Consider the following 72,089-nt stretch of genomic DNA (forward strand, 5'->3'; position numbering starts at 1 on the left):
ATAATTCACCCCTAGTGTTTGAATATTTCAATTTTTGCTGCTCATCTTTTTGTGATGTCCTTTCTCCAGTTTTGGATGCTGCTTTGTTCATTTTCCCCAACATCTCATGACCTTGTGTTTTCTTTCTGAGAGATTCAGGGGTTGCATTGTTCCCAACTTCCTCCTCTGTACCATAATTGATATAACTTGTGTCACACCTGTTTTTGAGTTTGTTGGCTTGTTAGGTAACAAGTAACTGATTTCATGAACACCTTAATGTTAAAGTTGTCATGGATACTAGTAGATCCAGATCTTAATGGTTTCAGAATGTATGTGCATCACTGGATAGAAATTTTGTGGTGATACAACCTTAAAGCAAAAAGAGGTAAAACTTTAAGAAGCTAGTAGGGAAGATCATTTGGGGCAGGACATTTTTAGGTATTTTGCCTAAGTGGCTAGACATAGTACTCATGCTTTATGTTGTTTCCTGCTTTAAATCAGAGAAAATTTAGCAGGTGACAGGGAAAATTTGTTGCCTAATAGTTTTTGAAGATAATTTCACACCCCCTCTGGATTCCTTTATTCAATCTTGGCTGCCACAGTCAGGCAGACAGAAAGTGCAAGGACATCTTTTTCATTCATCTGCAGTGGCAACTTTAGCAGCAGACAGTAGTGGAAGATAATTTGAAGACTGGATAAAGTTGAACAGAACTGAGTCCCTTTCCTCAAAACTAAGTTGCCTCCATTTCCTCTTTGGGTTGGCTGTATACCATTCTCTTTTACAATCTACCAAATAGCCATCCTGTAAATTCATATAATTTGGAGAAGAAGACTTGAGTCTGGCTACTCAAGTAATTCTTTAATTTTTTTTTTTTTGTGGTACATTAGAGGACATTTTTCTAGATTGTTTGTAATAACAAGAGTTAGTTAAAATTTTGATGGGTGATGAAGAATGTTTCATGGTGATAATGAAGATGCTTTCAACTTTCTGTGCAATAAGCTAGGATCACTGATTAGCAGGTTCAAGAGCAGTGGAATATGTTCTGTTGCTTAAGGAATTATGCTAATATGGTTAATATTGATATTGCTTAAGGATTATAAATGATCATATGGAATTTACTCCAGGAGGTTCAATTTCAATCTTTGCGCAGAATCACAAATTTAGGGGACATCAGGAGCAATCTTTTACTTTATTCTTCACTTTCAAACAAGATGTTTTCCCTCAGTCTCCTCATGACTTGCTGAAATATTGGAGTCTTCAAGTGAGACACTTCCAAGATTGTACAACATTTCAGTAGCCTAAAGCTTCCTTCTTTCAATTTGAAGTTGTATTTCTGTAGATGAAATACATATGAGTATACCTTTAAAGAACTCCCAGTCTTGAATATCTTGTTTTAATTCTTCAATGCAATTTTACTAAAACATAATTTCCAAATATATGTTACCTCTCTGAGCACTAGTATCATGAAATATTGTGCAGGAAAGTTTCCACATTTACAAAATTCGGCCAACTCTGGATGCTATTAGATCCTCTTGAAAATGGTCTTTTGTGAATATCATAGTCTCTGCAAGAGATTATTTTTTTTTTCCCCTGAACATTAGTTACGTCTTTTCAATGTTCAAAATGATAGTTATGCTCCTCAAGTCTAGGAAACATGGTTGTGCCTCATAGTGCTGGGCATATAAACAATCAGTAAGTAATTGAATTAATGCATAAATATATACTTATTCAGCATAGCACTCCAAAAAATCAATCACACAAAAGCCATGTCTTGACACATTTCCAAGTTTGGGAAAAGTAAGTGTCCCAGCAGATAATAACTAGACAGAATCCTCACTTTCTTTCAAATCCATTATCTTGTTATTTCTTGATATTAGAACAGGTATGAGAAAAGGGTCAGAATGATATTGCCCAATTTATAGATGAAGTAGTTGCAGTTCAGAGTTTAAATAATCTTCTCAAGATTGAAAGATGCCTGTCAGAGCTGGACACACCCCTTGTCTCAATGATTTTCAGTCAAAAGCCAGGAGCCAGGGGACAGAAGAAATCTGGGTGAGGAGAAAATTTACCAGAGTGAGGGGCAATCAAAGGGGAGTTAGATTTTTGAAAGATAAAGATGAGCTGTGACTCTGGGCAGATCTTGAGCTGCAGAAGGGGTGGGCAGCTAGAGACTTTTCCTGCAGCTTTCTGAAGCTTCCAGGGAGAGGAATTTGAACATGTGATCATCCACGAGCATGCAGGCAATGGCTGCATCCAACTGGCTGCTGAGAGGGTCACAATTCCATTGAAAAGTCCTATGTAAGCTTTGAAAGGGTAGTTAGGAAAAGGTTAAAGCTATCTCTTTCGAAGAGATTGGGATGCGTCCTTGGATGTCTGCTGATTGTCCTGTCTCCCAACAGAGCTGTGTTCCACTTGCAGGCTGGTGTGTTATGCTTCAAATTGCTTTCCAGAGGGCTGAACAGTGACATCTATTGGTTCAATTTGAAGTAAGCAAGTTCAAAGAAGATTGAAGTATCTGCATTAGTACTTTTGTCTCATTTTAAAATAAATATATTGTTATTTCAGAGGAAGTCATGACAGTGACAGCATGCTTTATCTCAGGAACAGCACAGCGTTCAGTGGTTCAAGATGAGGGATATGGTGTAACTTTGATTTTTCCAGAACACCCATCAAAGAGTTTTTGTAAACCTTTTAATAACACAATTCAATAGAAACAGTACAAAGACCTTTGGGTTTTGGGAGTTCCTCAAGATTTCTTTGGGCACCAAGAATCCGTACTTTGAAAGAATGCATTTGAAGGGGTGGTGGTAAGAAATAATGAAGTTGCTTTTTGCTTTACAAAACTGGAGAAAAAAAAACCTTACAACAAGTTTGAATTATTTTCTAAATGGCCTCAAATCTTAAAATAATTTTAAAAAAGTCCAAATTCCTCGCTATGTTTCATGAAGCATCTGTGTTACTTTGTGCTTAATGCTCTATTTCTTCTCTTTGTGAAATTGTGCAGCTCACTGAACATATAACTGATGGAGATGCTTTTCTGAACAATTTGGATAATTAAGAAATACTATTCTCTGATAAATGAAAATACATCCAAAGTGTAAACACTCCATGCAATATTTTCCTAGCCAGACTTTTACAAAATTGCTAAGACATAGTAAATATGGACCATTTGTCTTTCAAATTCTTATTCACCCAAGGTGGATGTGGAGTCCCTTACAGAGGCAGTAAGAGGCAGCAGAGAATGTGCAAGCTTGGACGATATGCAGATTGAAATATTGAGTATTGACATATTTGGATTACTGCGAAAATATAAAAGTGTTCACCTGTTATTAATTAAAGAATCATGAAGGACTCTGGAAACTTGCTTTTTGGTTGAATACAGAAGACATCATTATGAGATGATTCATTCTGACTTATTCAGGTCTGTTGAGATTTCTACTGATTTGCTTTTCAGACCCCTGGTGGCTTGAGAACAGCATGGCGTTAAACCACACTGCCCTGCCCCAGGACGAGCACCTGCCACACTACCTTCGAGATGGGGATCCCTTTGCTTCCAAACTTTCCTGGGAAGCGGATTTAGTGGCGGGATTTTACCTTACAATAATTGGTAAGCTTCTTCAATTCTTCTGTGTGAACACTGCTTTTAGCAAATTCATAGGCTCATAGTTTGATTTTGCACAAAGTATTCTAACTTGTGTGGGTATTTTGGTGGAGGTGAAGAGTGGGAGGAAAGCAGATGGGGTAGTACTATGACCTTCAATTAATGTTCCATAGAATGACTCTCTATAATCTTCATTATTAGGCATAAAAAATTCATGAATAATCCAAAGAATGGTTATGGCAAAATCATCTGTTTTGAAACTGTATTTCATTTTGTTTACTTTGCTACTAGGTTTATCTTCTGAATGCCAGAAATAATGATAATGATATCTTATTTAAAAAGTACTTTTTAAAAAAAAATGCTTCTGATGAATCATAAGTTTTATACTCAGAATGGACTTTAGAAACTATCAAGTTCAGTCTCCTCTTCTCATAAAGGAGGGAATTCTGGCCTAGAGCTATAGAGAAAATAGGCACACTGAATCTACTTTCTTTAAAAGTAAAGCTGTATCACAACAGCATAGCTAAGTGATCTTGGTGACAAGCGGGGAAAGGTCAATACCTTGGAAGTCAGGGTGTGGTGAAAAGATTTGTACGCATTCTCCATAAAGGCATTCATCTGCTTCCAGACCAATGGTGGGGGGGGGGTAAGGGGCTCCTGAGCATAGGAACTGTGACTTTCCCAAATTGATATATGCTGCAGTATGAATATATACCATGTCCTGAACACTCAGTACCATAAAAAATCATGAAAAATATCTCATCAATAATTAAAAGAAAATCAAATAGCTGTTGAACCCACAATATTTTAGATATGTTAGGTTAAATATAGTATATTATTAAAATGAATGTGCTTATGCATTTTTACTTTGTTTAATGTGGCTAACAGAAAAATTAAAAAATATATACTAGAGGGTCTGTAAAACATTTGTGGAAAATGCATAACATTTTTGAATGCATCTTCCCACAAACATTTGGGACACATCTTCTGTTTTATGTTATATTCCTATTGGGTGTCATCAATCTAGACAATTAGGATTTAACCTAACACTTTCCTGAAATTTAAAATTGCTGTTCTAAATTGGGTGCACAGTGTGCAGGTGGGTTATGCCTTTAGTTTTGTCTGCCTTTAATCTTTCTTGGGTCAAATTTGCTTTCTCTGCTGCTCTACTCTCTGTTTCTCTCTCTCCGTCCTTCCCTCCTTTGCTTCTCCCTTCCTTTTTCTCTTTTTCTCCCATTCTCATCTATTTATTGCTTGTTGAGATTTTCATTTAATCTATAATTAACAAAAATCATTAGAAATTTCTTGAGATCCCTCTCTGGTCAGTGCTTGAGGCAAAAGGAATCCATGAGATGGAATCAGAAATTTTGCTGCAAAGTGATTCTCTGGGTCCTTATCTGTATGGTTAATGATGTATTCATCTAGGTTCCAATTCTTCTAAATGGAAGGACCCAGTGTCCTTTCAAACACAGATCTACATGGCCATTCTATGCCACTATTTCAGTAGCTGAGAATACAGCAAGCAATAAAATAGGTAAACAATATGAAGGAAGAGAGACTATCATTTTTATTAAACTTAAGCACTTTCGATAGTTAGAAATGGCAGACAAATAAGTACCTTATCAATGGAATTTAATCTGTGTCAGTCAATTGCAAGGAAGGAACTAAAAAATAGCATCTTTAACCTGACAGACCTCTCCAGACCCAACACAACATACAGAGGAAGATTGTCCTTTCCCAGCCTAGTCTGAAGGATTGAGGGAAGAGAGGCATCAAGGTTGGATAGGTGGGAAAATCAGGAGAATTTCCCACCCGATGCACTTGGAGTTGAAAGGAAATTCCAGCATCGTGTTCAAATGGGGGCGCTGAGGCAGACAGAGGAAAACAGGCCCAGAGAGTCCACAAAGAGAGCATCAGGTGTATCAGGGAGCTGGGGAGCAGAGGCAAATGTGGAGCAGAACAGTCACTCAGAGGGAGGCAAGGGCTCATTTGAGGGTCTTGGGCTAGGTCTGGAGTGTGGTTTTCACTTTCTCCTAAGATCAGTTCTTGTGAATGTGCCTACATTCTTTTTAAGGAGCCAGAATGCAATGAATGATGTTTTTGGTGAGCTTTGTTAAACACTGGAGGTGGTAGGAACGACATATATAAATCTGAGTTTGAATTTTAGGAGAAAAAATTAGAGATGCTTTTTCGGCCTCCATTCTTCTATGTAAATAGCTGGTTTATTAATAGTCTAGATATAAGTTTTTTTTGTGTTAAAAAGAGATGTGGGATTTCGATTATCTAAAAAATGTCCTCACCTTACTCTTTACCTTCTTAATCTTGTTTTCCTTGAACTACCATTAAAAATAATATGCTTTCTTCTGCGACTCATCTACAAATAATATTGCCAGTGGAAATAATTTACATGCAGACAACAGAGACTTGAGTCAATTTTGACAATGCTTTGGGCACTGGGTGAAACCCTACGAAATAGGGCTCATAAAGACCATTTTAGAAAGGGAAATGAAGGAGCAAATATTCTTGCAAGACTTTTAGACAGATAAAGGGTGTTTAAATGAGTTTTGTGTATGGAATGCATATGCATATTTATTGGTTTTAAACTTTTTGGGATACAATGCAGATGGCATTTGTTTTATAATTTTCCAAGCCATGTTTTCACATTTTACTTTTCTAGTGTTATCTGGTTTCCTTTAATGAGACATGAGTTTCATTTTAGTTGGTTTCCCCTGGAACTCCATAATCTCTTCTGTTTTTCTCCTCTTCTGCTTTAAGAAAGCTAAAGAGGTTTTAATGGACCATTAAGCAGCACTGACTCCAGGGAGTCAGAATTTCCTAAGAGCACAATGCAGTTAGTTCCTGGTGGTTTCATACCATCAGCTGCAACACACATTCCTTTCCTTGCCCCCAAAATGAATTGTGGTGGAGAAGTAGAAGTTAAAGTAGAAAACTCTGGGTTTCTCCTGTTAATACTCTCCTTATTCCTTACTACCAAAGGCAGCTGTACCAGATTCTCATTTATACACAGCTACACTATGAAGCAAGAATTCCTGAGGAAATCTACTCTACATGTTAAGCTATGGAAGTAGGTGTATTCTTTTCTTAAATAAAGTCAGTAGGGATTGGGTCTTTTTGGATTTAAACTGGGTTTGTAAGAACTTTTGGACAGTTTCATTGTCATGCCAAAGCCGATCAGTCATTGATAAAAGGATATAAAAAAGCGGGAACACATTTATCCTATTGTTGGTAGGTCTGGTGGGTTGAGGGTCACTTTGTCTCCCCTTGGTGGGAGGGGGAGTGCCTGTGTTCTCAGTCGTCACCCACTCCCCCGTGACATCTAGTCCAGCAGCAGCTGCAGGCGGTCCTGTCTGCCACACACCCAGATCCACGTCTCCTAAGGAGACAAGTGCTGGGCACTTTTTCCAGGAGGTGACCCTGCCCTTGCAGGAGGTTATGCCTGCCTCACCTGGGCCCTGCCTCTCCCACAGTGAAACAGAAGGCACTCAGTGGCCTTGATCTCAGAATGCATCAAGAGCCGAGGGCTTACCCCTGTTTCTCAAAGGGAGGGAGTTCTATAAAGCCAATAACCTATACAAATGGCTAAGGAAAATACTCCACCCTGGGGGCCAGTACAAGAACTGAGCCCTGGGATTCCCACGCCCTCCTGAGCCTGCCTGGAAGTCAGCAGTTCCGTTTTCTGGGTAAGTTCAGTCTTCGGATCCCTGACTCCTTCCCTGTGTAGGCAGCCCATCCCTTGCCTGTCACTCACAACTCATGCTTTTTATTCCATCTTCTTTATCTAGATTTTTTATGTACCCTCTAAATCGGTGGTGTCCATTTTTGAAATTGAGGAGTGTTTCAGATCCGAGTGAGTGCTAAATCCTAGTGTTAATGATGGGATTTTTTATTTTTCTTTGTAGGGATTCTGTCCACATTTGGAAATGGGTATGTCCTTTATATGTCTTCTAGACGAAAGAAGAAACTCAGACCTGCCGAAATCATGACTATCAACCTAGCAGTCTGTGATCTGGGGATTTCAGGTAACACAGCCCTGCTCTTTGTGGCTCTAAACTCTCCCCATTCTACTCCCTGGCTCTGAGACACACCCCCCCCCCCTCCATGTTTCTCCCTCACAAATCATCTTTACAGAGGTTGTGGTAAGTGCTGTTGGGCTAAAGAGATCATTCATTTAGCATCCATTGAGTCTTTTCTAAGTGCCAGGCATCACACCCGATACCTTAGTGTAGTGAAATGAACTATGCAGAAATCAGAAACTTACAGGCAGGGACTGGGCCACTGTTTTGAGCTCAGTTCCACCCACCCACCCTGTTGGAAGGGTGACTCAAATTAGCATCCAGGGGGTGGGGTCTTGAAGAATGAATGACAGTGGAATGCAGCTGTGAGGGGAAAATAAAAAGAGGGTGGAACTCCCCTGCTGATGGTGTTTGTGTTAGGAACATAAAGCAGGTACTTGACTGCACAAGAAACCACTGGGGATATCTGGTACCTTACCCAGAAATTTTGATTTAAGTGTTTAGGAATGTAACTTGGGCTTCAGGGTACTTGAAATTAGAATCTCCAATTGAATAAGTGTGTGGCCAAAATTGAGAACAGCTGGTTTCTTCTTGCTGCTTTTGCACTTCTGATAATTAAACAAGGAAGAGTTGGAATGAAATTTCCCTTTAAATAGAATTCATTTTAAAAATGATATCTGGGTAAGTCCCCTCCCTTCTGTTTCTCCTATAACATTCCAATGTTGCATAGCTGCACTCTAGTTATGTCTTTGAATTCCAACATCCGCTATTTAGCTCACGGTCCTAGGTAATCAGTGTTGGGGAAATCGTGTTGGAACAGCACACATAAGCTCCTCTTACTCATACAGCTCCTTTCAGCTGTTTTTCATCCAAAGCTCCCCCTTTTAAAACGTTTTCTGACATTTGATTCCCCCTTCATAAGTGAACTTTTCAGCTTCTGCCTATCTCCCCAAACAAGGTTTAATAATTATCCTCCACCCATCTACTCACACAGCAGTAGAAATGTTGCCCTCTTACTGAGAATGTGGGTGTTCGCAGTTACTTGGAGGAGGCTTCACTCAGAATGGACAAGCTTCAATATCATGAATTCCTATGTTAAATGCACATTGCTCAATAGCAGAAGCATGGCAACATGCCTTTTTCATTGACAATAGCATAAACCCTGGGGAATTTATGGTGACAAAATGATTGTCATTTTGGGAAGTGCCACACGATGGCGGTGTGGCAACATCAGTGATAGCTTTCCCAGCGAGCTCATCCAGACGGCCCCTGGAGGTTCTTTCCTGCTACCGAGAGTAAAACGCCGAAGTGAAACCTGTCATTTCAGCTACACCCTTCACCGGTGGGTAATACCAGACTCATGCTTAAGGCCGAATTAGACTAGGCTTGGATAAAAATGCCTTTAATTGGTCTGAAACATTGAAAATGCTTTCAACCAAGAGAGTCAGCTCTGGAAGTGCACAACCCTGCTCATTACTTCGCATGTCTTCACGGCAATTAATCAGAAAGCATCATCTTCCGTGCGACAGCTTTCCCTGATTAACCCAGATCAGTCAGAGCATCTATAATGCACTTTCTCTTCCAATAAACCTTAAAAGTTTTGTCTGCCTTATGTTTTTTGCTCAACCACTTTCTATTACAGGCACTTTCAAGTAGCACATCCTAGAGACCAAATGTACTCACCAATGCAACAAACGCTTGCTGTCCAAATACTGACAATTGTGAATACGTATTGCAATAATCTGGGGAGTTTAACGAAGTATATTGATGCCTGGGGTTGTTCAGGATATCTGGAGACTGGAGTTTTGGGTATTGATATTTAAGGCAAAGCAAAACCAATCAACCTCTCCAGTGGTTCTACCGCATGGACAGGTTCAGAAGTACTCTACCAAGTGGAGGAGAGAGAGAGAGAGACTTACTAGATGGCGTTGCAGTGGTTCACCAAAGGTCTCATCCCAGAAGGAAATGCTAAGAACCTCTTGCTATTCGTGGTCCCAGGCACAACCAACACTAACTTCACTCCATCAGGTCTTTCCATGTCTCTTCTGCCTGCAGCGCCCAGCCGACTGATGGTTACCTCTAGCCTTTCTGTTTGGTGTCTCCTCTGCGAATATGCTCTGGATATTTTCTTGTCTTCTCTCCTAGGGACTTAGGCATCTGGCCAAAGGTCACCTCCCATGTGAAATAGCAATTTTTGTCTACTGCCTCCCTGTGTTGTTCTTCGCGGCACTAGTCACACACAGGGTTCCTTAAAATGTGTGGCATTCACACCTCCTCTCTCCACTGCACTTAATACTCTTTATACTCTCACTCCCCTCCTCTCACAGCACTTAGTTCCCACGGCCTCTCTAATTAGGGCTTCCTCTGGTAACCTCGTCCCTCTCTTCTAGTACATTTTACAGGCATGTAACTTCTAAAACACAAGCTCCCTTTGTGTAGTAGAAACCAAGTTTCCTTATGCATTATAGGATTCTTTTACTCTCATACTCAGATTCCAGAATGTCCACATTAGGAGAAGAGTGAGGTAAATGGAAATAACCATTTTGTACCTTCTTTTTTTGGGTGTTTTTTTCCTTCTCTTTTTCTTCTTTCTTGTGTTTCGCCATCTCTTTCCTTTCCATTGGTCAAGACAATTTTGTGAAAATTTTTATTAGAAAAAACAGTGGCCTTTGTTCCAGGAGTGTATGCTTCAACATTATACTTGTAAATCTACCAATAGCCTGCATTCACTGATTAAATGAGAAAAAAACTAATCACTTCAGTAAATGCAGGAAAAGCATTCAATATAATTTAATATCTCTTTGTGGTTAAAAAAAAGCACCTTACCAAAGTAGTATGAGGAAGGAACTTCCCTGTGTGAGGGGGCAGGAAAAATGTACTCTATGATGAACCAGTTAAAGCTTTTATTTTAAAGTTATCTGCATGACATAGATCCCATCTATGATAATTTCTGTTCACTATTGTACTGGAAATCCTGGACATTTTCTACAATAGAGAAAGGAATCAACTGAGTTAAAAATTATAGCCATTGGGGGATCAAGAATCTACACTGTGGTCTCTCAACAGTCTTTATCAGACTGGAGCAAGTTTTCTGATATATAAATGGTACACATTTAGTTAAGAATTTTTGAAACAAATTACTCCTGGGTTCAGGACTGATGTCTTATTTTAAGGAATTCTTTCTAGTCCAATGAGACCATACTTTGCAATCCGTGGAACAGCAATTCCGAAAGAATAATTAATGGAATGTCTGCAGGATTCGCTATTGAAACTGATTTGGAAAATGCTGACACACAAAATCAGTTATTTTTCTGATGTTTGGAAATTTTTAGAGGCCTGAATTTTGACTATCAAGAAGCATGTATAATAGGTAACCTTCCTCAATATTGTTTATTATGTAAGTATTTTTATTTGTTTTGGAAAACGACTCATCAGATCATTGTTTTGCAGATCTTGGGGTTCTAAGTGAGATTGCTGAGGTTGAACAAATCCAGACATGTATTGTCCAAACTCTCATTCAATGAATGCTTTTTGACCAATCGTCTTTGAATGTCTAACTTTGGAGGGAGAAAAAATGGAGTCTTGGGCACTCTGGAGGGGAAATCAGTGTATAAAATTCGTGCTCAGAGAGTTTTCTCTGAGGTTTCATTGTGGATACATTGTCCTTTTCCCTTAGCATTCAAATGAGCCATTAAATAAAACATTGCAAGTGAGCAGAATGTTGTCATTGTCCACTGAAATCATGTTTCCTGTACTTCCTGAAGCTGACGCCCGTTAAGACAGTTCTTTATAGTAATATTTCCTCTAAAAATTCCTTCTAAATGATTTTACTTCTTTGCCTTTTGAGGTGATTGAAAAACTCTCTTGGTAACTTCAATCTGTTTATTCAAAGACAGTTCTTGGAATTTTGTTAAGACAGAAGTTGTATGTATCGAAGGGTGTGTGTACATGTAGGTTCATGTGTGCTTCTGTGCATCAATGGGAGGAGGGGCCAGGTGAGCTGAGGTCACTGGAGAGCACTTCTCCCTGACAACTTGCTTGGTGCTCTAGTTGTAGGCAAGCCATTCACCATCATCTCTTGCTTCTGCCACCGTTGGGTGTTTGGCTGGATTGGTTGCCGCTGGTATGGATGGGCTGGATTTTTCTTTGGCTGTGGAAGCCTTATCACTATGACTGCTGTCAGCCTGGATCGGTACCTGAAAATCTGCTATTTGTCTTATGGTAAGTTGGAAGGTTTCTCATTCTCTGATTCTCAAAGCTGGGTGGATTCAATATCAAAGTTGTATACATTTTACAGAAATGATAAATAAGATCATTAATAACATTAAAGGTCAAGAGTATTTCTATTTATAGCTTATCTTATTCTGATGAATGTTTAGTATTTGAACCTATGTCCACGTAGATTTCTTTGAATACTCTTTTTATAATGATGTCTGGTATTTTGGCTATGATGCTGTAAAAAGTATATTTTCTTGTATAAATTGTATAAGCTTCTAACATGCTTTGCCATGAAGCCAAAAGAAATAAAGAACATTGAAAGGAGGTTAGGTCCAAGATGTTTATCTGATTCCTCATATAGTAAGTATAATGATAAGAAAAATTGATGGTGATTCTCCCTTATGGTTTTAGGGTCCCTGTGATTTCAGAGAGAAGGAGTTCCTAAAAGTTCACCTCCAAGTTAAAAACCATACAGCTGTTCCTATGTGAAAGGACACACACAGTTAAATATTGCTTAATGATTTTTTTTTGTTATTGTTAGGTAAAAAGATAAGTAAAAAAATTGGTGAAGGTTGACTCAGCAATTAAACACATTTTTAGAACCTAACTATTTTTAATGGTTAGACCACTAGTGAAATATAATTTTTTGCACTTTGCTTCTTGAGGTTTTTGGGAATTTATTGGGCCCAAAAGAGAAGTGCTTTGGACTTTAATATTAAGAACCAGACACAACCAGGGAATAGTATAAACTTCTGGATAAAGCTGCTTTGATTGGCAATCTGCCAATCAGAGTGGCTGACAGAGTATGGCCAGGAGAATGAGGTAGAAAAAATCAGTTGATCTGTCATGCTCTCAATGTGGTAGAATTTTTCTTTATATTTTAAAAGTTTATTGACTCCAAACTCTAAGAAAACCATGCATGGGTTAGTGGGAGGGTCGTGAACTACCATCTTCATGATCCAGCACTCATTTAAAAAAATTTCACCCTTTTTTCTAAACATTTAAAATAACCAATAAAAATAGCCTGAATCAATATTTCCAATATGATAAAAATATCCAATCAGACATATTTTGGATAACATCAGAATGTAGTTTTGTATAAACAGATTTTAAATTAAATCATTGATTTTATAGCTGAGGAGGCAAAAGTTCAGTTACCTCAGACTATTTGAGAAAGATTAAACCTTGATATTTCTGTTCATAAATATTTATTGAGTTTAAGCTTTGTGTCAGTTAAAGAGATGATTCTGTCCACTGCCAGATTTGTTGCAGAGCATCTCCATGTGGGAAATGTATATAATTTCAGCTTCTTCTAAGATTGAACCTCAATAGCATGGCTTCCTAATTAAATCTGATGCACGATTAAACCCTTCACACAGTATTTTAGAAGGTTGGAATTAGAAGGTCACTTGGGGACATGTAGACCTTTCTCCCATGTAATGTGGTAAGCGGTTTTAAGGCAACCCTGAGAGGCGACCACTTGGCCTCTTCTTGAATAATTCCAGTGACCAGTGACGGGGAGCTTACTTCTGCACAAGGCAGCCCATTCTCTGATTGGTCTGCTCTCATTGTTACAATGTTATTCCTTATATTGAGACAAAACTGCCTCCCAGTAACCTCCACCCATTGGTCCTAGTTCTGACTTCTGGAGCAACACAGAACCAATCTACTAATCTACTCCCTCCTGTATTGACAGCCTTTCACCATACTCGAATGTAAGTATAAAACACCTCACTAAGTAACCTTAACCATAAATGCTTATATGTATGCATATATGCACATTCCCATAAATATATATGATTATCTGTGCCAATGTTTTATCAGTTATAATGGAAAACCAAGAGCTGACATATATTGTGGCTACATGATTACTACCCATATCTGATTGGGCTTGAAAAGTTTGCATTTCATGACACAAAGTACCATGTATTTAAAAAAAATAAAGACAAGAGTGTAGAAACAATCTAGTTCGTTTCTTGCTTGTGCTAAAGGAAATAAACATACAGGAGTAAAAATTCATGATGAAGAAGTGCTTTATAGTTTGCAAAGCAGGCCCTTCCATGATCTCCTTCAGCCCTTATCAAAACCTGTAAGCATAATATCTGTCCCTTTATTTTACTACTAAGAAGTCAGGACATCCAGAAAGAATACCTGAGTGAGATTAAACCCTAGGAATAAGAAGAATTAGGCCTTACTGACTTCTGAAACTTCACAACACACCAAACAGAGGCAGGCCCTGACTCTGTTGAAAAAATAGTTTAACTTTTATTAAATACAATTATATGTTTTTTCTCTGCTAGTACAAAACAAAAGCAGTAAGGAGCCCCCGAGCCTCTTTATTTGAGGTAAGAGTCAGGTGTGCAGGTAATTCCCTGTGCAGGATGCAGCACTGTATCAGTCTGACCTGATGTTGTTGAACCCTTTGAAAAAAAATCACTAGTGCTTTTCAGCTTATCTTAGATAACTGCACTATTTCTACCTCTTGGAACTCCCTTTTACTTAAGAAATTAGTGTTGAAAAATAAAGCTCTTTTTTGGTTTTTGGTCTTCTGAAAATATAGTCACAGAATTAACTTTGCAGAACATCATGCCACCTAGTTAGATTCTCTACCTTTCTCTTTCTAGCCATGTGAATAACATCTAAAGATTCCAAATCTCCACATATCACAATGTTCAGTCAACCACTGTATAAACCTGTAGTGACATGATCACAATCTAATCCCCACTCAACAAGTCCTCAGGAAGACATAGATTACAGACACAAGAGATTTTAGGAAGAAGGGCGTTTTAAAGACACAAGCGACATTTTGTGATTTCTCACCTTGCCCGAAGGATTCCCCCTCGGTTGACCCACTGAGGCTTTTGAGATGTTTTCCCAAGATCCTCCACGTCTTCAGAATCTGCTCATCTTTTCCCTTTTTCCCAGCTTTTGTCACTTCTCCTTTCCAAAGCTCCCAGGTGCCTAGAGAAACCATCCTTGTGAGATCTCTTCAGAATTATTCTCCTGGAGAAAGGCCCAAGCTCTGGAATGCTTCCCCTCTTCAGTTATCTGCCCACATCTCCCAGAGTTCAATGGAATAAATCTTTGGAGGTGGAATTTGATGTATCGAGGGGAGGTGTTTGGGTGTAGGGCAGATTACATCGGGGTAATGCTTTCCTTCCACCTCCAGGGGTCTGGCTGAAGAGAAGGCATGCCTACATCTGCCTGGCGGTCATCTGGGCCTATGCCTCCTTCTGGACCACTATGCCCCTGGTGGGTCTGGGGGACTACGCACCTGAGCCCTTCGGAACCTCGTGCACTCTGGACTGGTGGCTGGCCCAGGCCTCTGTAGGGGGTCAGGTTTTCATCCTGAACATCCTCTTCTTCTGCCTCTTGCTCCCCACGGCTGTGATCGTGTTCTCCTACGTGAAGATTATCGCCAAGGTCAAGTCCTCTTCCAAAGAAGTAGCTCATTTCGACAGTCGAATCCATAGTAGCCATGTGCTTGAGATGAAACTGACCAAGGTAACTACAGTAATAATTCACAGAGCGGTTTTCTTATCAATTAAAACTCATAGGGGAACAAGGATGGGGAGAAAACATCACGTCTCCACCACTTATGTACTTCTGATCTTAATATTATTTATTTAAGTCTGTCTAAGTGTCTCTTCTTTCTTCTTTCTTTCTCTATTGCTGTCTCTATCTCTCTTGCTCTCTCCACTCCCTCTGGTTCCCTCTCCCTCCCTCCCTTTTTTCTCTCTTCTTCCTTCTTACACACAAGCGCTTTTCATATCTACCAAAATTTGTATAATAGATCCAATGGGTGCAAATTTTCTCAACTGAATAGAGAATGATTGGTTCTTTTTTATTTTAAAAAGGTTTATTTGCAAGGCAGAGATACAGAAAGGCAATTCACTTCCCAAATGGCTGCAACAGCTGGAACTGGGCTGATCCGAAGCCAGGAGCTAGGAGCTTCTTCTGGGTCTCCCATGTGGGTGCAGGGGCCCAAGCACTTGAGCCTTCTTCCACTGCTTTCCTAGGCCATAGCAGAGAGCTGGATCAGAAGTGGAGCAGCTGGGACTCAAACCGGCACCCATTTGAGATGCTGGCACTGCAGGCAGCAGCTTTACCTGCTACCTTACAGCACTGGCTCCATGAGAATAATTGATTCTTAACAATTAATTTGGTAACAAAAATAAATTTTATGAATCATGTACTTATACTTTTTCATGGACTTTGGTGGGCATCATTAGCAACATTCTACCACTTGAATTACTTATAGAGTATGAGTTTACCACACAGAGTTTCTTTTGGGATGCTTAACACAAGAGAAATTTCTGAGTGTTGAATACCTTGGTGAATGTTAGTTTCAGAGCTGGCAGTTCTTTAGATATTGTGGTAGAAGGAAAAGAGCACACAAGTTGACAACAGACTAGGGTTTTAATCTCATCACTGACATTTGCCAGGTCTGTGACACAGAGCTGGATACTTTGATTCTTTGGATCTCTATTTTCCTAACTTGTGTAAGAGGAACAGTAGCATCTATGTCACTAGTTTATGATGGAGATTCAATAAGAAGCATGTTCTTCTGTCACCCCATATATAGTATGTATTAACAAAACTGTAGGTTCTTCTTTTCTCTTATTCCTTTTAGTAATCCTTGGTAAAGTCTAAAGCAGTACTCATCACACTTTTATGTTATTCCAACCCTGTATTGAAACAGTATTTTTCAGAACAAATACCTTCAATACCTTCAATACAGGTGATATATAGTTTTTTTTAAACTTTTATTTAATTAATATAAATTTCCAAAATACACCTTTTGAATTATAGTGGCTTTCCCCTCCCCTAACCTCCCTCCCACCCGCAACCATCCCATCTCCCACTCCCTCTCCCATCCCATTCTTCATTACGATTCATTTTCAATTATCGTTATACACAGAAGATCGACTTAGTGTATACTAAGTAAAGATTTCAACAGTTTGCACCCACAAAGACACAAAGTATAGAGTACTGTTTGGGTAGTAGTATTACCATTAATTTGCATAGTACAACACATTAAGGACAGAGATCCTACATGGGGAGCAGGTGCACAGTGACTCCCATTATTGATTTAACAATTGACACTCTTATTTATGACGTCAGTAATCACCCAAGGCTCTTGTCATGAACTGCCAAGGTTATGGAAGCCTCTTGAGTTCTCCAACTCCGATCTTGTTTAGACAAGGCCATATTCAAAGTGGAAGTTCTCTCCTCCCTTGAGAAAAAGGTACTGCCTTCTTTGATGGCCCGTTCTTCCCACTTGGATCTCACTCATAGAGATCTTCCATTTAGGTCATTTTTTTTTTGACCAGAGTGTCTTGGCTTTCCATGTCTGAAACACTCTCATGGGCTTTTTAGCCAGATCCGAATGCTTTAAAGTTGATTCTGAGGCCAGAGTGCTGTTTAGGGCATTTGCCATTCTATGAGTCTGCTGTGTATCCTGCTTCCCATGTAGGATCATTCTTTCCTTTTTAATTCTATCAATTATTATTTGCAGACAATGGTCTTATTTATGTAATCCTTTTGATACTTAATCCTATCTTTTTGATCAGTTATGAAATTAAACTGATCACTTAGGTAACATCATTGAACTGTGTATTAACTATTAGCATATAAAATTAAATATATGCTAAATTTGTAATCATCCTTCTTGTATCCTAATTGGTCATGTTGATTGATCCCCAAGTGTTCTCACAGCCCATTTTGGAGACCACTAGTCCTAGGCACCAATAATAGCATAGTTCCCTCCAGAATGAAGGTGGCTTCATATAATAGGACCTTGATGCTAGCAATATCCTTCTTTCCAAAGTGAAGAGTTTTTGAAGTTGTGCAAAGATCTCTCAGTTGAACAATTTGAACTAGAAATTCTTGATTGTTCCAGCTGATCCTTATTCTCTAAATTCTACTGTGAGTAAGAAGCTTTGAGGGATGTTTCCATCATTTTAAATCTATTTTAATAATGTTATAACAGAATAATTCTAGGATAAAAATGCATAATCTGGAATAATGATCTCCTTTCTGTCTTATAACTGGCTGCAAGGAAGGCAAATATTTCCATAAAATACAGCATTGTGAATTAGGTTCTTAATTTCTAGCTCTCCCTTTAGCTCTTATATGTGAATTAAAATTTTTTAAAAAATGTATTTGTGTGGCAGAACAACAGAAGGACAGACACGCTGCACAAGAAAGAGAACACTCCTATTTGCTGGTTCATTCCCTGAATACTTGAAACAGCTGGGACTGGGATGGGGCCAAAGGCAGGACCTGAAGCTCAACGCAGGTCTCTCACATAGATGGCAGGAACCAGCTACTTAAGACTTCACTGCTACCTCCTAGGGTCCACATTATCAGGAAGCCAGAGTTAGGAATTAAAACTGGGAATTAAACCCAGATACCCTGAATGTCAGACACAGGACACACAACTTAGTGCCTTAACCACTAGGTTAAATGCTTATTCCTTCTCTGTGATTTTTAAAAAATGAAATTTGTACAAAGAAAATAATTCAAGTTAAATTTGAATTGTATTTAAATTATATCCAACTTTATACAAGGTACTGTTTTAGGAACTGGGCAAATGTACCAGTGATAAAATTTTCTCTTAATAGTTGATGGGATTCCCAATTATGTCTGGGGAAACCATGTGAGGCCCATGGCAATGGTAAGTGGATTTAAGTTTACCTTGCAGTTCTGTCGTTTGACAGCACAGAGTTGCTGAGTGGGCTCATGCAACATTCTATTCTTTGCCTCCGCTTCTATGTCTTATTGCCATTTTGCCTGGGATGCTATTGGTCTAAAATACTGTGTTGGTCTTGCTCAGTGCATCTGGGTCCTTATCCCCGTGAGGTCCTTTTCTATTTTCTCTGATTCTGTGACACATCATCTTCTCTCCTGTTAAGAATTGATCAACTCAACCCACTCATATTCTAGCATCTTGTTCGTTTTGTATTTGTGAAGGGTGGCCAACTTGTTTAGTCCACACATCTGAAACTCATTACACATATAGGGTGTTGCTATAATCTATTATATAATTTATTCTTTCTATCTTTATGCTTTACTTGGACTGTGTAGATCAAGTAGTTAGGCTCAGCCTAAATCAGATTAATCAAATGGATGTCAGATGGAAAGTATAGGAATATATATATATATGTATGATTTTGTTTTACATATAGGTGTATATTACTCTAGCATATCATGAATGACATCTTCTAACATATTATATAATATGTCCATATTTCATTTGTATATGTCAAACATATATAAATAACCAAAATATAAAATGTTTCTAATTATTAATGCTTGTGCAAAAATACACATCAAAATTCAACTGTATTGAAACATTAAGTACAACTTTTTATTATGACATCTTCTGTACTAAATACGAACAGTTTTCAATTATTACTCAATTTTGATCTTGATTTTCCCTTTTGGGTAGTAGCAAGTAGAAACAACCTCACACTGGGCCTTTTTATAGTCTCAGGATTCTTTTCTCCTATTCAACTACTGCTCAAGACTGTCAATTTGATTGGTCTTTGGTACCTCTGATCTTCATAATAAACTGATCTAAAAGCTTATTACTTAAAGGCTATCTTCTTTCATTTTGGGATCAAAAATAATGTAGCTTTTTTGTGTACTCTAATTATTTCTAGCTAGGTTATTACCTGAGCCTTCATTTTGCCAGTTTGATGCCATCAATCCAAATACTTGCATTCCATCTACAAACCTTTCTCGACTTTTTTGCTTCCCTCTAATTGATTTTTTTAAAAAAATGATGGTTCTGCTGGGATTTTTGTAGTAGGCTGAAATCACAGATAATAAACAGTAGGCTGAAATAACAGACAATAGACAAAGGTATAAATCCATATATATAAATATATAGATATATAATACATACATATATATATGAACTATGTCTCCAATATGTTCATGGCAAATGAAAATTTTATTCATAGATTTAAAAACTTTTTGCACCCAAATAAATTTATCTTTTAGTTGCATTTTCACAATTTTTATGTACTCTTATATTTTTTTTTGACAGGCAGAGTTAGACAGTGAGAGAGACAGAGAGAAAAGTCTTCCTTTTCCATTGGTTAACCCCCCAAATGGCTGCTACAGCCGGCACGCTGCGCCGATCTGAAGCCAGGAGCCAGGTGCTTCCTCCTGGTCTCCCATGCGGGTGCAGGGCCCAAGCACTTGGGTCATCCTCCACTGCCTTCCCGGGCCACAGCAGAGAGCTGGACTGGAAGAGGAGCACCGGGATGGAACCAGTGCCCCAACAGGGACTAGAACCAGGGGTGCCGGAGCTGCAGGCAGAGGATTAGCCAAGTTTGCCGGCTGTACTCTGATATTTCTATGAGTCCACATAATCTAATTTTTATGACCACATTTGACCTTGTAAGATAAATTTTATATTGAACAATCAGGATAAATTCAGTAGAACAGGGATTTCCTTCCTCTTCCCAGGGTTACCTGTAAGTTCCAGGAAAGTTTTCATAATGTTGGTGTTGGTAGGTAAGGCTCTTGCTATGATTGTTGCTATTCATTGACTTAGCATTGTTGAGATGTTTAAAATTCCCTCTGGTCTTAGTAACAGATGTCATGGGTGGCTTTACGTCTCTTGTATGTCTCAACTATAAGGCCTCTTTAGGCTCACCAACACTGCTAACTCCTTCCCTACACTTCTACTGCAACCCATTGATCATGGCTAGGATCCTGGTCTGCTCTTTTATCCCCAAATGTATGGGGAGTTCTTTTTGTCACCCATTCTTATCCTGGTCTCTGGCGCTCAGATCAGTAAGATACCTTCTCAAGGTCAGTGACCAACTCTTCTGATGTTCTCCCTTGCTTTTGGGCTTTCAGCAGTTTACCAGCTCTGGAGTGGGAAATCTGGCTCTTATTTCTGTATGACTCCTCTAAATTGCTCACATAGTAATCTTATTGTAATCTTGATGGCCCAGAATATTTTAAGGTTCTGGCTGTGGATATTCAAAGTTATTTTTTTTTTTTACATACTCAAAACCCTTTTCTCTCAACTATTTTTATCCCCTGTAAATTTCAAATTTCTATTTTGAAACTGAAAAGCTAAGAAATGAATGTTTTATTTCTTTGGGTATTTGTGCTTGTAAAAGTCTTCACACAAGACTGCGTGTTCTTGCTACTGATTTAATGAAGGGAATGGTGGAGTGACTGGAAGGAAGTATCAGAAGCAGAGGTTAATTTTTCCCCAAAATATTATACCATGTATGTTAGAGCTGCATAGTCCTTCATTTAGCACACACTGATGGCCTATAATATCCCAGGCCTACAGTTAGTTTCCAGATCCTGTGGGTACTAGGTTTCTCCAGTGTCCCCTATATATACCAGAAAGACTTCTTGGCTGACCCTGGGCTAAAACGCCCCTGCTATGGATCATCAGAGCACTTGGTTTTTGACCTTTAGTGGACTTGATATACTTTGAATCACATATTTGTCAAAGATTTTGCAAGACAGTGTTTGAGGTGAGGACAAGTGCTTCACACTTTTCTTGCTACTGCATCCTACTGCCTGGCGCCTGCTAGATATATAATCAAAATCGCTTGAATGAATACATAATTGAATAAACTAAGTTAATCTAATTACCTGAATAAATGTTAAGAGCTCCCTTGACCCCTGGCTTGAGTGCTCCTGTTCCTTTTATACCTGATGGGATATTTGGTTTTGCTTTGTGCTTTCCCATTAAATGTGAAACATTTTAAGAACTCTTCAATATAGAGCTCTGTTTCTTTCAAATGACTCCTCTCCTTTATCACCCACCAAATATTATTTATCAATGAGGATTTAGAATCAGAAGTCCCTGTGTTGACTTTTAGGGTAATTTTTGAGAAAATTGAACTGTATTGTTTTTAAACGATTTTTTTTGAAAGGCAGAGTTGAAAGAGAGAGAGAGGTATTGATCATCCATTTGCTGGTTTGCTCTCTGAATGGCTAGAGCAGCAAGTTGGGCCAGTCTTAAGCCAAGAGCCAGGAGTTTCTTCCAGGTCTTCCACTTGGGTACAGGAGCCCAAGTACTGGACCATCTTCTGCTGCTTTCCCAGGCACATTAGCAGGGAGCTGGATCAGAAATGGAGCAGCTGGGACGTCAACCAGTGCTCATATGAGATGCTGGCATCACAGGCAGCAGCTTTACTCACTATGGCACAGTGCTTGTCCTTGAACTGTGCTTTTTAAAATTAATTAATGATGTCTATGTTCTTAGTTGGTCTTAGCTTAAATGTCACTTTCTAGAGAAACATTTCTAAAATTGAATTTGAGTCTTTATATCGTGTTTCATGAAAATCTTTACATTTTATTTCTAGAACGTGTCAAATTTTTAACTAATTTATAATTACATTCTTGTTTTGTGGTTACTTGCTCAATGTCTGTCTTGCTCAATGCCAGTCAATGGACCCCAGGGGGAAATAATCATATTTTTTGCTCACTTTGTGTCTCCTGGACCTAACACAATGCCTCAAACATAGTAAGAGCTTTTTGATGTGAGGAAGGATCAGTTCAGAGTGACCTAATAATGAAAAGAATTTGAATCTAGGGGTCAATGCCAATATTGATACTAGTCCACTAGGAGGTTTCATGTAGTTGGCATTTATATTATTTATTTTGGCTGCCAGAGGCTGAACACTTTCTGTGTCTAGGAATTTCCATCATTTGTGCGCTGCTCAAGAATTGAAGAAGAAGCGTTGTGCCTCTTACTGTAAGATCCTGCAGAGACCAGCAATCTATTTCCCAGGATTTCATCTGGGGTACAGCTACAGTCCCTGGGCACAGCCATCAGCTTGTCTCAGGAATAGCAATACCAAGTCTAGGGGCAGAGTCTACTCTCTCAAGTCCATGGCCATACCAGTGATGGTTTCTGCATCAGTACCACTTCATAGTCATACTTGTGTGTTACATGTCTGCCTGGTTGGTCTCAGGTATAGGTGCAGTGTCCCTGTGATGCTCTGTATTAATCAATAGCCTCTTAGGGAATTTCCTTTCTGCCTCATCCAGCCGAAGTCCATTTCTGTTGCTTGTAACTCAGCACCGTTCACCTTGGGAAAACAATCTTTCTGGGCTTTAGTTTTCTGTTTTGAGAGGTGATGGGAGAAGAGAATGATATCTTAGCTACCTTCTGAGACTCTGAGATTTGATGAAAATGACTCTATTGGTTCAATTATATAAAGGCGTCTGGTGATTGCTCTTATTACTGCAACCACCTGGCCTCTCAACAGGAGTGTTTCCTGCCTCCAAGCAGGATATCCCCAATTCAGGGACCTTGCTTTATTTATAATAAACAATGAAGTCTCCTCTGTCTAGTTGAACCAGATACTTATAAAATATTTCCTCCTCTATATAAACCATCCACTGTCCAGTTGCAAAATACTGTGTTCAATTTTAGACCGAAATCCCAAAACACAGTAAATTTCCTCCTTTCTTTTTGGTTGTGTCCTTTGCCTGTTTACAAAACAGTGGTATTTTAAGATTTGAGAAAATTGCAACTGGAAAGTGTGGAATTCTTCTTTTTCTTTCTTTTTTTTTTTTGAAAGTATGAATTGATATTTCCTGATTGGATCACAACCTGAGCTAACTTATGGCAAGTGTAACAAAGATCTCAGAAATTTTTTCTTTATAAAGGAGAGTCTGATTTGTTATTCTGTGAATTAAATAGAAGCAAAGAACAAGCTCAAACCAGGCATGCTTAGAGCTGTCAAAGTAATTAATTTTTTTTGATAGGCAGAGTTAGACAGTGAGAGAGAGAGACAGAGAGAAAGGTCTTCCTTTTTCTGTTAATTTCTAAATAAATAGTGAGAAAGCTAAGAATACCCTTAAGAATACCCTTAGTTTTGTATAGATGAGGGAAGGGTCATGGGTGGCTTGTGGTCAAGCTGTCAACTTTTCTACTTGACATTGTCACTGTCACTCAATAACAGGTTGTCCCACTCATGGAAGGAAACAGTTTAATAATTGGCATTTATTACTCCACTACTATCTTTTAATATCACTTTTTCATTGCTTGGGAGTTAATCTACACATTTGCTAGCTGGATACAGATAGAAAACCCAGCCCTACTCAACTCATGTGCTCATGTCAGTGGTTCATATCCTCCAACTTGCAGGATATTCCTCTTCCCCCTCTCTCTCGGTGACCCCTATGTCACCCCAGTCACTGAAATACCATTTTCATCAGTAGTCTAACTGGTTTAGCAACATGACTTGATCTTGTTATCAATGGCAAATTTCTTCCATCTTTTCATTCCTCCTTAGAAGCCTTTTCTTTCACATCCATGCCGCCTCCTCTTCTCACCTATTTCATTATTCAAGGCATCCTGCGGCTGCAAATGTTACTGAAGCCTTATTCACATCTGGCAAAGGAGCCTGGGAAAAACTGGGCACTCCTGAAAAGGTTGTATGTAGAGAATCAGGGATCCTGTTCCACTGATCAGTGGAGCTGGAACATCACTGGGAGCCTGGGAAGAACTGGGCACTCCTGAAAAGATTGTATGTAGAGAACCGGGGATCCTGTTCCCCTCACACTGATCAGTGGAGCTGGAACATCACTGTGATGACAGAGATCATATCCTTGCCCATGACCTTTCCCTCTTTCCACACTGCCTGAGCACAGATGAAAGGAGACCTCCCCCCCCCCCCCCACCCCACCTTCTTAGAAACCATATCTGCTGGGGTGATTCAGATGTTTTGGACACAAAGGTGCAAGTACACATAACATGAAGAGTTTACCTTTGATCACATTATTATTTTGTTATTGATTTAAGAGGCTAACTCACTGGAACTGAATATTTATGGTCATTATTTTTGGGGCACTGAAACTTGAGTTTCAGCTTGAACTAGAGCTAGAGAGTGTTGACATCCTTTGGTTCTCTGCAGCAAGCTGTATTTACAATGAATTAGGTGGCAGATGTGTAGTTCTGTTGTAGAAGATGTACATACATTCTATGAATTTGGTTCCACAAAACTGACCAATTTAGGAATTTAAAGTTTTATTTAATGGTGGGTATTGGATTGCAGGAGGTTAAGGTGCCACTTGGGACTCCTTCATCCCATAATGGAGTGCCTGGGATCAAGTTCTGCCTCTGCCTTTGCTTTCAACCTAGCTTCCTGCTAACATCCCTGGGAGGCAGCAAACGATGGCTCAAGTACTGAGGCCCTGTGAACCCACATGAGAGACCTGGATGACTTCATCCTGGCTCCTGGCTTCAGCCTGGCACAGTCCTGGCTGTTAGGGGCATCTGGGCTATGAACCAGCAGATGGAAGATCTCACTGTCTTGCTATCCCTTTCTGTCTCTGCCATTCTAACTTTCAAGTAAATAAAAAGAAATAAATATTTTGAAAAAGTTTTATTGCTTTTTGAACAAGCCAAAAAGTAGTAATAAAAGTGAAGCAATTAAAAAAAAATAACTTACGAAAAGTTAATGTATACAGATGCCTGTGTCAGAACTGATTTTAGGATATTTGGGTAAGACATTTAGGTCAACAAAAGTGAGAATTGAGAAAAATGTGAAGTTAAATTGAGACTGATGAGAAACAGACTGATGGAAAGATTATAACATGTTCCAAGATGGGTTGAAATTTCTGGAAAAAATAGAGTGTAACATGAAGGTTTTGGAAATTTTTGTGGATTATATCTAAAATAGTTTTGGTATTTAAATGTTTAATATTGTGTGGAGTCTATTCTAAAATGAAAAGATTATAGAAAATGAATGTGCCTAATATTAATTTTGTATTCACTTCAAAAACATAAATAACATTTTGTAGTACTTTTTAGATCCAGCTGTTTATACTTCTGTGAAAGTATTTAGCTTTATTCTAATCCCAGAGAAACTACAATGATTCATTTGCTATGTGTTCTTAAAACCACAGTGTGGTTAATTATCCTATGTCCTTTCAAAAAGGATAACATAGTGCACATGTTTTAAACCCTCCATCTTCCCTGGTGCACAGTCTCAAAAAGGGAAATTATGTAAAATACAGAAAATATTATGGACTAAGTGTTAATCTATTTTTTGTCAATGACTTTGTCAGCAGCAACACAGAAAGCAGTTTTTGAGATACTGTGAAATCATCATATGACTCACCAAAGAAGCAAGGATGGGGCTATGTGAAGTCCACAGACATCTGCTAAAGCAAGCCTTATTTATATAGTTAGTGTTTATTTGGAATTTTTGAAAAGAAGGCCCTCACTGTGAGCCTTGAGGCATCCATTCCATTTACAAACAAAAATCACACAGACCAAACCGAATGATAATTTCTCCTGGGTATACTTCTACAGAAACATGGAAAAGCAAGCCCAATGTGAGAGCTGCATGGATGTGTGAGATCTGAACAGTTTATAGGTGTTAAACACAAGTGATAATTTTGGCTCAGGACCCTAAAGCAGGGTTGCAAGACACCTGGGAGATCTGAACTCACTTGATTCATTTCTCAGGGATTCAGCTTCTCTATTTGCAAAATGGAGCAAAATAGATGTTAAGACTTTTGTCTGCTGCAGTTTATTTTCAGAGATGGACCTTAAAATTCTTGGGTATAATTTCAGCAGCTGAGACTTTAGGGCATATTTTCCATGCTTTGTTCTTCTTATGCATCCACTAAGGTGTGTTCTTAGAGTAGACACTCCACAGACAGTTCCACAGGTCAAGTAGACTGAAGGTTCTGAACACTTCCTGAATGTGATAGCTCTGTCCCCACCAACATATATTGAAATGCACGTGGGCATGGGCACTATGGTGCAGCAGATTAAGCCACTGCTAAGGATGCCCACGTCACATATTGGAGTGCTGGTGATTAGAGTCCTGGCTCCACTCTCTCATCCAGCTTCTTCTTGATGTGCCTAGGAGGCAGCAATCTGTGGCATAACTTCTTGGGTCCCTGCCATCCACGTGGAAGACCCAGATGGTGTTTGAGGTTCCTGGATTAAGCCTGGCTTAGTCCTGGCTGTAGCAGGCATCTGGAGAGTGAATCAATGTATAGAAGATCTCTCTGCATCACCCCTGCCCCACTCCTGCCCCTCTTTCTCTGCCTTTAAAATCAATCAATCTTAAAAAAAGAAATACACATGGATGTACACAACTTTCTTGGAAGAAAAGAAACATTCAATCGAACTTCCAAAGCAAAAAAGTATTCACAAATACGGTTGCTTTAGTTATCAACAGTAAAATATCTCAGATCTCACTGTTTTATCACTGATTTTCCATAACTTGTCATTACCCTGATGTTGGGAATTTTTGCTGTAGTTCTTAAACTAGAGAATGACAGGGAGAGGAAGTGATGGAGATAACTCCATCCTGACATCTTCCCAGGGTTTTAGGAGCTCAAAGGTAAAAGGAAATTTTGGGGCTGGTGCTGTGGCATAGCTCCTCTTCCGATCCAGCTCTCTGCTATGGCCTGGAAAACAGTGGAAGATGGCCCAAGTTGTTCGGCCCCTGTACCCACATGAGAGACCTAGAAGAAGATCCTGGCTCCTGGCTTTGGATTGGTGCAGCTCCAGCTATTGCAGCCATCTGGGGAGTGAACAAGCGGATGGAAGATCTCTCTCTCTCTCTGCCTCTCCTTCTCTCTGTGTAACTCTGACTTTCAAATAAATAAATAAATCTTTAAAAAAAGGTAATTTCACTTTTAATAGAAATCCCTTATAAAAATCCCAAGATTGGCATGATCAAACTCTTCTGAGTCATGTGCCAGTCCCCCTTTGTATTATTGCAGCTGAGGGCATGTAGTCCTGTGATTGGCCAGGCTTGGGTCATGTGATGCCAATGATATCAATTCCATAATACACGAATTAAGACTCCGTTTTTTTCTTGTTTAGACTTTTGCCTAAACAATCTGGCTAAGGGTGGGAATTCTGTGTAGGCAGGGACTTGTCTGCTTTGTTCATGCTTTATCCTCCACACAAAGCATACAGAAGATTCTCAGCAAGATTTTTTGATTAAATGAATAAACAATGATTATTCTACCTCCTATTTCTTCCTTCTCTATTTCGTTCTGCAGGTAAATCTTAAGCAGAGCTCTCATCATGTTTGCTGCTCAAAAATCTACTAGTGCCTCAAAGCATACAGAATTAAGCTGCAAGCACAGGAATATGTTATGCAAACCCACAAATACAATAATGATTTTTTTCAAGCACCATCTCCCTTTGTTGGTTTCTTATATTTTCTTATAGTAATTGATCACTATGCAACAGAACACGTTATGCCTTCTCTCAGGCTGGTCTGACCATTATTCCTTTATTTCCTCTTACCAAGGGGCAGGTTATATACCACATCCTCCATGAACATCTTCTTTGTTTGCCCAGTGGGATGTAATTTTGTGCTCCTCTGAGCTGAAACTGAAATAATAGTCAGCTTCGTACTGCAATTATTTGTATTTTGGAGGGATACAAGTCAGGTGCTGTGTTATACTGGGATCCCTCACATCAGCTGGCACAGTGTCTTGTACAGAGCAATGGCTAAAATGCATTTGTTGAATTGACATGAGATGATTAATAGGGGTCAGTGAGGTAGTTACAGGGCACTAATTAGGGCTACCTTATTAAAGGGACTGAACTGCAAATAGTGAGAAACCCATGAGGGTGTTTTTAAACCTGGTCTCTAATTATTCCTTGGTCTAAAATTAAAAGGCCCTCTAAGGTAATTATAATTTTGTGAGAAAAAAGAGTGCTTTCTGGAAAAGTCTTATTTTATAGCACTATGACACTTGGACTGAAGCCTGATGACTCTATTCTGCTTCATACCTAGTGAATTTCCACTATCTAACCCTCAAACTTGAGAAAAATTTGAGTCAAAAGAAATAACATTTAATAGAAATCTCTGAAGAAGATTCATATTAGAATTTCAAACCAGGGCAAATTCTCTAAGTTTCCTGAGGCAAATATGGATAATTTAAAATTTCATCAAGGTGAACATATTTCTGTCAAGTTTGTAAGAAAATGTGGGTTGAGAAGTCTGGAAAGCTTGGGAACATTGATATTCTTTTTATTATAATTTCTTGCCCAACATAGGCACAATCTGACAGTTTTTATAGGGTTATACTTTAGGTTTTTGGTATAGGGAGATTCGGGGTTAAGAATGGATAGGACGTGATAAATGCGATAAAGAATTGTAATAAATTCTAACAGCACTTCTCAAAAATCCATCTGAAATGATTCTTTGCTTACAAGATAAATGGAAAAATAATAGACTTTTAGGTATGAAGGATGACCTGCCCCTCCTCCATGTCATTTCAGTCTCTTGATTCTGTTCTCTGTTCCCCTCCCTCATTAGGTGGCGATGTTGATTTGTGCTGGATTCTTGATTGCATGGATTCCTTATGCAGTGGTCTCTGTGTGGTCAGCGTTTGGAAGGCCAGACTCCATCCCAATACAGCTTTCTGTGGTGCCAACACTCCTTGCGAAATCAGCAGCCATGTACAATCCGATCATCTACCAAGTCATTGATTACAAATTTTCCTGTTGCCGAACTAGTGGTTTGAAAGCAACCAAAAAGAAGTCTTTGGAAGATTTCAGGTAAAGTTTCAGAAGTTGGAAATAAGTCATACTCTTTGTTCCAAAATTCTGTGGGCTGCAACCCACTTGACTGTACTGTCTCAAAGTTACAGCTCATCACCTAGGAGTTGTGTAAGGAGGCCTTTGTTTTCTGTTCATCAAAATTCCTGGAATTAAGTCATCAGGTATGTCAGTGTTGAGCAACATGGGTCAATACTGAGACATGTGGTTCTGGTTTTGATTCTGGGATAAGCAGGACACAGAGAAGTATCTCTTTGAGCAGCCACTGTATATCAATGTCTCTTAACTTCCTTATTTGGGGCTACATCCATTTTACTCCAAGAGCACTGTTCTATGTGGCATTGATACAAATTAAATTCTCACAACAGAATGATTCTCTTGTCTGGGAAATCATTACCATGACTGTAGCAGCTGGGAAAGCAGAGGAAGGAGAGAAAGGAATAACATTTTTGCTCAGTGTCAGGTTATTTTATTTTTACAAGAGCCCAGTGTTATTCTTTGTCTTTCTCAGATGAGGAAACTGAAGTTCAAGCAAGGGTAAGTGTGCTGCCCATATTCACATAGCCAGAAGGTAGTAAAGTAGGGATATACATTCATGTCTATTGGGTCTCATAACTTAAGCTCTTCCATCTGTTTCTGCTACACAATGAACAATAGAGTTTGGGAATCTGGCACCTTTTTTTTTTTTCCCTGAAGACCCAAAAGGCTCAGAGTAGATGAAGACTTGGACCCATTGGTGGTCTTCTGTGTCCATTGACAACTTGTCTTACCAGTAAAAATTAGAAGAACCTGAATTCATGGTCTGAGGTGAGAAATGTTAAGGACAGGGTTCTCAGATCCCCTTTAATTATTACTCACTTGATATATAGAAATTTTTCAATACTTCTTCCTTGAATAATTATGGGGCAGTAGGAAAAAGGTTGAACTAGCTTTGAGAAGGAGTTGGTTTATTTTTTATCACTGTATTTGAGCAAGTAGCAAAACACTGAAACTTTATTTTTACCATGTAGATGCATGATCAGTGAAAAAGAATATGAAAAAAGCACTAATTAAAGGTTACATTGGCATCATTGATGTGGTGTGGGGAAAGAGAAACAATTTGGAGATAGACAACCAGTGTTTAAGATTCTGATGTTAGCAAAAGATCTATAGTTTTGGACAAATTAACTAGAGCTTAGAATTGGGATGATTTGTTAACAATATCCATGTCTGTGGAGCTGGCATTGTGATGTTGTGTGCTAAGCCTCTGCCAATATGAGTGCTTGTTTGTATCCCCACTGCTCCTTTTCCAATCCAGCTCCCTGATAATATACCTGGGAAAGCAGTGGAAGATGGCCCAAGTGCTTGGGCCCCTGCACCTGCATGGCAGACCTGGAAGGAGCTCCTGACTTCTGGCTTTGGATAGGTGCAGCACCAATGGAATGATCCATTTCTCTCTTTAGCTCTGCCTCTCAAATAAATAAATAAATAAATAAAATAAAAACAATAGCCATGTCCTCAAGATGTAAGAATTAAGCAAAGAGGATGTGTTGGAAGGTCTAGGAGACAATTTTTAGTGGAGGCAAACGTCTTCTCTCTTGAATTAAATAGTTAAATTCAAACACTATAATGCATCTACTTTGGAAGTAATAACACTTTGCCCTTATCAGCTATTGATACTTTATTATGAATTCAGCTAGACAGAATAATTCTAATAGAGCCTTTGAAGGAGAAAATAATGGGGCACTTCTTCATCTGAAGGAAATGGGGATTTGACAGGAGTGGCTGGAAGTGCTTCACCTACCTCATAATTTTGCCTCTGACAGGGTCTGTGTTCTGTAGGTTTACTCACCAGTGTGAGCAGCTCATAAATATTCAGCACTCAACAATAGGAAGAGGAAAATTTACGTAGAAGAAAGTGACTTAGGGCCACAAACCTTTGGAAAAATCAGCCAGGCAGGAAACAGCACAGTTTATCTGTTCCCATTAGCCATTTTTGTGGTAGAGCAGGGCTTGGGTTCAGCCTCGGGCTCAGGCTCAGGCTATTTCCTCGCCGGTGATTGTAAGCTTTCAGTGGGAAAACAGGCAGAAGTACTGAGCAGCCAGCAATCTACAGGCTCTGGGGGAGCATCTTCAGGAAAGGAATGCTAATGAGGTGTTGGGTGGCATATTTTATTTATTTTTAAAATTTTTATTGTGTATGTTAGAAGAGTCTGCTTCAGTGAAGGGCAGAAAGTAGAAGATAGCCATCAGAAATTTCTTTTTATCTCTACAAAAAAAGCCAACACTCTCCCCCACCCCCCTTTTTATCATCCTTGTTACTAAGAAGCTAAGCAAGCAAGTGGTTTGGAGATCCATAGAGGAGGTCCAGCATGGTTAATGTGCAATAAGGACAATTAAATTGGATTAAACTGGATTAATTGATATCCTTGTTCTGTTTCTGAGATCTCAAATGTGTATTTGCTTCTAAGGGGAGAATCTGTTGAGAAATATTTTGAATTCAAACAGAAAACTTAATGCAGTGAATATGCGATTGTGAAAGTAATTTTTGAGTGATTTTAGCAGTTCATTAAAAGTTAAAATCATCCCTACTGCCCTCCTTATTCCTCACCTGATTTTTTATTTTATTTTATTTTTTAGACAGGCAGAGTGGACAGTGAAAGAGAGAGACAGAGAGAAAGGTTTTCCTTTTGCCGTTGGTTCACCCTCCAATGGCCACCACGGCCCGTGCGCTGCAGCTGGCGCACCGCGCTGATCTGATGGCAGGAGCCAGGTGCTTCTCCTGGTTTCCCATGGGGTGCAGAGCCCAAGCACCTGGGCATCCTCCACTGTACTCCCTGGCCATAGCAGAGAGCTGGCCTGGAAGAGGGGCAACCGGGACAGAATCCGGCGCCCCGACTGGGACTAGAACCCGGTGTGCAAGTTGGAGGAATAGCCTATTGAGCCGTGGTGCCGGCCATCCTCACCTGATTTTAATAGAAGCTGATGAACCAACTTTAGGCGATGGACGTTGATATCAGCTAATCTCAATTCTAGGCCCTAAGCAGTTAATTTGCCCCAAATCATAGAGCTATTGTAAACAGCAGAATCTTAAACACTGGTTGTCTATCTTCAAATTGTCTCTCTCTCTTCCCTCAAACTACAGCAGCAGAGGCAATACTATTTTTAATATGGGCCTTTTTAATCTTTTTCATTTGATCATGTGTCTACAAGGTAAACATAAAAGTTCAAGAGTACAGTGATAGAATTGTTGCCCCCACCTGAGTATTAGGATGTAGCCTTCTCTCCTATTTTGTGAACTGTGTTTTTCCAATTTTGGTTGTATAATCCAGACACCTGGGGAACTTTGAAAAACTGCTGTCTGGACCCACTTGAAGAGATGCCACTTTAATTGGTTTGGGCTGGGCCTGAGCTTCAGTTTGTTTAGCTTCCCAGAAGACTGTCATGCACAGTCATTGTGAAAAGTCAGGGAACCAGTGAGGACTTGGGCCAGTTATGTCAGTGACCAGGAAGGTGACTTCAGATGCTGGGTGAGTCTCAGGTGGAAACAAATTGTTCAGACTCCGAGAATGTACAGTGAAGGTGGAGGCATTCTACTTCCTAGTATTTAGCAAAAAGAAAAGAGCCCCCAAACTTAAATCTCTCCTTGACTGTCATAGTTGGCAATGCTGTAGGTGAGCAGAGGGTTCAGCTGAGTGGTAGTAGCTGTGCAGTGAATTTTATCCTAGAAAACAGAAAACTCATGGTGGCACAGGAAATGAGCAATAAACAAGTGGCTTGTTTTGCAAAGATCTGCCCAAGGGATTAATTGACTCTGAATATTATGAATTTATCATTTTTGATCTCTTTCTAATTGAGATCTTATCTACATAACCTTTATGATAATCAAACACAAGTTCATGGAAAATACATATTATAAAAATGACTTTACATGGGTTTTGCACCAGTAAACTTATCTTCTAATTCCATTTTAAGTACCCTTGTATGTAACTATATACATATGTATATGAGTATATGTTTGTATGTATATATGTGCTTATAAATGTGTATACATATATTAAATTACACTTTTCATCTCTATCCAGGCTGCACACTGTTACCACTGTCAGGAAGTCTTCTGCTGTGCTGGAAATCCATCAAGAGGTATGAAGATGGACACAGAATCACTCATGGACACAACTTATTCACATATTTGCCTCCTCACTGTTGTTAACATTTGTGGTCACACTTTTCTCTTTATATTAAATTTTTATATTTTGTACACTTTTCCTCTGTTTCCTCAAGTCAGGGTTTGCTGAGAAATGCCAATGGACAAATGGAAATTAGATTATAGGATATTACTTTAAGGAATATTATTAGGATGAGCATCCCTGGAACTTTCATTTTCTTATACATAAAATCTATTCTCTTGCCAAACAGTATTGAGTCTGAGATATTAAGAACAATGTCTAGATGTTTTCTTTATTATGTGTTATTAGGGTGTTATTTAATTGACTATGTCATAATCATTACTGTTTCCTAACGTAGGGTCTGTGAAGCAGTAGGTGAGTGTTCATTGAGATGGTGTGTTGGGTCAGGGCTGTTTGACTGGTAGATGCTGCTCATTTTCACAATTATTTCCTTTTCATGCTGATGGGAAGGCAGTGATTCTGCAAAGGAGTTCTCTAGGGAACTAAGTTATGCCTTAAATCTTAAATGGAAAAGCTCTCTTGTGTCTTGGAATTTGAGAACAAAATTCTCACTGATGACAATTTTACACATGTGTAAAATTTCTCATTCAGTTCTACTTACTAATATACTGGATGTAACAGGACATTACTAGCTATAAGTGCTTAAGAAATGAATATAGTGAAAACAGCTATTTCAAAGTTGCTTTTTTTTTTGTTCATTTTTAGGTAAAGATATGCAAGTAGGAGTGAGATAGAATGTTTTCAAAGGCAGATCGTTGCCTTTTAAAAGCTAATGAATGGGAGGAGGCATGTAAATATGGACTAGAGTCCAGTAGGCTTTCAACTCAAAATCTGTCTTATCTTCTCTCCTAATCTGAGGAGCAGGGCTGTCAATATTGCAATTCTTTCAATTTCAGATTTATGTAGGTAGGTGTCCTCTATGCTCCTCCATCCCATCTACCTTCTTTTTCTGCTGTGTTTATCAATTCTGACTCTGTCATTTAACTGCTAGGGAGAAAAGGGGGAAGAGAGTGGTTCTCCCATGCTGTTGATAATCTCTCAAATGAGGGTTTTTAGAGAACTGGACACTCTTTCATGGCTCAGTCCTCAGTACATGGCACCTCCAGTTCCTTTGTCCATTAGTTTTCTTGAGAGTTGTAGTGGGAGATGGGGATTGAGTTGATGTGTGTTATTGGCTTAAGATATATGCTAAATAGATGTTATAAAATGTGCTCTATGATTAAAGTGAAAGACAACAACAACAACAACTCTGGGGGTGGGGTTGCATGTCAGTATAAAGGAAAGAGGCAAATTGTCACTGGAATAGAGGCAAGGGAATTTTAGGTAGACTGAACTATAGCGGTGTGAAAGAATGTGACACCTCATGTGGAGAGGGTCCAGGTTTAGAACTGTCATTCTGTGCCCTTTGACAGCCCTGCAAATGGGAATAGAAGCAACAGGATTGCAGTGTGATCATGAAGTTTAGAAGAAATCAGATCCATGCAAGTCACCAACTGTGCCTGTAACTCAGGAGGCACCCCTCTGTGTTAGCAGTTGTTTCTATGATTTTTAAAGTGGCTGTGATGGTTAAAAGTGGGATGGAAGTAGTAGTATGGAAAGAGCCATATCAACCACCAGTGGCCTTGTTGTTTGTGCTATCCTGTGAATTTTATCCTGAAGGCAGTGGGGGAGAATGTACAGGTATTAGTATGGGAGGGAGGATCAGTCTGGTGGCAGTGTGGAGAGTGAATAGTTTGGGTGTTGCTGGGGAGTCAAGAATAGAGGTTAGCAGACCATTTAGGAAGCTATATAGATTTGTAATTATAAAGAAATTATAGGGGCCAGTATTGTGGCATGATGGATTGGGCCACTGCTTGTGATGTTGCCATCTCATCTCGGAGTTCCAGGTTGAGTCCCATTTACTCCATTTTCAATCTAACTTTCTCCTAATGTGTGTCAAGTGCAGGAGACTAGGGTGGAGTTCTTGGTTCCTGGCTGTAGCCTGGCTCAACCCTGACTGTTGTGGTCATTTGGGGAGTGAACAAGTGGATCGATGTCTCTCTCCATCTCTCTCTCTCCCCCCATCTGTCTGTCACTCTGTCTTTCAAATAAACATCTTTTTAAAAAAATAAATTATAAATTGTGAAGGCCTGAATTAAGGATTGGTAATAGAAGTAGAGACTATTTTAAGAAATAGGTGTTTTTGGCAATGGATTGCATAGAGGCAGAAACATCACTGATGGCTTGGGGACATCTTCTTACAAAATAGTGTGGATGGTGGTGTCCACAGAAGAGAAAAATGCGGAAGAGCAAGTGGGACTGCAGACAGAATGCGTTATATTAGAAGTGTCTTGAGCATAGGGCATTTGCAATATAGGTAAAGACAAAACAGTTGGTTGAAAATCTAAAAGCTTACTTAAATGATATGGATATTATAAAGTTAGGGAGTCAAAGAGATATGAAAAGAATGCTAAAGGGGTAACTACTTGTTCAAAAGACCCAAAGGAAATAAGCAGGAGGAATTTGTTTTGTTTTTAAGAGGAATGTTTGTGGATGTGGATGATGGAGAGAAGAGGCAGAAAAGAATATTCAAGTTAGTGTAGATTTATCCAGAAAGTAGAATTTAATATTTTTATTTTATAGAAGTCCCTGAAGGTAGATGATACCCACTTATTTATTAACTGTTTAACTAGAATGTGGTCATATATATAGCTTAAAATGCATATATGAGAAAGGATTAGCATTGTGAGGAGGGAAAAAAGAATTGAAATGTGAGGTGCTTTGGGGGAGATCTAGAATTAATTCTGCTACTAATTTGAAATTGTGATTTAAACCCTCCATGCTCTGGTTCCACATTTCTTGTTAGTAATACTCTGATAATAAGGAGGCAGAATAATTATTACCAGAATTGATGTATAAAGAGGCAGTTCTTGGGGGCAGAATGAGGGGGGGAGAAGAGTGAGGAGTAGCCGAGGGTCCCCTTGCATTCCAAGTAGAGCAAGGTGATAGGAATATATTTCAAGTAAAATCCTGTTATTTGGTTGTTAGAAATTCAAATATATCAAGATTCAAACCTTGTGCCCATTTAGAATTGAAATGCTAACTGAACAATTCAAGACTCATTTAATTTTCCTTTGAAGAATATACTACTGCTATTGATGGGAGTCTTTTGCGATATGAGCTACAAAAATATCAATGGAAATACTTCTTCATTGAGTTAGTACAAATGAGGGAGAACAGATGGAGGAGAGGAGACAGAGAAACTAAGAGAGAGTGAGCTGATGAGTGGGATATTGAAGGGCTCGGTGATGCTGGCGTAATAGAGTGTCTTAAAGGTTGCCAAAATGTCAGAGGACATTATATGGAGAGGGAAGATATATGTCGCTATAGAAAAAGGTTAGTGATGGTAGCATCAGTGTTTGATTAAGTAACTAATTCTGTAGAGAGGGAGCCAAGTCTCGTTGTCCAAAAGGTCAAAGTGTTGACCATTCTTCACTGCTTTTGTGAAAAAGAGGGAGAAAGCAAGAATTATAAGAGCTTTAGTGAGTTTAGTAAAAAAACACATTCAAGGGCATGCCTTCCTTCAGTACAGACATAGCTTAAAGTCTAAAGATATTAGTTCATGCCATGTAGCTAAACCTTTGGTCACAACTGTGGCCATGAATGGGTTTTTAGAAATTATTTATTTTGAAGTATTTTAAAAGATTGTCCAACTTTCAACATATATTCTAGCATTCATCAGGTTCAGCAGATTATGGGATTATATGGAAAATATTCTGAAATCATTTTATCCAAGAAACTTGAATCAAAATAACTTTGGCATTAACACTACTTTTTGATTTTGAGCCTGCTTTCCTAACCACACCAAGTACATCATTACAGCACCATGAAATCTAGAACAAAATGACATTCAGGTTCAGAGTACAGTTCTAGAATTAGCCAGACCTGATGTCAAAGTCAAGTTCTGCCATTTACCAGATGTGTGGTTAAATTATGTGATCTTTCATTGTCTTTAGTTGTCCCAGCTGTGAAATAGGGCCAATCTTATTTCATTAGGATTTATTGTAATTCATATAAAGTTTATAAATTTCTTAGGACACTTCTGGCCCATTAAAATAGGAAATAAATGGAAGCTATTATTATTAGAAGAACCAGCTGCAGGTAGATTTTGTATTGAGAGCTGTGGATTCTTTTCCAAATGTGGTAGGTGAGCATCCCTCTAGATTTCAAGTCACCATATATTTAGGAGATGTTCAAGCTTTATGAGAATATGAAAAACAAGCCAAGATTTTGTGGAAATAGCTACTGCTGGCTCTGCCATAGGAAACTGCTAGTGTTAGGCTCAGTATCTTGAGAAGATGCTTGCCAGGTTGGACATGTTGGAGGTGGCAGGTTGGGCATGAATCCACAGAGCAAAAGATTTTCTCTGTTCCAGTGGAAGCCATCTGGAAGGGGAGGAGGGTCAGAGCATATTGTATTTTTAGCTATGATGCAAGGATCAAAATGAGCAGGTGTTCAGTAGATGGTTCACTGTGGTGAGAGCATAATCATTTCCTACTATTGACCACTTGGGAATAGAGGCAGAACCAGAAATTCTATTTGGGATTCAAGTCAGCTACAGAAATTGTCAGTTACCTGAGTCTGATTTCTACCTAGAAAGTGTATCTAAAGCAAAAAAGATTTGATTTTAAAATTTTATCTAGGATTTTTAAACCACTAAACTTCAGGTATGATGTATAAATAGAGAGAATGGTTTAAATCTATCTTACCAATAATATAGTCTACAGACCTAGAGCTTGGGTGATTCCTGAGAACTGGTTAGAAAAGCAGAACTTAGGCTACATACCTGACCTCCTGAGTCCAAATCAATAACAAGGTGATTTGCATGCCCCTTTTTTAGTTGGTTAGGTCAACGGTCTGTTGAGTGTATAATCTCAAGTCTTCTCTAGAAATCTTTCCCACTGAATATGGCAAGATCAGAACTTGCTCATGCAATAGCAATGGTAAGCTGCATAAGAGCAGAGACTTGAAATCTTTATAGTGGCCTTTGCTACTAGAGATAAGAATCCTCTGTGAAAGAACTCGGAACAAAGCAACAGTGTGGCTTCAGGGATCTTGTAGGGAGAACTCTGAGACTGTGGCCTTCTGCAGAATGTGGGGACCAGGACCCCTTCACCTCCCCAAAGAAACCAGGGAAGGGGAAAACGAGGCTATTGAGGGAACCAGCATTTTGTTACATACAGCTGTATTAGCAGGGCTTGGCTACTTGAACCTAGCATGTTAAGAGAGAAGTATATTTTCTCTTAATATCAGGAGTTACACTTTTCTAAGTATTTTTCTGCTTTTAAAGAGGCATCCACTTTTAACACCCACTTGCCACACATGCATACACACCCAAAAGTACAAAATGAACAAAATCTATTTTGTTAGAGGAAAGAAAAGCATCTGATCCTTTTGAAAAATGAACCAAATTTGCCAGCAAGCATGTGGGATTTACACCAACTGCCCAGAATTAGATCTGAATCTACCCATTTTGACATTCCATCTATGTGGAAGCAAAACCATGTGGAGTCCCAGGCTGATAAAATGTTCTGAAGGATTGGAAGTGAAGAATAATAGCATTGAAACAGCAAGCTACTGTCAACACTCCCAGACAGTGGAGAAGCTGATGCCCTTCTCTAAATATAGGACCAGACCTAAAAATTGCACTTCCAAACTAGTGTTTTGCAAGAACACACTGCCAGTGAGGAATTGGCAGGGCACCCACCCAAAGGACAATATTCTGCAGTGGAGCTTGAAATGTGGCATAGCTGGGCCCTTGGCTCGGATGAGTTGAAACTAGGTATACACAAAAATGATACTTTTCAAAGGGGAAGATACTCCAAAGTGAGAGAATGCTCCACTTATCTCTTTTGAGCTATTCATGTTATTTTGGATGAAGTACTGTGCAGGCCTGGACATAAGCAGGCAGATAGGCCTAGGAAACAAGAGACCAGGCAGACACCATTGTGAGAAGTAACTAGTGCTAGGTACTCATGACATGAGTTAAAGCAACTTGGGGGTGAGTAGACAAGGCAGAAAAGAGAGGGAAAGCAGAGACACATGTGAGTGGCTGGGAACATTAGTGAGCAAGAAAATTTCCTCTCTCATTCAGAGTGCCAGTGGCTATTGCTGGTCTAGGCCCTGCAGAGTAAAATGGAAATCTGATGTGTGTGTGTGTGCGTGTGTGTGTTGGCGGGGGCGGTTGACAGAGAGAAGTCTAATAAAGTGGGAACAATGTGTAGGAATGAGAAACTTCCAGACAAACTGGAGAAAAGCTTAGCACTTGCAAAAGCTGACACAAAAAGCAGGCAGCTGTGGCTTTTTAAAATCCATTTAGTTTCTGGCGAAAGGCTCAGTAGTGGTTTAGTCATTGTACCTGTAGTTTAGCAGCACAAGAACAATCCAGAATATTAACTATTGTCCTCAATCATAGACCATCCTCAATTTCCTGGTAGTAGCACTGACTTGCTGATCAGAAATATCTAAATAATTCTGAAGATTAAGAAAAAACTTTTTGTACTATCAGCAGAAAAGTGAAGCAAAGGCATGATTGGTTCCATATTTAGGAGTTTTGCGGTTTCATCCAGTGTTGTGTAGATTTAATTAACAGAATTATTAATGAACAGTCAATCAATATAAATGATTTTCAAATGAACAAAATCATTCATGTCAGGCTGCAGCTATTGATGAATTTCCCATTATAGCATCTTACAGGGTTTTTAAACTGAAACTTGGCCGGTGCCATGGCTCAATAGGTTAATCCTCTGCCTGAGGCGCCAGCACCTGAGTTCTAGTCCCGGTCAGGGTGCCGGAATCTGTCCCAGTTGCTCCTCTTCCAGTCCAGCTCTCTGCTGTGGCCCGGGAGTGCAGTGGAGGACGGCCCAGGTCCTCGGGCCCTGCATCCACACGGGAGACCAGGAGGATGCACCTAGCTCCTGGCTTTGGATGGGTGCAGCGCGCGGGCCGCAACGCGCCAGCCGTAGTGGCCACTTGGGGGGGGTGAACAAATGGAAAAAGGAAGACCTTTCTCTCTATCTCTCACTGTCTAACTTTGCCTGTCAAAAAAAATAAATAAATAAACTGAAACTCGGTGCTTCAGAATGGTCAAAATTATAGGAGAAGCTGTATTATCCCAGAAAAGGTTCTGCTGTTTTTATTTTTGATGAGAAACATCAGTGAGGAGTGGTAAGAAATCTTCTGAGAGAGTATCTGATGCTAGTCCATTTTGTAAGTAGGCAGGATGTGTTTTCATTATGATGGAGACATGATTCCAAATTATACAAAAAAAGTTGAAAACTCTAGTTCCTTACCAAGAAACAAATGTCTCCAAGGAAAAGAGTGACTACAATATTACCAAGTTTAACATACCGCAGATTGATCTTGTGCAGGGACAAGCAAATTACAGTCCTACAGCCAACTCTGGCTCACTGCCTGCTTTTGTAAATAAAGTTTTTTTTTTTTTTAAATTGGGCACAAGCTAAATGACCCCGTGGATAACACTGTTTTTTTTTTTTTTTTTTTTTTTTTTTGTTGTTGTTGTTATTTGTTTTTTTTTTTTGACAGGCAGAGTGGATAGTGAGAGAGAGAGACAGAGAGAAAGGTCTTCCTTTTTGCCGTTGGTTCACCTTCCAATGGCTGCTGCAGCCGGCGCATCGCTCTGATCCGAAGCCAGGAGCCAGGTGCTTCTCCTGGTCTCCCATGCAGGTGCAGGGCACAAGCACTTGGGCCATCCTCCACTGCCTTCCCGGGCCATAGCAGAGAGCTGGCCTGGAAGAGGGGCAACCGGGATAGAATCCAGTGCCCCGACTGGGACTAGAACCTGGTGTGCCGGCGCTGCAAGGCGGAGGATTAGCCTGTTAAGACACGGCGCCGGCCGTAAATAAAGTTTTATTGGAACATAACCATGTCCATTTACTCATGTATTGTCTATAGCTGCTTTACCTTTTGTATAGTTGACAGCTAGTGATAGATATAGAGAGACTATTTTGCAAAGTTTAACATATGCCCTTTCTGACATTTTACAGAAAAACTTTGCCACTACCTACTCTACTATTTTGTATGCCTTAACAACCCTAGGAGATATTCTTCACCCCCTGTTAGGAAACTGAAGCACAAAGAATTTGTGCAGACTACCTAAAACAAAAGAGCTGGGATTCCAACTGTCTTGGTCTACTTCCAGAGACTGTGCCACTTACTGCTCTGCTGTATGAGTTTACTAAAACTTATTCTATATTTATTTTTTCTTTCTTACTTGCTTTAAAATATTACTGTAGTCCTTTTATAACAATTATATTTCCTTGCTTGATTTACAAGGCAAATGGGGAGTAAGTACTGGTTTCTATTCTTTTTAAAGGAATCAGGCGGCCCCAGGCCAGGTGCTTCAAGTTCTAATTTCATTTATGGTAAAAAAGGAATCAGTTGTGGATGGGTGTGATCACTGCTGAGGACACATTCAAGTAGATATAATTTGCTGACTGCATCCCATACACAAGGCTAGGCAAAACAAGCAAAGAAAGAGAAAAGTGCTCCTTATATAAAAGAGAAGTCACAGTGTGGTGGACAAATAGATAAGTAAGTAGGTGATTTCCATACCTTTGGCAGAATGCTGTGATGGATTCTACACAAGGAACTGTAAGAGCACAGGAAGTGTGGGGAGGACATGGAGTCAAGGGATATTGCTGGACAATGGAATGCCTGACAGGAATTGGTCAGAAAAAAAAATGCTGGGAGGGTCTTTGAAACTAGAGAGAGCTTTGTAAAGAAGGAAACACTGTGTATGTTAGCACATTGTGTTCCAGAGGCTTTGGGAAGTGGAGTAGTAAACAAGGAAAGGGGCCAATTCATAAAGGTCTTTGAACATCATGTCATCACCATCAATGGCTTTCATTATTCCCCCCACCCCATGACCATGGAAAAGTGTGTGAGTAATTTTAATTAATTACAGGTATATTGTTTTAATATTTCCATTTAGGTGCCATACTTTGAGGTCACTGTGGTAATTGTTCTTGTCAAAATGTGCTGTTTGGAGCATCTAAATATGAGTTGGCTGGGATGCTTGTTTAAAATGCAAATCATTGAGTTCCACTCAAAGCCTCCTACATCAGTTCTGTGGCACAGTACCTATTAACCTTTATTTAAATAAATGTTACAGGCATCTCTGTTATACCACACAGTTGGAGAAAAATTGAAGGATGATTTTAAAAATCAGAGGGAATTAATTTAGCTGATGATTGATGAGGGTCTGAATAGGGTTACCTAGGCTAAAGAGAGAGGGCTGTTGAATTTTAGAAGTAGTCTAGAGATCAAAATTGACAAGAGTTAGTGATTAATTGGATGTGGGTGGTGGGTAGCAAAAGAAAAGAAATGTATCATTTTAAAAAAAAATCTGGCTTAGGTGATTGACATGAAATAGAGAATAATTTTCTCCCATCCCAAATTGTACCCTTTCTTCTAGGTCAGTTCAGATACTTGCTCAATAACATTCCTGTTTTTCACTCTGAAATGAAACATGCCAGTCAGTTTGGAAATGAGTGCCCAGTTTAGTTCCTCAGAAACTCAAAACTATGTCCAGAGTAGGTGGTGGGAATGAATGTATATTTAGTGGTATGAAGAGCCTGGTGCACAAAATGGGATATAGTTTAAATTGACTTGCCAAATGTGAGTGATGTGGAGCCTGGCAAGAAAGGCAATTTAGTTCAATTAAGGAGTCTGTTCTGTGGGCAGATTGGCCACCAGAGAGCTGATGACGATTAGCTTATGAGCCAACATCATAACTGCTTTTATTTTTTTTTTTAGTGAGAAAATGTTATTTGAATGGAATGTTTTCATTATCCAACTTATGTTGATCAAATTCTCCAAATAAAATTCTGAGACTTCAGAATTCCATAAGCTGCTGTCCTAGATAATGCAAAAGTGGGATTCAGGCTCAGTTTGTTTTGGTGGCTCTGAATGACACAGAAAATAGCAAAAAACCTTGTTGTGATTCCAGCAGAGCCTTAAGTAACTCACTTATTGAAAAAATGCTGCTACGGGAATCATCTGAAGATTCTGTCTCTGTTTAGTTATGTGACCTTGGTCCAGTAAGTGGCTGGGAAGCAATGTTGAATAAGACATGAATTTAGACACTGAGGAGTTTATTTTCCAACAGGAAAGACAGAGTGTAGAGAAAGATTTTTGGTTTCAAGGATGAGGTGCTATTTGAGCAGAAACTGAAATGATAGATTAGGTTTTCAGACATAGGAGGGGGAAGAAGGGCTGGCCTTGGCTGAGGCAAGACTAGAAGATAGAGGACCATTTGTATTGGATAGATTAAAGGGAATGTCGGGGGAAATTACACCAGTAGGCAGCAAATCCTGCAAGGCCTTACAGGTTAGTCTTTGGCAGTTGCATTTCATGCTAATTAGTGCTTAGGAGCAGATGACAAGGACATGTGTTGGGAAAATCTGGAGGTGGTACAGATAAGAAAGGAGCCTGATGTAGAATTGTGACCCTTATACTGTCCAAAAAGGGAGTATATTGAAATAGACCTGGAAAGAGAATTCTGTAGGATGCATTGCCAAGTCATGTAGAAAAGAAAAAAAGATTTCTGGGAGAAGGTACCCTTGATGAAAATGCCCATCCATCCATCCTTCCATCCACCCATCTATCCCATTCTTGTCCCTTTGGCTTATATATGGTATGTTTGGGCCTGAATTTCATTTTGGAACTTCTCCACTAGTGGGTGTATGCCTATCCCTGAAATGCAGTTTTTCTTTTCTATGCTGGGAATATCAAACTAGTGGTGGTGAAGAGTGCAAGTTAAACAACTCAGTGCCTGGCATGCTCAGAGAAGTTAGTTGTCTGATTTCCTACTTCCATCCTATTTGCCCTCTCAGGAGAAAAGTAATTAATAAGAAATGTCAAAACAATGATATACTTTAGAAATATCAAAGCACAGAATCTTACCTGAGTCATCCCAGTGTAGTTTAGGGGATGAGTTACTAACCAGAAAGTGCCAGAAACCCATGGTTGCAGCATCCTGCAATGCAAACCTCAGTCTAGTGACCAAGGACCTCACTATCAGCTGCCCAGGGACTTGTGAAAGATGTGCTACCCAGATCAATTACAGGAGGGTAAGCTGTCTGCATCTGGGGCCACCCCACTTCATATCTATAATCTGACTTGTTTCATTGCAGATGGAATGCTGAGCATAGCTAAGAGTGGACTCACGAAAATGTTTTCTTATAATGGGCAAAGCCAGGCAAAGGGGTCTTCTGCTGGGAAGGAACATCCATTTTTGTGAGGCAGGGCTTAGATCTGATATTTTTGCCATGTCTGAGCATCTCCCAGTGTTTTAATAGGCTAGCTTCAGGTTCAGGGAAGACGGTAGAGGGTCTCTATTACAGTTAATATGTAGATGATTGCCGAATCCCAGCTGCAGGTTCCCAGATGTGGGTTCCAAAAGGCAGAAATGGCCTGATTCTTACAATTGAATTACTTTTCCTTCCTTCTTAAGGCTCTTGGGAGTGCCTCCTCTTAGAAGTCTTTGAAGAATAAGCAGTCAAATCGGGACAACCAGAATCCATGTTTTCATAAAGAGGAGATTGGAGAACATTATTTCCATAACTCTACAGAATAGCCTTAGTTTTCTTTCTTTGGCATTATACAATAGAAACACAGTAAGAAGAGTTTACCTTAATTTTAAAGTCATGCCTGGCCCAAGGGAGAGTGGAACAGGGACTGTGGAGGGTGGAAACAAATGTAAGTACCTTGTAAATTTTGAGCGGATTGTAAACATGTGCTAGATGAATGAGAAGGGCCTGCCAGGAGACTGTGAAATGGTCCAGTGGGGGAATAACTAATGCATGAACACAAATCTTGGTGACAGGTAGGCTAGCTATCTGTGAACTTTCTAAAGGTTAAATGAACAATAATAGGATTTTGTTAATGTGCCAAAGTGAATTTAAACTATAAAATACATGATTCAAATATGTAAGTACCTTTAATTGGTCATAATTAAAAATAATGAGGTATGTTTAAAATAATGACATTTAGAACAAGAGAGCAGTCAGGAAGAATTTGTCTAAGCCCCCCAAAAGAAATAGTTGCTTGGTAATTTCATTGTTATCAGGAAAGCTAATTCCTTTAATACAATAAATTAGGCACTTTGACAAGTAGAATGGGTTCTGGGTCAATTGCAAGTCCCCTAGGAGTCCCTGGCTGCTGGAAACCTTGGTACTCCCGAAAGACAGCTTCAGTTAAAAGAAAAAATGAGCACTGTCTTCAAGTCAAGTCTGCTCTTGCACCAGGTCCATTGAATCTTTGACAAAATCAATACTCTGTTGTTCAGGAGCTGATTCTGTTTTCCCTCCTGTCACACTTTTAATTGATTTTGATTGTAGTAGCACATTTGGTAGGCATATGAAAGAAAGATTAAGCTAAATACATTTTATGTTCTAGTTTTTCGCTTTTTTTTTTTTTGGAGAAAGCTTTTAGTGACAAGAATGTTGAAGTTATGACTAGAGTTGACACTTGCCTCAGAAGATCCAGCTGGATTTTCCTATACCACTGTCACTACATGTGATCTCTTTAGGTTGCCGAGGTAGTGAAAGAAGTAAACAATTTACCTTTGCTTGAATGGGTCTGTAAACCTCAGCAGATAGGCATTTCTCTTAGTCTTTGGTGTATGTATTAAGAGGCACTTTGTGTTCATTGTGTGCATGAAGATACTGCAAAATGGTTTCAGAAAATGGAAAATTAAAAGACATGAGTAGTGAACATTTCCAATGAACTTTTTGAAGACTGTGTGTGTGTGTGTATTTATGATTTCTGTAATACCTTTTCCATTTCTTCATGGGATTTCTCAAAAATGAATGAAAGAAAAGTAGTGTGATGAACTTTTATGTGTTCATCACCCAGTGTTGACAACAACCAACACATAGCCTATTTTGTTTCATGCTTACACTCACTCATTTACTCCCCTATGTAGGTCCCTAACTATTTTGGAGTAAATAATATTTTGAGATTGTACTACAGTAGTATGTTTGACGTGAGAATAACACTTCTCACGACATGGTCCCCAGAAACCCAGTCCTACAACACTACTACCAAAAAAAAAAAAAAAAAAAAAAAGAAAAAAACGAAAAAGAGTTCTAATCTTTGAATACTTTGGGTAAATGCTAGATACCATCTCTCCTTTTAAAACAGTCATCCTGTGCATAGCACATGAACGCTTCTGAGAAGTCTACACATAAAAACTCATTTAAGCCTGTATCTGCCAATCTGGAACTCTTTATTTCTAGAAGATTTTATTTACGTCATATGAAAAATGTTCATGGACAATATTAACAACAATTACCCAGCGCTTAATATGTGCCAGGTTTTCTGCAGATTATTTTCTATATGCAGTGCCTCATTTAATACTTGTAACAATCTTGTGAGGTATGGTTTGTAAATGAACATATTACTCTATTTTCACATGAAGAAATTGAATCTCATAAATATAAAATAACTTGACAAAGGTCACACAGAAGTGGAATAGGGCAGAATTGACCCTCATGTCTATGTGGCTCTCTTGAGTTCTCACACAGCGTGCTTTTGGAGGGGAGCTGTTACTGTACCTGGTGAGACGGCTTCCTCTGGTGACTTTTATTTACTCTGGTTTTCCTACAGTGACAGAGATGCAACTGTACAACCCAACACACTTGGTCAGAGTCAAGTGTTTTGTTTTTGTTTAATAGAATTTTATATTTCCACTGTGCTTTGTACTTTTTAGATTTTCTCAATTGTCTTCAACTTCCCAATGTCTTTTTAAATTGACAGGCTCAGCATTTTGACTATTTGACAAATAAGGCACAGAAAGGAAGATGCGTTGCTCAAGGTTACAAGTTTATTACTGGGTTGGAATTAGAACCTAGATCTTAAGTCCAGGACAATGTTTTCAACTGTAGTGTGAATACTGCATTGATAAATAGGAAATGCCCCCAACTTCTGGCTTGTTCTGGCTGATGTGAACTGGGGAGGCAAAAGGATGGAGATAGAGGAGACATCCTTAATTTAGAATTATGTGATAATGAAAAGTGCACCAGTAGTAATACTCTTCAAAATATTTCAATAGTGAGGTCCTGTGCTTGCCTAAGCATCTATATAATCTTTCACATATTTTAGAATTGGAAGGAGAAATGTAAATGTTATTTTCTTCGTACAACCTATGAACTTCCATCTTATCCCTTTGCTTCTTTAGACCAAGGGAAAACCGCACCAGTACTCATTCTGATACCTTCGAAACCCTAAACTGTTTTTGGAAACTGATCCACGTACCATCTGTGGTGAGAGGGGCTGATGACATAGCTTAGTGGAGGTGCCCGTGATATGGCTGGGAAGAACAGCAGGCAGAGAGTTGCAAGAGTAGCTATTTACCATCTACTTCACTTTCCCTGTCAAGGTCGAAGTATTGCCTTCTAGTTGACATGTCTGGTTTATTATCCCCTGCTTATAAAATTATGCAAAAAATTAAGAAAAATTATATAATTACTTTCAAATGTATCATAAGAAGCAGGACAGTTGTGTACTAACTACAGAGAATTAGGCACGAGCATTATTAAAGCCTTAGCAAGGCAAAGTGTACAGCTCTGATTAACTGGGCATTTATTCTGGCTGAGACACACTTGCATGGAGACAGGGCACAATTGGATGTACGATTGCTAATAATGAACATTATCTCTTAAAGTAGGTCAAGGTAAGCAAATGTGTTGGTTTTTTTCCACCTGCTGTAATTATGAAGGGCAATTCCTTATATTTCAGTTCTGTGTATATCTGGACCATAAAATTACATAATAAACAATTATTCATTGAAGTGATTAAAGGGAAATGTCTCCAAACAGATTAAAAGAGGAGAGACACAGAATAAAGCACCATGGTCCCATTATTTGTTATATCCATTCTCATAATGAAAGCAGGTGCAAACTTCAAGCTTACTTTTTGAAATGTGGCGGCACCGTGCCTTTGCAAAAAGAACAAACTCCCTGGGGAAGGAATCACTTCTCATGCTTTTGACAATGTGGCCTCAAGAAAATAATTTCATCTTTTGATCCTTGGTTTGCTTTATTTCAAAATGAGGATAAAAACAAACCCTTAAAATATATTTTGGTGATGAAGTAGTATAATATATGGACCTGTGATGTCTTAAGAAAAGGTTTACTAATTAAATGGGAGCAATAAAGCCAGCATAGAAAGGGAGCAATGAATGACAGCAGAGCCCTGGCAATAACTCTTGCATCTGAGTGTGTAAATGCGAGATCTGCTCTTTCGAAACAGGAGTACCTCAGGCAGCCTTCAGTATTACTAATGTGAGAGTATTACGAATGTCAGTCAGCTCTAGAGCAATAAGCCAGGGAATACAGAAGCGCCAATCACAGAGTAAGAATCAACCTAAGAGATGTAGGAAGTAAGGACTTTGGAACCTGAGACATTAGGAAGATTCTTCCTTCCAAATATGCAATGGGAGTCAGTGCTCACTGGGATATGAGAGCATAAATCTTCTTTTACCTGATTGGCTTAATTAGTTTGTGATAATCCAGAATTACAAATGCTCATTCCATGCTCCCAGGGAACTCTTGGTAACACCAAAGTTAGTAACCAATGAACATTTAAAGCACTCATTTGCCACAGGAAAGCAGTCAGCTTATTCTTGTTTCCTTTATGAAGGTGCTGAGACTTAGAGAGCCAGCTCTGAAGACTTCCCACATAGACAGTTAGTGCTAGACCTAGAGAAGACTTCAGGACTTGGGGCTTTTCCACCTGCATTGTTTACTGTAAGTTAATTGGGTGTTCTCTAAAATATCCTAAACAAGCTTTTTCTCCACCAAAAATATTGTTACTAAGGGAAAAATAGACCTTAGAATATAGCAAATGGTAGTTAGATAAACTGAGGTTAAACTTCAGAGAGATGTGTTGAGATCTGGTTAAAGAAATAAGATAGTCTTCAGTAGTTACTTTCTGAATAAGAAGACAGGGAATATAGTGTTTTCAAGTTAAAAGGGATGCCTGTCTGGAAATCTCAGGGGGTTCACAAGTATAGCAATGAAAGAATTCCTCTTGTAATTTAGTGAGAAAGTGAAAAAGGTAAGTCAGTTAAAGGTGAGTTGGTACTGTGAAAAATGTCTCTTGGATTAGAGGGGGAAACAGGGAGTGTGAGGGCTCTCTGGTCTTAGAACAAACTGACAATTCTGTTGCAAGTAACTGCCTTTATGTTGCCATCCACTATTCAGGGTAAGTCTGCCATTTGACAATCTCTACTGCTAAATCTTTAAAAGTAATATTTTTGTTTAGTATTCAGAATAGGTCACAAATATTTTGAGTGGCAAGTTGAATTATTGTAGGAAAGTTATTGCATCTCTAAATTAGTCTCTTACAATGTCAAAATGAGAGAAATATTTACAGATTTACATTTACCCTAAAGGGACTGAGAACAGATTAAAAATACTAAGAAGAATTATTTTAAGTTTTTTATTTGATGTGTTCAAATTAAAATTGTAGTATGATGTGTCTTCAACAAGTTCATGGAAAATGTGTATTATTATGAAAAGCTATGCATGGAGTTCAAATTTTTTTATATCAAGGTAAACTTATCTATTAGATAATTCCATTTTCATACACACTTAAAATTATCTGAGAGGAAAATAGATAGATAGCATGCTACCATTTGCTGATTCGTTCCCTCCATGCCTGCTAAAGCCCTGTGGACACAAAAGGCAGAATCTAGGAATTCAAAATCCAGGTCTCTCACATGGGTGGCAGAAACCAGCAATCCAATCACATGGGCCATCATGATGCCTCTCAGGGCCTGCATTAGCAGGAAGCTGGAGTCAAGAGCCAGAGCCAGGTATTGAACCCAAGAGCTCCCATGTTGTAATTCCCTGCACAGACTCCTTGATGCTAGAGAATCAGACTTCTCTCAACTTTCACCCTACCCTTACCAGCCCATTTCTTTAACCAAGCTTAACAGAGACAAAGAAATAGCAGGATGTCAGTGACTGTCACGTGACATTAAGACAGCTTTTATCACTGAGGCATATTTAATATACATTTTTGTAAGCATGGTTGTGTGGTACAAAGTTAAGGAAATCAAGCTAAAGAGATAGAATCCCACCTCAGAAGCAGATGAACAAGTAAAATAATAGCACAATGAACCAGAGATTTAATACATTTGCAATGAATGTGGTTTGCATTCTGTAGGATGATGAGGGAGGAGCATCTGGCATTGCTGCCATTTGGACAAAATGGACCTGGAGAGGAGTAGATGCTTCATTCCAGAGATGCTGCTACCTCTGCCTAGTGAACATAATACAAAGAATGCCCATAGAGATGAAAATCTTCTATATAAACCCAATGAGGCATAATCTCACTTGGGGCTTTGGAACTGGAGTGTACTATGCAAATTTAAAAATAGCAAATTCCATTATAGGTATAAAATGGATCTTCCCACTGCAAAGTAAGGGAACAAAACCTCTCTCTCTCTTTCTCATCTATCTAACTATCCATTCATCCAGCCATTTCTGTATCACATGTGTGCTTATATATATATATATGTATAAATCTACATATACATGTATGCATGCTTGGATACAATAGGTTGGTCTTTAATCAAAAAATTTTTGTAAAGAAATGTGATGAGTAATTATTACATTATTTTTGGAGTTCTCTGAAATGGAAAAATAGAATATTTCTTATTGTTGTGATAATTGATTTTATTACATAAAGCTCAGCAGTAGGCTGCTTTCATACATCTCCTAGTGGAATGTAATACCAAGTGACTGTTCTGTTAAAAGCTCAACTGGGTTAGGATATGTCTGAAGATCTCTGAGGCAACCATCAACTTTTTTACTCTGTGAAAAGTCTAATAAGTCCATTACTGAGAAGTGTGCAAATATATAGATAACTGGGTCTGGCCTCAGAGAACATGGTTCAGGGATTGCAGAGTGTCTATACCACTCTGCCCTCTGTGAACAGGTATGAAGACTGTTGAATAGATGTCATGTTCTCGGACTGAGGAACATTTTCTCTGCCAAGGTCTTTTGATACTTATAACATCCTTCATGGGCCAAACAAAATTATCAACTTAAACATTAGTCTGCTGAAGATTTATTGAGCTTTGAGGCCAATCTACATTTTCCTTGGCAGGGCTAGACCAAATGATTTGGTGGGCCTTATTCACCCCAGCCTGAGGTCTGGATGTTCCCCATATCGGCAAGTTGCAAATTTACTGGTACTTGTTAGCTGGATGGACAGTCATGGTAAGGATGATGATGGTTGCAAGAAATATGAACCTACATTCTGAGGCCAAGAAATCCCATACCTGTTCACTAAAGTATCAGGTGTAAATCGGAAGCTCTAAAAATTGTTTTGAAATGCTGAAAAATTTATTTTATTATTTGTATTTATTTATTAAGCTTGAGAAAACACAAGGCCCATGTCAACTGAAGGGTTGTTGTTGAAGTATAATCATGAGTACAGATTCTTCAATTTTCATAGAAGACTAAAAAATAGTGGCCAAATAGAAAGAACATTCTAAGCCTGGGAAGGCAGAGTAGCTTAAGCTTTTTATTCATTGTGATACCAATTGAGCTTCTTGATGTATTCATTATTGTAAAAATGTCCTTGAAACCATCAATTATTTCTTGCTGTAGATGGTTAGAATATTGAATATTATCTGGGAAACTCCTAGAAGCATTATCTGTCAAGTCAACCTGTACACAGCATTTGTAAGGACTCTCTATGAGAATATTCAGAAGATGCTTTAGTTTCTGACTCATTATCTCTAGCTCACTTGTGTTGAACTTGAGGATACATTTGACTACTGCACTGCGAAAAATTGGATTAGTTCTTTTCATCTCTGTCAGATTCTCTTTATCTACACATTTAAAGTAATTTCTCTTTTTTCTTTTAAAGCCACAGCTGTGTTGTTCAAGTACATTTTTTTTTCAATAAAGAAAATATACTGCACTGACATTCTGAATCCTTTTGGTTTTGTTGATATTGTTTATTTTTATATCCAAAGATTCAGCAATACAATGGGCAATAAATGAGAGGCTATGACAGAACTAAAATAAAGGCACCTTACATTAAAGGAACCAGCCAAATCGCAAAATTCAGTAATTCTCCATTTGCCCATATTGGTGATTTGTGTGGAGCTTTCTAAAAGCATAGGTTTAGGAAAAAATGCTCACTGGTTGGGAATATTTCCAAACATTTGGTGGCACTGGGTTTTCTGAGAAATAACATCTCTGAGTTATATCACTGATTTTCTCCTCTAAACGTTAGCAAATCTCCCAAGGTCACCCTCTAAAACAGTAAACATTCTATTGCATTTTATTGTGACCTCTATTCCTGTTTTAGAAGGCAATGTTTTCTCGTTAGAAGAGCTTGCTCTGCCACCAATAGTAAGTATTTATAGAAGTCATTGTATGTTGCAACAAAGGGCTCCAGAAATTTAGAGGGCCATATAATCCAAGAAACCCAATGCCACAGCAGATGTCTTAATCCTATACTATGATCATTTAAAAAATAAACAAAAAAGATGGGAAAGAGTATTGAAGAAAAGAAGAAACAAAAGTGGGAATGCATGTGTATATTTGTGCATGTGTGTTTTTATATTTGTATATGTCAAAAAGAATCATATATATATTATATGTGAAACAAGAGGGATTAACACGGGCACATAGAAGTAAACTCATTCTTGTGTAATGACAGCCACATTTTAAAATCTTTTAAAATATAAGTAACTGACAAGCTCTTTTTCAAAAGCCACATTAAACAAGGTCTACAGTATATAGCACTGGCAACACCAAAGAAACTAGTAAACAGACAAAAACTCCTAAGCCAAAAAATACCTAATCTCAGTTCTTCGGTATAATGAAGGTGTACTGCTTGCTTGTGTCACTATTTAATGCCCAGAGGCAGAGGGTCACTGCCCCTTGCAGTTCTTCAAGTCAGGCTCCTTCCATTTTGTGATATCACCATCTTCAATGTGTAGTCTCCAAGGTTACTGCCAAATGAACACTGAGAACAGAGGCACCAGTGTTGAGATTTTATATAATTCCAGGACATTTTTATGTATCACGTCCACTTATTCCCCAATGGCTAGTGCTGAATCATAAAGGCCAAACCCAACTGCAATAAGGTGTAGAAAAAAATTAATCTTGTCTCCCAAGAGGAAAATGAAATGTTTTTGTTAAACATGTGAAATAAGTGGTTTATATTTTTGGTTTGTTTGATTTGCTGGTATCAATGAAGATATTAACTTTTAATACTAGTTCAAGTTTTTTAAAATCCTTGTTAAAATTGATGTGGTGATAAATAATATTGCCTAATATTTACTAGGTTCTTAGTACATGCCGGAAACTCAACAATGCTTATTTAATTCACTCCTTACTGAAATTGTGTGTATAAGTAGATACTTTTATCATCACTCATTGTACAGGTGAGAAAAATGATATTTGGTCAAGACTTGTTTGATGATTGACAGAATTGGGTTTGGGTTCAGCCATTTTACTGCCACAGCCTGGGATCTTACTCATTAGATCTTATTGTTTCACCAAACAAACATTTATCCCATATGTATGTGTTTGGGTTTACTTTTTGCTTAATTCAGAACCAGGTGCTTCATCGTTCTGTGCCTGATCTTTAGGATTTACAAAAGACGACAAAAATACCCACCTCCTACGCTGTTGGCATTTCAAACCAAATGGGGTTACAGCTATGAAATGTACTAAATTCCTTTCAAAAAAGGATGCACACTACTTATAGCTTAAATATAAATTTTCTAAAAATAATTTTTATTCATTTAGAAAGGCAGAGAGAGAGAGAGAGACAGACAGACAGATAGACAGATAGACAGATAGAGAGATCTTCCATCCACTGGTTCACTCTCCTAAAAGCAGTGATATCCAGGATTTGGCCAAGTAGAAGCCAGGGACCAGGAGCTCCATCTGTGCCTCCCATATGGGTGGTGACAATCCAAGAACTTTAGTCATAACCTGCTGCCTTCCACAGTGCATGTTAGCGGGAAGCTGGATCACAAACAGAGTAGCTGGAACGTAAACCAAAAGTCCGTGTAACAGCTGCACGAAATTCTTTGACTAGGTAAAGCATTCACAGGATTTAGATTTCAGTTCTTAGAGGGTTTTTTTTGTTGTTGTTCTTTTTTGTTTGTTTGTTTGTTTTTTTGACAGGCAGAGTGGACAGTGAGAGAGAGAGACAGAGAGAAAGGTCTTCCTTTGCCATTGGTTCACCCTCCAATGGCCGCTGCGGCCGGCACACCGCGCTGATCCGAAGCCGGGAGCCAGGTGCTTCTCCTGGTCTCCCATGGGGTGCAGGGCCCAAGCACTTGAGCCATCCTCCACTGCACTCCCTGGCCACAGCAGAGAGCTGGCCAGGAAGAGGGGCAGCCGGGACAGAACTGGCACCCTGACTGGGACTAAAACCTGGTGTGCCGGCGCCGCAAAGTGGAGGATTAGCCTATTGAGCCGCGGTGCCGGCCTCCTCCAGGGTTTGGAGTGAAAAGTTTCTCAACCACTTTTGTTCAGCCTTCTGCTGACACAAAGGCAATCAATATTTGATTAGTTTTTATAATCATATTGCATTCACTTGTAATTCAAGAGAGACCATGTTTCTAAAACTTGTAATTTGTATTTTAGATTTTAATTTGTTGATCAGTCTATGTTCAAAGTCAGTCTCTTCATGCTTTTTCATCTGCATGATAATTATTAATATATTGTAGAGTTATATTTAGTTTATTTAGCAACCACTAATAATGGACATTTAAGTTGTTTACAATATTTTTGCAACTTCTTTCATTTGTGAATACATTAGTAGGACAGATTCTTCAGGTGTTATGATAAATTAAAGCTGACATTTAAATTAACATCTTTAATGATTAAATTTGGTGTTGGTGGTGGCAGTGTTCACGTGTGAGCAACATGGTTAAAAAATGAGACATATAATATCTTCTTGACCATATTAGAGTGAAGATACTGATGAAAGAAATGAAACTATGATTAGAGGCATCAAATTCTAAAAGTTCCTTTTCCAGATCCATGATTACTTATGTATTTGGCCTGTTCTTTTTCAGTTTCTTAGTCTACTTGTCAAATGATGATTTTTCACTTGTTACAGCATTGCAGGAAGGGTTCATATTTCCAAATATAGAATTTATGAAGCCAATTCAGGTGACAATTTGAATATTTAATCTTAACTATAGGTTTACTTTTTTGTTTAATTCTAAATTATAATCCAATACCTAAAGCATATAGATATTGTTATTGATTTGACTCACAACATTTCCCTGACAACATCTGTAACATGTTTCCTGTAAGAGGGAGTGGGAAACGGGAGGGTTGCGGGTGGGAGGGAAGTTATGGGGCGTGGCAGAGAAAGCCATTGTAGTCCATAAGCTGTACTTTGGAAATTTATACTCATTAAATAGAAGTTAAAAAAAAAAAGAAAAAAAACATGTTTCCTGTAGCTAAAACATGGAATTTAATTATTATGAGAGAGGAGAGAATGAGGACAAAGAGAACTCTCTGTTGCAGCTCATCTTTCTGTTAACCAGATATCTGCTCTCGCTTTCTCCCCTGAAGCACACATTTTGTCACCCACTTCCACCCCTATTGAAGAAGGAAGATAAGCCCCATATCTTGTATGAGTACTGGTGTAGGGGAGCCCAGAAGTTCTGGGTAGTGGGATCGTCTCCAAATTTGGGTGGAGGACCCTATGATCTGGTGACCTTATCCTCATTCCTAACTCCAGGCAGTACACAGTGGGGTATAGGAAGTAGATAAGTACCATAAACACTCTTTTCAGAGAAATACAGGATGGAAGATACTGTATAACTGAGTGATAGCATTTATCAAATCCAACTTGGTAGGCATTTTGAAGCTTCTGCTGTGGCAGTCAAGTAAGTTCCTTAAATAGCTTCATCTATTTGTTCTGGTTCTACCTCCAGCAAAGGATACACCACCATTTGGCTTCCATACCCTTGGCTTGTCATGTTGGCTCTTTACTGTCTGCTACTAAATCTTAAGTAGGCACTGGAGAGTGTACACTTCCTGAATGCTGCATCAGGTTCTCAACTTGCTTCCTGATGCTGTAGGTTTGAAAGTTCAGGGTTTATTTTGAATATCAATATCACTTCCTGTCAAAGTTGAAGCTTGTTTAAGTTACTCCACACTCTTGGTTATAGAGAAGATGGATACAAACAGAAGGTACTGAAATTAGAGTTTGAATTTTCATCATCACAACCATGTGCAATTGGGATAAATCCTCTGTTTCAAGTTTGATTTCCTTTATAAAATGGATCAGTTGGATTCAGTGGTCTCTGAGGTCTCTAACCAGTTCAATATAAGAAACTGTGTTTTTTTTTTTTTTTAAACTTTTATTTAATGAATATAAATTTCCAAAGTACAGCTTATGGATTACAATGGCTTCCCCCCCATAACTTTACTCCCACCCGCAACCCTCCCCTTTCCCGCTCCCTCTCCCCTTCCATTCACATCAAGATTCATTTTCAATTCTCTTTATATACAGAAAATCAGTTTAGTATATATTAAGTAAAGATTTCAACAGTTTGCCCTCACATAGCAACACCAAGTGAAAAATACTGTTGGAGTACTAGTTATAGCATTAAATCACAATGTACAGCACATTAAGGACAGAGATCCTACATGATATTTTTTTATGAACTGATTAATTTTCTATGCAATTTCCAATTTAACACCAGGTTTTTTTTTTTTCATTTTCAATTATCTTTATAGACAGAAGATCAATTCAGTATATACTAAGTAAAGGTTTCATCAGTTTGCACCCACACAGAAACACAAGGTGTAAAAATACTGTTTCAGTACTAGTTATAGCATTACTTCACATTGGACAACACATTAAGGACAGATCCCACATGAGACATAAGTACACAGTGACTCCTGTTGTTGATTTAACAATTTGACACTCTTGTTTATGGCGTCAGTAATCTCCCTAGGCTCTAGTCATGAGTTGTCAGGGCTATGGAAGCCTTTAAGGTTCGCTGACTTTGATCTTATTCCAATAGGGTCATAGTCAAATTGGAAGTTCTCTCCTCCCTTCAGAGAAAGGTACCTCCTTCTTTGACGGCCCTGTTCTTTCCACTGGGATCTCACTCGCGGAGATCTTTCATTTAGGTCTTCTTTTTTTTCCTTTTCCATGGTGTCTTGGCTTTCCATGCCTACAATACTCTCATGGGCTCTTGAGCCAGATCCGAATGCCTTAAGGGCTGATTCTGAGGCCAGAGTGTTATTTAGGACATCTGCCATTCTATGAGTCTGCTGTGTCTCCCACTTCCCATCTTGGATCGTTCTCTCCTTTTTTGGAGAAACTGGTTTTAAATGAGTAAGCAGTTGCTATTTCTAGGAATGTTTGAATTTCCATTTGCATTGGCATCTTTTCTTAATATTTTGTAGGTGGAATGTAGTTCATTAAAATAGAAAGAGCCCCTCATTTCTTGCATTCATTTCATTCCCAAAGAAGTTGTGCCATCTTATTCCAGCCTAACTCTTCAATTCCTTCTCTTGGTCCAGGAGACGTGGCTGATTTTGGGCTTTATCTCCACGTATAATCAAAAGAGCAAGAAGGCAGAAAACTTCCTTCTTTGATGAGAAAATTTTCTCAATTTAAGGAAGAGATGGCTTATAGTCACAGATCCTAGAGAAATGGCCTTCTGTTCTGTGTTGAGGAGTACTTGTTTAATTTGAAAAACATCCCCCAAATATTTCCTGATATCTTGTTCAACACTACCTACTTTAAACATGATGGAATTTGAAAGATCTTTTGGTGGGTATATTTCATGTCTATTCATCTTTAATGCACCATTCCAACTGAATAGACACATGTATGCACACACATACACACACGTACATACATACACCCCCATTTAGAAGCATTGCCCTACAAGTTGCTAAACATTTCTACATAATGAGCACTCAAGCCAAGATGGAACTTTCTTGGACAACTGTACTAGTTCCCCACTGGTGGTGTAATAAATTGCCACAAACTTAGTAGCTTAAAACAACATAAATTTAATTGTCGTCTAATTTTGGAGATCAATAGTCTGAAATGGGTCTCCCTGGGTTAATAAAAAATGTCAGCAGTGGTGCATTCCTCTCTAGGGACTCTAGGAGAGAATTTATTTCCTTGCTTTTTCTGACTTCTAAATGCTTACCACAGTCCTTGGCTCATGGTCTTTTCCTCCATCTTCAACACTAGCAAAGGCTGATCAAGTCATCCTCATGATGCGATCTCTCTGGTTTTGACACTCCCATTTCATTCCCTTATGATTATTTTGGGCCCATGTAGATAATCCAGCAAAGTCTATTTATGTTAAGATAGATGATTCTCAACCTTAATTCCATCTGCAATATTAATCTTTTGCCACATAACATAGCATATTCATAGGTTTGGGATATTAATATAAGGACACATTTGAAGGCCATTATTCTGCCCATCCCAGATATGAAGAGATAGTGATACCATTTTAGATATTATGTAATGAATTTATTTTATATGCTATATGAGATAATTATGTGCCTGCTGTGAATCTAGCACTAAGCAAGGCTCTAAGGAAAAAAGTATTGAAAAAATTAAAACTTCTGTTTCCTTTCTTGTACTGGGAAAAATAAGCAAGTATGCAGTGGGACAATATGGGCCATCCTGTGCAGGGGAAGAACAGCAGCACAGGCTGCATGGTAGCAGCAGTGGGAGAAGCCAACAAGGGAAGGGGTAAGATGAAGGGGAAGATGTACCAGCGAGAGGGAACATGTGATTGACAACTCATCCTATAAGAATAAATAAACTAGCATTTCAGAATTGTTGAAAATGAGGACAGAATTTGGGAAGTGAAGGAGTTGAGCGATCTAGCTGAAAATGGAACTCTGGAGCAGGCAGTGGGCTTTTTAAATGCTTTTGAGGCCTTTACATAGTGTCCTGATGATAGTGGTATATCACTGTGGGATGTGATGGTTATATTTCCCACATATTAAAGATCATTGCATAAAGTGGCCAAAGGAGAAGGATGGTATTGGAAATGGGGAAATGGGAGTGGAAAGGTAGATGTGTGCTCTGGTTTGAATGTATCTCCTCCAAAATCCAGATGTTTAACTTTTCAAGGCCAATGTGATAGTATGAAGAGGCAGAATCTTTACGAGATGACACTCTCATGAGGGCTCCTTCCTCATGAATGGAATTAAGCCTCTTATAAAAGAAGTTTTTTGCAGCCTTTGGCAAGCTTGCCCTTGGGTGCTCCACCATATTAGAACACAGAATTCCAGCCATTTGCAAGGTATAACAACAAGACCATCTTGGACACAGAAATCAGCCCTCACCCCACAGTGACTCTGCCTGTGCCTTTTTCTTGGACTACCTTTCTTTCTAAATGATGAACAAATAGATTTATGTTGTTTATAAATTACCTAGTCTGTGACATTTTGTTACAGCAGCAAAATGGGCAGTTAAAATAACACAGGGACTAAGGGACTACTTAGATGTACTGAATTAGGAAGAGAGAGGAGTCAGTGACTCTGAGATATTTTTCTTAGTGACAAAGCAAAAACAAAGTGAGTTTGAGTGGGGTTCACATACTGAAATGTGGAGGATCCCAATGGTAATCAGAAACATCTCACTCCCCACAGATGTAATTCTAGTGGATGTTGAAGATTCCCAAGTGAAAATATTAGTTGTTCAAGAAAATTAGAACTATCTGTGGCTGGAAAATCGGCACCTTCTTGTGTTTCTAATTCTAGAATGTAAGCTATGTGCGATTCATATAATTTGAAGATGAAGTTGAAGGTGAAATATAATGGCAAGTGTTTCTTAAAAATAGTTCCAAGCATTTTCTCGCTTTCCTCCTAGGTCCAATCTGAAGATTCTGAGATGGGAAATTACTTCATCTCACTTTGCAAAATGACAGGGGATGTCTTATGAAAATCTATTTACAGTCTACATTCTCAGCCCCATCACCGTGAAGCAGCAGCACACCTCCTCTGGAGGATTTCACACCTTAGTAATTCATTATATCACAGGTTCCTCTTGGTGTGAAATTCCTCTGATTAAGAAGAGCTGACAGAGGCAGGAGAATGAAGTAATTCTCTTTTCCTCCCCTCTAAACAAGTCATACTTGATATTTCTTCAAGGTCAAATTGAATTGAAAATAGGAAAGGGTGATATTTTCTTAGATTTGTACTAATAACTGGGTGTTCTCAGCAGAGGCCTTTTGGCAGAACAGCGAAGTTAACTTATCAATGTGCTTAAGAATGCAAAATTGCCTGTCAGACAGGAGATCTGAAAGTTTCAGGGCCCATCATACATAGATTTCTTAGGCTTTTCTGCGCATAAGAATGAGCCTGATGCTAGAATAGTAATTCCTCTATAAGCATTATTTCAGATTCAGAGTTAAAATGTTCTTCCCATGGTTTTATTTGTAATTTTAATTTTAGGCATTGCCTTCCAACTGGCTTCAGAATATATCAGAAAAACTATGACATAGGCCAATGCTCTTAATCTTTTTGGTAATTATCTGAGTGACATCTTGGAATTTATATTCAAAAGATCAAGCCACTCCTCCATTAACTTTCCTCAACTAAACCTTCAATCATTCTAGTTGGCTATTGTGACCTCTTTCTCACAGCCTTAAAGACTTGGAAAATGGGTTTTGGTTGTCTGTAGATGCAAGAGAATACATATAGACTCACTTTAATTCATAGATATCAAAGAGATGCTTATATTTCCAGAACAGGTAGTGACAATCAAACAGCATCATTAAGCATTTGATTTAACCCCAACTCCATCCCCCCTTTCTTAGAGATTTGTGGTCTTGGATGTGTTTATTAAACTTTCCGAGCCTTAACATCCTAACCAGGACAATAGGGGAAGAGTAGTTTTTACTTCATGAGATACTTGTGAAGATTAATTGAGTTGAGATGTGGACAGCATATAAACCAGTGGTTGGCACCTAGTGAGGCATAAATAGGAGGCAGTTATTTTTTAATTTCTTCACATGTCAGAGAGAAAAATGATAAGAGGCTCTCGAGCTTTAAAAGAAGTATTTAAAGATTTTTTTTTCTGTCTTTATAGTACCAGGCTGTTTTGTAATTTGGAATCAACTGCCTTTTATAATAAATTCAGCAACAAACCCTATGAATGCATTAATAGAAGATGTATATCTAAAGAGAAATTAAATGAAAAGAGACTGTGGATGAAAAGGTGGTGTGTGAAAGAGAACTCTTCTGGTAGGTGTTAGGGTGTTCAAAACCAGCACAGAGAGAAGCCTTTTTGCCTTTGAAGTGCTGAGTTAATTAGGTCTGGAGAGGAGATCCTGAGAAAAGGTGGGGGTGATAAAAGAGGGCATCATTTCAAGATACTCAGAGGAAATAGTCACATGTGAGAGAGCCCAGAGACGTATAAGCATTCCTCAAAATGAATGGCAAACAAGGGAATTTAGAAAAGGAAAATTAGTGTACCTGAAATGCCCTCTCTTTCTCTCTATACTCTCTCACCAGTCTTCCAGGCTCAGGTCAGAGCCTGGAAGTGTGTCTACCTCCCAGACACCCTCCCAGAGTTGATTCCAATATTCTTCCTGCCTGCTCTCCCCTGGGAAGGTCCACAGCCCTAAGACATTTGATATTTTATCTGAACCTTTATTCTTTCTGAACACTTTACTCATGTTGTTTGATTTTGTTAATCGGACTGCTCATACTTAATTCTATGGCTTATTCAGAGACTGGACCACATAATTATGTCCTAATTCTTTCATTTCCTTTTTTGGATCTATTCTATGAGTGGTAGAATGCGCACACACAGAAGTAATTTCCACAGATGCCCAGAGTAATTCATAAAGAAATAATGCAGACTTGGAGTGCACATAACCTTAGAAGGTCATGTATCTGCTTCTCTGTCACCTGTTATTGGCTGTGTCTTAACCTGTTATGGCTGCTGTGGCAAAATGCTTTAGCCTGGTAGTTAATAAACAACAAAAGTACTTCATTTACAGGAGAGGAGGCTAGAAAGTCCAAGATCAAAGCACTGGCATATTGAGTGTCTAGTGAAGACCTTCTTCTTCATAGATGGCACCTGCTCACTGTGTGTCCTTAGGGCCTAATCCCATTTCTTGAGCTCCTAGCCCTTACGATCCAATCATTTCAATCATCTCCTGAACACCCTTCCTCTTGATACCACTTTGGGGCCTAGATTTCAACATATGGGTGTCAGGGAGATACGAATGTTCAGAGTGCTCTGAACAACTTGAAACAGAACCACCTTCAAGACTGCCCTTTCCAGTGATTTGTGACTGGCTGAGTTCTCTGTGTCTTCAACTGCTTCTCCAAGTGCTCCCTCTCCATTCTTGCCCTTTCTTTAGCCTGGCTCTGCCATGGTAATCATGCTTTTCTTGTGACTTCCTGACACAACAGCACCATTTCTCTCTCTATGAAACATCAGGGCCAGAAAATGGTGTGGATGTGTTACTGACTCCTAACTGCTTCCCAGGCATTTCTCTTTCATTTTTCAGAACAAGTGAATAAATGAAGAATGAAAAAGAAAAAACTCCAGATCCTTTGAAACTAGGTACATCCGTATCATCTTTCCTTATCCTTCTTGCCGAATTCTGGCCTCTGTCTCCTTAGTCTTCCTCTAAAGACTTTAGCTCCTGTGTTTTTGTCTTCTTCTCCATCTCCAGTTTCATTTTCATTTATGATCACTGTAGTGTCCTTACAAATGAACCAGTTAACATGCTGAGCTGTCAGTTATCTAATATTTACACGTAAAGCGATCTTTTCTTTAATTCCACTTCAAACTTCTTAACATCAGCTCTTCTAAAATCCTCTCTTCTGGTACAGAATAATCCCATTTTTTTCATAGTTGGATAAAGTTGATTAAAAGCAACCTGGCCTTGAAAGAGTTGCGTAGCTGGAGACCAGGGACAATGTTAGAGCGATCTGTTTGAATTCAAGATTCAAGATTGAACAGGAACAAAAACAGCTTGATGGTTGCGAGTAGTTTCAGTAGTCAGTCAGTAGGTTATAACCCTCATGCCCTGGTACTGCTTAAATCTCTCGCCCTTACCACAAATCAAATGTGAGCTTTAAGGTAAGTATAAGATCTTGAATTAATAACGTTAAGATTTCATCACCTCATGAAGTGAAGTCTTAGTGTAGAGATTAATTTCTATTATAGAAGATTATAGAAAGTTACATTTCCTGTGCAATGATGATATGAGATGAAACTTTCACCTTTTCACTTTGAAAAATGCCTGTTTAGTATTTTCATTTATCTGCAGTGTTCTATATCTTTTCTCGTGTCTTTTTGCACGTTCTTCATTAAGCAAATATAAACCAATAGAGAAAAACTTCCTTATATTTTGAGCCATATTTATTCGTAGATATTTACATATGAACATATGCACATATTTTAAGTTATTCCCTTAACATTTATAATATGTGAAATGTTCTTATTTCTATTCCCTGCTCAGTGATGAACTGCAATTATGCACCTACTTTTCTTTCTTTAATCATTTAAACTTAATTTGAAAGAGAGAGGAAGAGAGAGAGAGAGAGAGAGAGAGAGAGAGAGAGAGAGAGAAACTCCCACCACTATAGCCCCTGGTTGAGGCAGAAGCTGGAAGCAAGGAGCTAGTAATTTAATCCAGGTCTTCGATGTGGGTGACAGGGACCCAATTAGTTGAGCTGTCACCTGCTGCCTTCCAGCATTTGCATTAGCAGGAAGCTACAGTCAGGACCCAGAGCCAGGGTGGAATCCAAGTATTCTTATAAAGGGACAGGGCATTCCACCTAGTATCTCAACTGCCAGGGTAAATATCCACTCCATTCCCTTTTCTCTGATTTATTTTTATTGTATACTTTTAAGATGTGCTCTATCTCCTTGTTATCACCACATTATCTCCACCAAAATTTCCCATTGGCATAAAATTTGGTATGATGTTTCCTTCTCTCCCACATTCTACACCACCTTGAGCTACTACCTTCTTTCTCAGCTTTTTGCACAGCAAAACCAACTGGAAAGGCTTCTCCCCTGACTGTCACAGTCCTTTCTTCTCAGTCATTCTTTAAGGCTTTACAGTTTGACTGCTTTTCCCCATTCACTTAAGGAACACTTTTCACTTTTTCCAATGGCTTTCATTTTGCAAAATTCAATGCCTGTGATTCTCTCTTCATTCCAGTCCAGATTTTAAGCTGTGCTCAACCTGGATGCCCACTTCTCTTGCTTTGTCATTTGATACCTCGTCTAACTGTCCATAAATATCACTGACCATTCCTTTTGACTTTCCTCCTCTGGCTACTTCTCCTTTACCTGATCATTTGATTTGTTTTTGAAAAAAAAAAAAAAAAAAAAGAGTATGTCAACCACTAACATAAAATTCTTTAGTGAATGTACTTCTTCTCCAACATTTCTTACACATTTCTTCTGTGTACTCTAGTCTAGAAATGCTGACTTTCCTCGTTATTTTCCTTTAGTAGTCTTTGCCTCTTCTGATCTTTCTTCTTGCAATTCTTGTCTTTGAAATTTTGTAGGACTCAGTTCCTCAGGATTTAGGCCAATTATTGTCTTCACAAAGAGGGCTCTCCTAACTCCTAAGTTCCTTACTCACGTCACTGTATTTCCTTTGTGATAATTATCATGATTTCTCCCCAAAATAAATTTCCTCACTTATTGTCTCCCTCTGTCCTTGAATGTGGGCTGTTAATGGCAGAGATATGATCTTTTCACTGCTGCATTTGGGATTAAAAGAACAATGACTGAGACATAGGAGTTGCTCATTAAACATTTGCTGAGTAAATGAGTGATTAAAATTCAGTATCAGAGCTGATTTAAACTAGGTGTAGGGATTTCAATCTGCATGCTTTATTTTAACTGCATTACTATAATAATTTTAATAGTATGATTCCTGCATTAAAGACTTCTCTTTCTATATTACCTGAAGGGAATGTTGTTAGGTACTTTTTGGGGGTGGAGTTAGTTAAAATAATTGGACTCAAGATTTTGAGCTTGGTCTTGTTTGCCTTTCAACCCTACTTTTTTTCCTACTACTTTTTAGTGAGATTGGCCCATCTCTATGTGACAGTTATAGAGTTGGGCTTAATGATCTGCTTTTGGCTATTTAAAATAATTTATCATTGGATCCAGTAGAGGTTTAATAAGTTTATTTTACCAAATGGTCCAAGCTAATATCCTGAAATACTGCAAAATCAAAACCCCAAGATTGTGTGTTCTTTAAATGTCTGCTAGATTTCAGCTGTGAAACCATCTAGTATGGGCTTTGCTTTGTTGAGAGGATCTTTATTACTGATTCAATTTCTGCCTTGCTTAGTGGTTTGTTTAGGTTTTCTATGTCCTCATGACTCAATTTTGGTAGATAGTATATGTCTACGTATTTATCCATTTCTTCTATGTTTCCCAATTTATTGGCAAATGGCTCTGTCTAGTAATTCATGATGATTCATTCTATTTCTGTGGTATCTGTTGTTACATTTCCTTTTTCATCTCTGATTTTATTGATTTGGGATTTTCCCTCTTTTTTTTTTCTTGGTTAGTTGGACCAATGGTCTGTCAATTTTGTTTATTTTTTCAAAAAACCAGATCTTCATTTCACTGATCTTTTGTATTATTATTATTATTATTACTTGGTTTCAACTTTGTTTATTCTATAATTTATTTTTTTTGACAGGCAGAGTGGATAGTGAGAGAGAGAGACAGAGAGACAGGTTTTCCTTTGCCATTGGTTCACCCTCCAATGGCCGCCGCGGTAGGCATGCTGCGGCCGGCACACCGCGCTGATCCGATGGCAGGAGCCAGGTGCTTCTCCTGGTCTCCCATGGGGTGCAGGGCCCAAGCACTTGGGCCATCCTCCACTGCACTCCCTGGCCACAGCAGAGAGCTGGCCTGGAAGAGGGGCAACCGGGACAGGATTGGTGCCCCAACCGGGACTAGAACCCGGTGTGCCGGCGCCGCAAGGCGGAAGATTAGCCTAGTGAGCTGCGGCGCCGGCTATTCTATAATTTTAATTATTTCTTTCCTCCTACTAATTTTGGGTTGGGTTTGTTGTTGTTTTTCTACTTCCTTGAGATGCATTGACAGCTCATTTATTTGGTACCTTTCCAATTTCTTCATGTAGGTATTGATTGCTATAAGCTTCCTTGCTAACACTATATCCCGTAAGTTTTGATATGGTCTATTGTCATCTTAATTTGTTTTTAGAAATTTCCAACTTCATTCCATTGTGGTCAGAGAAGATGTATGGTGTGATTTTGATTTTTTTTTTAATTTGCTGAAACTTGCTTTATGGCCTAGCATATGGCCTATCTTAGAGAAAGTTCCACGTACTGACTAGAAGAATGTGTATTCTGCAACTTCGGGGTGAAAAGTTCTGTGGATATCAGTTAGGTCCATTTGATCCATAGTGTTGATTGGCTTTTTTATTATTTATTGATTTTCTATCTAGTTGATCTGTCCATTGATGAAAGTGGGGTGTTGATGTCCCCTGTTACTATTGTATCGGAGTCTGTGTCTCCCTTTAGCTCTATTAACATTTCTTTTAAGTAACCAGGAACACTCTAATTGGGTATGTATCCATTTATTATAGTCATATCTTCCTGCTGAATTGCTCCATTAATCATTACAGTGCCCTTCTTCATCTCTTTTAACAGTTTTTGTGTTAAAGTCTATTTTGTTTGATATTAGGATGGCAAACCTGACCTTTTTTTGCTATTAGATGGAATCTCTTTTTCCAACCTTTCACTTTTAGTTTGCATGTGTCTTTGTTGGTGAGATGTGTTTGTTGTGGGCAGCAAATAGATGAAACTTGTTTTTTTAATCCATTCAGCCAGTTTGTATCTTTTAACTGAAGAGTTGAGGCCATTTACATTAAAGGTGACAATTGATACGTAACAAGTCAACTCTGCCATTTTTCCGTAAATATTCCTATTATTTACTTTGGATTTCTTTTGTACTTTTACTGGGAGTTTATCTGCCTATACATTCTTTTGTAATGATTGCTATCTTTCTGTTTTTCTGTATGTAGTACATCCTTAAGCATCTTTTGTAAGACTGGATGAGTGGTAACAAATTCTTTCAATTTCTATTTTTTATGGAAGGTCTTTATTTCACCTTCATTCATAAATGAGAGCTTTGCAGGGTACAATATTCTGGGTTACATTTTTTTTCCCTTAAGACTTGAACTAAATCTCACCATGTCTTACAGCCTGTAGGATTTCTGATAAAAAGTCAGCTGTGAGTTTACTTGTAGGTCCTCTGAAAGTATTCTGGAATTTCTCTCATACACATTTTAGAATCTTTTTTATGTTTTACTGTTGAAAGTTTGACTAAAATGTTTTGTGATAAAGATATTTTCTGGTCATGTCATTAGGAAGTCTATGTGTTTTTTTTCTACTTGGGCATCCTTTTCTTTCTCCATATTGGGGAAATTTTCCATAATTATTTCACTAAATAGGTCTTCTAGTCCATTTTCTTTTTCCATGCCTTCAGAATCTCCTAAGACCTATATGTTGGGTCATTTGGTAGTATCCCTTAAATCTCCAACACTGCTTTTAAGTTTTCTAATTTCTTCTTTTTTGTGGGGGTTCTGACAAAAAGATTTCCAAAGATTTGTTTTCTATCACAGATATTTTTCCTTCTGCCTTGCTGTGACTACTCTTAATGCTTTCCATCATGCTTATTTGATCTACTGAATTCTTCATTTCTAATATTTCATTTTGATTTTTCTTTAAAGTCTCAATTTCATGGAAAACATTTTCATTCATGTCATGTATGGTTTTCTTTATTTTTTTTTATTTGACAGAGTTAGTGAGAGAGAGAGAAACAGGCAGAAAGGTCTTCCTTCCATTCACCCCCTCAAATAGCCGCTATGGCTGGAGCTACGCCAATTGGAAGCCAGGAGCCAGGTGCTTCCTCCTGGTCTCCCATGTGGCTGCAGGGGCCATCCTCCACTGCCTTCCTGGGCCACAGCAGAGAGCTAGACTGGAAGAGGAGCAACTGGGACTAGAACCCGGTGCCCATGTGGGATTCTGGCATGGTAGTTTTCATCTTTTTTACAAAAATGGGGGAATGGTCACCTCTGTTGGTATGATCATTCCCTTGCCTCCTCTTCTCCAAGCTGAGCAATGCCCAAGTGTTAGCCCTGAGTGTGTTCATCAGTCACCTGCGCTATTGTATGAACTGCACAAATGATCTGCTCAGTCCTCACTCTGAGCATAGTTCTCACTGCAGTGACCCAAGCAAACAAGGAGCTCTGAGCTTGATTGCTCAGAGACCCAGCTACACCCAGCACTTTCACATGTAACCACTGATTCCCCATGGTCTCAGCACACAAGGCTTCCACATTCACTGGGTGCAGAGGTTTGGTTCTGCCTTACCAGTCTGTCCAGTCAACAGAGAGGCAGATGCTGCCTGAGCCAGTTCTGTCTAGGTGTCCTGATCCTTGCAGGCTGGAGGTGCCTTACAGTTCTACATGGTACCCAGCCAGCTCTCAAGCAGGCTCAATGTCAGTAGGGAATGCAGATTTTTCTCTCTGCCATAATCTCTAGATCACAAGCATATGCAACAGCCACTGGCTGAATGTTGCTGTCTTCCTGCCACTGCCACCAGTGCTGCTGAGAAGGTGTCCTATCTCAGCCAGTTGCTATGTGCACACACAAAGGCTCCTGCACTGCCACCCAAACCCAAAGTGATGAACACCTTTTCTTAGTCAGGCAGCAGGCGCTATTTTGGGGGAAGTTGTGCTGAGACAAATGTGCCCCCTCTACTTCCACTGGGTCAATAGGCAGCTGCTAGCAACCACTAGCCCTCAGGGCTGTAGTCCAGAATCACATCACGCTGTCTCTCTAGCTATATCATCACAGTTTGCTGCAGCCTGGTCTCACCTTCATCTCCAAGCCACTGCCAAGCAGCCTCCTGCTCCGGCTCTCGGCTGCTGCAGTCCTGTGTTGCATTTGTGTTCATGCTGCATATCCACACCCTCCACATAGATCCATGGTATTCCTCTTTACCTCTTCCTCTTATAGGATTTCCAGTGTTGTTTTCTCTCCATTTCTCTCCTGGGAGTGCACTTCCTAAACTTTTTTCTTTTCTTTTTTTTTTTTTTACTATGTATTTCTAGCCCATCACAGCATGTCATTCCCTAATCCACCCTATTGGAATCTCTCCTGGATATTTCCTTAAAAAAATAAAAAAAAAAAACAACTGGAAATAAACTTGCCATATAATCCAGCAATCCCACTATTGGGAATAAACCCAAAAGACGTGAACACATTGCATCAAAGAGTACCACTATGATTGTAGCAGCACTGTTCACAATAGCCAAAATATGGAATTAACCAAAGTGTCCATCATCAAATGAATGGAGAATGAAAGTGTGGTAAATATATATAAGAATATATATGGGACTATTATTTAGCTATAAAAATAATGAAATTTTATCACTTGCATTAAAATGAAGGCAACTAGAGGACATCGTGTTGAGTGAAATAATCCCAACACAGAAAGACAAGTATCACATGTTCTCCCTTATTTGTAGGAGCTAAAATTGAAGAAAAGTTTGTTTTATATCTTTGTCAAATGAATGGTTAATGGTTTTATGTGTGTGTGTGTGTGTATACAGATAAATTTAATGCTCAGTGTTTATTTTGACATTTACTATATGTGAATGTAATGGAAATATTTTCATTTGATTATTATTTTTTAAATATTTATTTATTTGAAAGTCAGAGTTACACAGAGAGGAGAGGCAGAGAGAGAGAGAGAGAGAGAGAGAGAGAGAGGAGAGTTAGAGAGAGAGATCTTCCATTCGATGGTTCACTCCCCAATTGGCTGCAACAGCCGGAGCTGTGCTGATCCGAATCCAGGAGCCAGGAGGCAGGAGCCAGGATCTTCCTCCAGATCTCCCACATGGGTGCAGGGGACCAAGGACTTGGGCCTTCTTCTACTGCTTTCCCAGGCCACAATAGAAAGCTGGATGGGAAGTGGAGCAGCCGAGTCTCGAACCAGCACCCATATGGGATGCTGGTGCTTCAGGCCAGGGCATTAATCCATTGCACCACAGTGCTGGCCCCTGATTATTATGTGTAACCCTTGCCTACATTCCCACTGAACTATGATAATTTTACTTTTTGCTTGTTGAACTCTTTATTTAGTGGACCATTAAGTCTTTGAATATAATGTAAATTAAAAAATATGAATTTTTTTATTTCAAAAATTAAAAAAGAAAGGAAGGAAGAAGAAAGAGAGAAATGGAAAAAGCGAGGAAGGCAATTGTTTTATTTTTAGAATTGTGTCTATGAACTACATGGAATCTGTTTTCTTTATATTAATATTACATTAACAAGAGAATTGATGAGAACTGGGTTGTGCTAATTATAATGGATTTGCTCTGACCCTGAGAATCTAATGTATTAATAAATTCATTTAAAACATAAAATGAAATAAATAAAATGCACACTGAATTTTGGAGTTAATAAAATAAAATGCATTTATAACAACCATATTAATTGATCAATAATAAAGCCATCCAATTTGTAACTTGACCAACTAGATACCTCAATATCAGTGTATCCACAAGATAGTGATAAAAGAATTCAGCTTTTGACTTCAGGAAACACTGCTCTATAATATCTATTGATCTTAAATGGAAGTCATTATCTCTTAACTCTGAAAATATGAGATAAGCTAACATATTCAAATGACAACATATCTAGTTTCTTCAAAGTTGAGGCTGGGAAGAACAGAGGGGGGGAATATTGGTGGTATGTCGATAAGCTGGATAGAAGTTCAGAGATCCATAGAAATACATTTTCCAACTAATAGAAATTTTAATATGTACTTTCTTTAATAGTAATATTAATTTCTTTAATAGTAATAATGAAGATAGATTACTCAGCACTTACATTAACTTCATTAAGATCTCAACACTAATTATTTCATACAAACCTATAAGCATCAATAGGAATTTATAGAGTAATTACTTGGTGGATGAATAAATAAACAAATAAATAATACATTGTCATCCCTCACTATATAGTTGTTGAGTAAATGCAGCCACATTGTTTTTAACAGTTGGTCACTTGAGTACCCCATTTTTAATAATGGTTCATTCATATAGAAAATCATTACAAAGTTTTAGACATGAATTAAACTCACACCAAATGGACTTAACTCACATATAAAGAACATTCCATCTAACAGCAATAGAATATACATCAAGCATCAACAGAATCAAACATCCATGGAACATTTTCCAAGAGAAATCATGTGTTCAGCAACAAGTCAAGTTTTAACAAATTAAAGAGGATTATAATCATATAACAAATCTTCTCTGAATACAAAGGTATGAACATAGAAATAAACATGAAAAGGAGTTTCAGAAAATTTTTAAATATATGGAAATGCATAGATGCATAGCATGCTCTTGGGAAACCAATGGAAAAAGAAGAAAGCAAAA

General features: G+C 38.7%; 1 protein-coding gene across 1 annotated transcript; it reads left to right on the forward strand.

The window, feature by feature from the left end:
- The first annotated feature begins 3,457 nt into the window (after positions 1-3,457).
- On the forward strand, positions 3,458-33,506 carry OPN5 (opsin 5). Its single transcript, XM_062187516.1, has 6 exons — positions 3,458-3,587; positions 7,502-7,621; positions 11,666-11,836; positions 15,003-15,337; positions 29,137-29,378; positions 33,443-33,506. The coding sequence occupies exons 1-6, from the start codon at positions 3,458-3,460 to the stop codon at positions 33,504-33,506; spliced, it is 1,062 nt and encodes a 353-aa protein (XP_062043500.1).
- The last annotated feature ends 38,583 nt before the right edge of the window (positions 33,507-72,089 follow it).

Source organism: Lepus europaeus, chromosome 3 (genome assembly GCF_033115175.1).
Source record: "Lepus europaeus isolate LE1 chromosome 3, mLepTim1.pri, whole genome shotgun sequence".
Taxonomy (NCBI): domain Eukaryota; kingdom Metazoa; phylum Chordata; class Mammalia; order Lagomorpha; family Leporidae; genus Lepus; species Lepus europaeus.

Coding starts and splice junctions, on each gene's coding strand:
- OPN5 (XM_062187516.1), top strand. CDS start 3,458: ATGGCGTTAAACCACACTGCCCTGCCCCAGGACGAGCACCTGCCACAC. Junction 7,622..11,665: donor CTGTGATCTGGGGATTTCAG/GTAACACAGCCC, acceptor TTGGTGCTCTAG/TTGTAGGCAAGCCATTCACC. Junction 29,379..33,442: donor AAGTCTTTGGAAGATTTCAG/GTAAAGTTTCAG, acceptor ATCTCTATCCAG/GCTGCACACTGTTACCACTG.